The 68,353-nt window shown below is 45.7% G+C and overlaps 2 protein-coding genes across 2 annotated transcripts in view; both read right to left on the bottom strand.

The window, feature by feature from the left end:
- C16H8orf88 (chromosome 16 C8orf88 homolog) overlaps positions 1–2,517 on the bottom strand; it is an 11,943-nt gene extending 9,426 nt beyond the window's left edge. Inside the window, exon 1 of the mRNA XM_087825143.1 lies at positions 2,510–2,517. The gene's annotated coding sequence lies outside the window, so the exon portion shown is untranslated. The remainder of the gene's footprint in view (positions 1–2,509) is intronic.
- Positions 2,518–7,616: 5,099 nt separating this feature from the next.
- On the bottom strand, positions 7,617–28,049 carry PIP4P2 (phosphatidylinositol-4,5-bisphosphate 4-phosphatase 2). The gene is made up of 7 exons (XM_016198946.2): positions 27,936–28,049; positions 23,183–23,331; positions 18,836–18,942; positions 17,751–17,874; positions 16,198–16,250; positions 9,192–9,282; positions 7,617–8,407 (listed from the first exon to the last, which is right to left on the bottom strand). Exons 1-7 carry the CDS (start codon positions 28,039–28,041, stop codon positions 8,264–8,266), a joined length of 774 nt encoding a protein of 257 aa, XP_016054432.2. The 5' UTR covers positions 28,042–28,049; the 3' UTR covers positions 7,617–8,263.
- Positions 28,050–68,353: the final 40,304 nt, after the last annotated feature.

Raw genomic sequence — 68,353 nt, 5'->3', positions numbered from 1 at the left:
ATACTACTCTGTAGTAATGTTCCATCCTGTTTCCCATATGAAACAGATGAATCAGAACACAACAGGGTACTCTGACACACGCTGTCCTGGTTCTCATGGCTCAGCTGAAACTGAGTTGGTAGGTTGTCAAGTCTTTTTCAGTTGGCTTAGCAATGCAAATCCATAGTATTCAAACGAAGGACTGTCAGAAGTTGGGGAATTACAGAGCTATTAATATAATTTTACAACACACATAAATAAACAAAAAATAAAAGAACTTTTAGTACCACCTACCCTTTCAATTTGTAGTAGGAAAAGGCTCCAGACATAGACATCCACAACAGTTAAGGAAATTAGAAAAGATGGTGCCATAGATATGCTGACATTTATGGGGCACAGTTTAGGGTGCACACTGCATAAGAGTATGATATCTTACACAGTGTTATTAATGGAAAAAGCAAGTATTTATAAGTAATTCTTTTTTAAAAAAATATATCTTTATTGAGTTCAGAGAGAGGAAAGGAGAGGGAGAGGGAGAGAAACATCAATGATGAGAGAGTCATTGATCGAGCCCACAACCCGGGCATGTGCCATGACCAGGAATGGAACCCCCATCGCCTGGCTCCTAGGTCAACGCGCAACCGCTGAGCCACGCCCTGGACGGGCAAGTAATTCCTATTGTAAAAGTGATCCACAGGATCGTAATCTATGAAGGACAGGACTCCACAAACCAAAGCCTAGTTCTCAGCTTACGTTAAAAATAATAAAGACTTAACTGAACTACGAAGTCAGTACATAAAATAACTTCAGCTTTAAGCTCTGGGGCCTGCTCCACTCACTGAATGCAGAGTTCCAAAAGTTTCTTGAGACTGGAGGGTAGGCATTGAAATCAAGTTAACAAAGGACAACAGTTGCAAAAGAAACAGAATCTACCTACAACATCAGGCGTGGAGTAGTGAAGCTCATAACGTTCGTTCACAGGTGGGGCAAAAGTAGCTTTACAGTTGTGAGTAGAGGAAACAGTTTATTCTTGTATTATTACTTATTGTATTATTTTCCATACCAACTGTAAACCTGCTTTTGCCCCACCCTGTATAGTACTCTTTTTAGATTAAAATCCCGGTTTTTGAGGTTAGCATGTTATTACATGCTAAATGTTTTACATATTATTATCTCTAAGTTTGAGCTATACAGTAAGTGTTATAGAAAATCATTACTTCACAGAAGACTCAGAAAAATAAGCCACACGCTCAAGTTCACCTAGTTAATAACTGGTACAAACGCCCCCCAGCCCTGGCCGGGGTGCACCGGTTAGAGCTTGTCCGCATCAGCCCCGGTTGCGCCCCGGGCAGGGCGCGGCAGGAATGGGGGGGGGGCGCGGGCACAGCCGGACAGCAAAGTGGGCCCCTGCCCCCCGTCCGTCTAAAACCCAATCCATAGGTCTTTAAATGAAAGAAATAGGCCGAGATCAATGAAAAGACCAGGCTTTCCGACGTCATGTTTGTGTCCCACATAGCCAATTACGACGTAATCTTTTCCACCGCAGAACAGCACTTTTGCCAAGGCAGGGTCCCCGGGCTGGCAGCAGCAGCGGGCAGCCTCCGGCCGGGCGCCGCCGCACAGCCCATGGCAAAGCCGCTGGACCCTGCGGCGAGAAACGCGGCGCGGGCGCGGGGGTGGGGGTGGGGGCGCGGGGGTGGGGGGCGCCGCACCCACACTCGGAGGAGAAAAGTAACGTAACAACGCGGGGGTAAAGGGCAAACGCCCTCGACGGGTGGGGAAGGCGTCCATCAGGCCGCCGCGCTCTGGCAAAGCCGAAATCAGAGCGCCCCGAAGTCCTAGCCGGGCGTGTCCACGGCCTCCCCCGTTTCACGCCTCGTTTCAACGACCAAAAGCCTCCTCTGTGCAGCCTTTCAGTTCAACACGGGGAACACTCGGGCGGCCTTCCCACCGCAGGGCCCGCCCTTGGACACCTTCCGCGGCCGCTGCACCGCCACTTAGGACCCTCCGCGGCCCGCACGAGTGTCCTGCGCGCAGGTCCTCCCGCCCCGAACCGTTCCGCCGCGTCTGTGAACTGACCATACATGGCTCTTGGTTCTGGTTTTCTTCCTAGTTGAATATAACTTCAGCTAAGTAGTTATTAGTTTGTTATTTTATTAGTAACAAAAACAACAATAATGTAAAAAAACCACTTTTTCCCAAAATCAGTAACGACGCCGCCAGGGTACCGGCGACGAAAAGTGGCTCCTCCCCCACCCCTGGGACCCGTCGGGGGCGCGGGCTCCCTACTTCAGGGCGCTTGCTTTTTTAGGGCTGTTTCCACGGCCCTTCGGGGGGACTGGGCGGAGGGTGCCTTGGCGCTCACGTCCCCGTCCTTCCAACCCCTCCTTCCAACGGGCTCCCTCCCTCCGCCTCCACCACCCCGTCTCCCTCCTCCCCTCAGCATCCGGGGTCCCGCAGCGCAAACCGCGCCCACCCGCCCCGACGTGGCCCGGCCTCCCCCCGAGCGCGGCTGGCCCCCGACACCTACCGCCTCCACGTCCGGGCGGACTCGGCCAGCAGTGTCGCTGCGCTCAGCCCGCCGCGGCCGCCGAGAGCACCGCTGCCGTCGGGGAACGGCCTCCGCAGGGCGTCCGCTCGAGTCGGTGCGGAGGGCGGCGGGGGAGACACGGGGCGGGGCCGAGGGCACCTGGGGCCGGAGGGCTCGAGGGCGGGGCCGAGGGCAGCTGGAAGGACGCGGGGCGGGGTTGTGGGCGGGGCCGAGGGTGAGGCTTGTGGGTAGGGCCAGCGGCGGCTTGGTGGGCCAGGGGGCGGGGCCAGGACGGCTGGGAGGGGCCAGGGGCGGGGCGGGGCCAGGGCTTCTGGGAGGGGCCAGGGGCGGGGCGGGGCCAGCGGCGGCTTGGTGGGCCAGGGGGCGGGGCGGGGCCAGGACGGCTGGGAGGGGCCAGGGGCGGGGCGGGGCCAGGGCTGCTGGGAGGGGCCAGGGGCGGGGCGGGACCACGGCTGCTGGGAGGGGCCAGGGGCGGGGCGGGGCCAGGGCTTCTGGGAGGGGCCAGGGGCGGGGCGGGGCCAGCGGCGGCTTGGTGGGCCAGGGGGCGGGGCGGGGCCAGGACGGCTGGGAGGGGCCAGGGCGCTGGGAGAGCGCGGAGCCCTGTCCGAGGTGCTGACAGTCTCGCAGGGCACCGGGCGAGTCCCCAGGAACTGTCTGCGGGGCTCCAGGCGTGGCCCTGCCCGTGGCCTGGCCCTGTCTGTGAACGGTTCCTGCTGTGAGAGCTGTGGCCCCGCCCAGAGTCCAGTGGGGCTGGGATGAGGGCCTACAGGAGTGACTCCTGGGTGCGATTTCTTTGTCACCCAGATTGTGGTCCTGGGAGGAACAAAACTAGTCGACCCAACTCTGTCCGAATCGAACCCTTAATCTTCAGGCTTTTCCTTTGCAGGTTTATTCCAGAACCGGGGACAGTTATGGGGACAGATCTGGGGCCACAGGACAGGGCTGACTGCCCAGGATTCTGCCAGGCGGTTCACTGCAGGAAGGGGGTGAAGGGAGACGGCTTCCGGTGGGCATGAAACAGGACAGGTGACTCAAATCACATTTCGAACCTTTACAGGTTGGTTTTGTTTCTGTCTGTCTTTTAACATTTGAAAGGTCACCCTGATAGCAGTACGAAAGGTAGGTTTCTGGAGACGGCATAGTGACATTCAACCGGATGCAGAAAGGCCTCCTTGGAGGGGTTTGTAATAGTTGCAGGAAGGAATCGGGTCTGGGAAAGTTGGGAAGTGGAATCAATGGAGTTTGGGGACGGTGGATGGAAGGGGTGAATGAGAGAACCAGGGTGACTCCTGGGTGCCTGACTTAGGACAGCAGGTGAGTGAGCAGCTGATGGTGACAAGTAGGGGGTGCAAGAACAACAGGTTTGGGGAAGGAAATAGGAGTTCGGTTTGGGACTTGTAAATATGACATTATAATAGGATATTTAAAAAGTTGATGTCTGAACAGCCATTTTATGTATAAGCACCGAAAATATACACTAGGCATGTGAAACATATACATACATGTACATGTCACAGGTATATTATAGATAAACTGAAACGTTTGGAAAGAGTTGCTGATTAAGAAGACTTCACGTTCTACTGGGAGAAGATGCCATCTAGGACTTTCACAGCTAGAGTGGTGAAGTCTGCGCTGGCTTCAAAGGATAGGCTGACTCTCTTGTTAGGGGCTTAGATAGCTGGTGACTGAGTTGAAGACACTGTCATTTACTATTCTGAAAATCCTAGGGTCTTGAAGAATTGTGCTAAATGCCCTCTGCCTTTGCTCTATAAATGGAGCATGAAAGCCTGGATGATAGCACACCTGTTGTAACTAACATGGTTTACTGAAAAGTGGCATCCACTGTTGAGACTACTACTCAGAATAAAAGATTTCTTTCAGAATATCACTGCTCACTGATAATGTGCATGGTCACCCGAGAGCTCTGATGGCGACATACAAGCTCCATGTTGTTGTCATGCCTGCTAACACAGCATCCATTCTTCAGCCCATGGATCCAGGAGTACTTTTGACTTTCAAGTCTTATTATTTATGAAACATATTTTGTAAGGCTACAGCTGCCTTAGATAGTGATTCCTCTTATTGATCTGGACAAAGTAAATTGAAATCCTTCTGGAAAGGATCCACCATTCTAGACGCCATAAAGAACATTCATGATTCATGGGAAGAGGTCAACATACCAACATTAAGAGAGTTTGGAAGAAATTGATTCCAACCCTCATGGATGACTTTAAGGGGTTCAAGACCTTCGTGGAGGAAGTAACTGCAGTTGTGGAAACAGCAAGAGAACTGGAATTAGAGCCTGAAGATGGGACTGAATAGCAGCAATCTCACGATAAAAGTTTAATCAATGAGGAGTTGCGTCTGATGAAGCTGTGAAAATTGCTGAAATCACAACAAAGGGTTTAGAATATTACGTAAACTTAAATGATAAAGCTGCAACAGGGTTTGAGAGAATTTACTCCAAGTTTGAAAGAAGTTCTGTGGGCAAAATGCTATCAAATAGCATCGTATGCTACAGAGAAATCACTCATGAAAGTAAGAGCCAATAGATGTGGCAAACTTTAGTGTTGTGGTATTTTAAGAAATTGCCACAGCTGACCCGGTCTTCAGAACCACCACCCTGATCAGTCAGCAGCCATCAACATCACGGCAAAGACCATCAACAAAATGATTAGGACTCGCTGAAGGCTCAGATAATGATCAGCATTTTTTAGCAATAAAGAATTTTTAAATAAGATATGTATACTGTTTATTGGACACAATGCTATTGTGCACTTACTACACTATAGTATAGCATAAACATAACTTTTATATGCATTGGGAAAACAAAAAAATTGAGTGACTTGCTTTATTGTGATATTCATTTTATTGCAGTGATCCAGAACCAAACCCACAATATCCCCAAGGTATGCCTATAAAAGTTTTTAAAAAGCCATTTGTCTTCTATTACTCAGAGATAACCACTCTTAACAGTTTAGTGTTCAATTTTCCCTAGTTTTTAAAACATACACATAAAATCATTTTCAAAATGTGGATCATACTCTACGTATTGATTTTTAATCTCATTGTCACACAATATTTTGTGAACCATTTTCAATTCAACAGATGAGGAATATAATAATTTTTAATGATTGTCTATTATGTCATACTGAGTATACCATTTCATCTATACTCATGTTATTGAATGTTTGGACTTTTTCCTTTTTTAAATTCCCATTGTAAACAAAAATGTGACAAACATCACTGTCCATACACATTTGTTCTCTTATCCATAACACTTTTGAGATAAATTCCTAGAGACAGAATTACTACAGCAAAGAACATGTATGTGTGTATTTTCCCACATACTCAACATTAAGGGATATAATCACTCTTTCATTCTTTGTTAATATGGTAGGTAAAAATAGTATCTTTTTGTTTTTCCATTCTTTAATGATTAGCAAATTGAAAAAAAAAGTTCATGTTTATTACTTACTAAATTCCTTCTTTTGTGAATTGCTTTTTCATGCTCTTAGTCCCTCCTCATATTAAAAAGGTTAACTCTTTCTACTATCTTGAAAATGTCTCCACCAGTTTGTCTTTTGGCTCTGCTTGTGATTTTTTTCATATGAAATGTTTTTTTCTTTTAATCATACAATTGGTCCTCTCTTACATGATTTCTGCTTTAGGGTTTCACTTAACACAAAATTATATAAATATTTACCTATGCATTCTGTAACAAACTGTAAAGTCCAGACCCAAGACCATATAAAAATGTAACATACCAGTTTACTCAGTCATTTATTCATTGATGTAGCACACATCTACTGAGCACATATACATTAGGCACTGCTCTAGATGCTGGGGTACAACACCAGAGTTTCTGCTATCACAGATTTATTCTCCAAAAGGAAGGTAATTATGCAGCTTATACAGGGTGGGGCTCAAGTAGGTTTACAGTTTTGAGTACATGAAACACAGAGTTTATTCTTGTATTATTATTTATCAGTTATTGTATTATTTTCCGTACAAACAACTATAAACCTACTTGTGTCCCACTCTTTAATTTGAGATTTCCAATAAATAAGAAAAGAATGGATTATTCAATATATAATGCTGTTACAACTAGTTAACCAATAAGAAAAGAAATAACTATTACATACCTTACATAAAGTATATTACAAATATGTGAAATTTATACTTTTAAAATGAAAATACTAGAAAAATAAGTGATTATTATATAATATATGTTCTTAAACATGAAAGTTTCAGAATAAGATCTGAAGGCGATTTTGGAAATTACGTCATTTTTTTAAATGGAATATAACAAGGTGATCTTTGAATGATAATCTTTATTAGTGTATTTTCAAAGGTACATATAATCCTGGGCTACTGCATATATATATAGTTCTCACTTACTCTTTGAAGTTTACATGTATTTTCTTCCCAACTGATGAGTACATTTTTGTACTAATTGGGAACATAAATAAATTAAAATATTGCTCTTATCCCCTAAATACCCAGTTAATTTACTCAGATCATCCCATTTTCTAATTCTACATGAAGGGCTTTAGAACATTGTTTTTCAACTAAGCAATTTGTTTTTCAAAATTGCAAAGATGGGCAGTGTCAGACATGATTCCTTACATCCTAGTGAATTCTTTGAAAACTATTTTGTTGTTTTTTGTTTGTAATCTATTTTTATGAATAAATTTGTAATTATCTGACCAGCTACATTTGAGAAGAATGGTAAGAGTGACTGCCTCTAATCTCAACATTTTGGCTAGTGTAAAATGTCACAGGCTCCCTTCATAGATAAGTAGCCCATAATTATCCCAATAGGAAAAATTTACCATGATTTAATGAAGAGGAGGGCAGCCCAATGTAAATAAATCTTTGTTTAAATGATTAAGTATTATAAAAGTTATGTAAAATACTTCCTCCAGGCATTATAAAGAAGTACATACAGCTGATAAACATTAAAGTCATAAATCTAAACCAGAACTTTTATAACTAGTAAATAAAACAACAGACAAAAATAAAAGACAAAAGTCCTGTGATCTTTGAGGAAAAAACATTTATCCAATGTCATCTTTAACTGTGGACAAATAAGTATTTTAATTATTGTATTTTAAATCACTACCAAAATAGTGTATCTTTCTACAAACAACAAAAAACAAGCATACAGTATCTAGAAATGGTTTTTATCTGACAGGAATGTCAAGTCTTTGAAGGTACGCTCAAATTCTTTTCCTGAATAAGGTCACTATGATCTTAGGCTAAAGTTACAGTAAGCAGTTCACGCAAAATGCACATTGCTTAGTTTTAAAGCAGGCAATTTTGATAGTTTAATTAAAATGTAAGTATAAATGCAAAGCTATTGTAGAAACATTTATAAACACTTCTTGGGAATACTCACAGATCAGCAAGTAATGGAATACCTGATTTAAAAATGAAAGGTGATGTTAGATCTAATGCTTGTTGACAAATCCAAAAATATGTTTAAAAGACATAAAAGAACATGAAGACATGGCTTTGTTACTCAGAGCTTGAAAACTTAGCAGCCAAACAAACAATTATTTGCATATAATGTAGTGCAATGAGCATTTGTTCATAAAAGACTCCCAAAGTCTTGAAACTTTATACATAAACCAGATGGAATACATTAGGATAAATGATTTAAAGATGTCCAGAGCAGCTTATCCGGAACTGCTAGGTACTCTCACCTGCACCACTTACCCATAAGCAAGCTTATACAAAACTGTGTTCTGGATAACTCACTCTTATGGCTCCCCAGTAACAAGCTCGGATAAGGCAGATCAAGCCTAAGAGATAAGCAATCGCCCATGAAACATAGGTTGCATGAAATCGCCTTGCAAAATCTTGGGTGCCAACCTAAAATAGAAAGCAATATAATAAAAAAAGACTGGAAACTTAAAAAAAAATTATCTGCTTAGAGAACTTGTGGTTTTTCACATGTGATTTTTATGAACTATATCCCTGAGACCACAAAATCCCTATAAAGTATGAGTTGGTGTACTAGTGATTATCACTGACAGAATAAAATTATTAAGATGGTGCTGCTAGTTATAGTAGCTATAAATTTTATGAAGCAAGCAAAGAAACCCACTAAAACATGTTATCTCTGAAAGGAACTTAATCTGTATAATTCCACTTGGCTGGTGACATGGGGACAGGTGCAACAAAGGAGCATGGAAAGTAAACGGCAGCAAAAAGGATCAGCTCCTTCCTCTCCCTCAGCATAATCCCACACCAACTGCTTAGCTTCAACAAGCCACCCCCATATTGATAATAACCTCTGCTTCACTTGACTAAAGAGCAGAATGGTTTTCCAGACCTCCAAAGCTGATTGAGTATTGCTTTGGCTTTGGCCATGGTCAAATTGGTTCTGGCATTAGGTGAAAACAAATGGGCTGCTGTTAAATGGGTGGTAAAGTCCCCAATGCCAAGGACCTTTAGAGAAGTCCCAAGACACCATTTCCCTTGGATGGGTGAGCTCCACTAAAAACAGGTCCATGGGCTGAACTTCCAGTTGCCCATAGTCCTTCAGAAGGTTCTGGGCCTGGTATGCCAGGGAGGCACACTCTTCAGGCCTCACCATTTACTTGTGATAAAATTGAGAGGAAAGAATTCTGATAGTGAGTAGAGTAATACTCACAGTTAAGCCAACTCCAATGAAAATACACATCATTCCAATGGTAATATATGCACAGCAGCGTCTTCGTGGAAGAGCACAACCCACTGAGGAACTGCAAGTTCATGTGAGAGAGAATATTAAGCATTGACACAATCACTCTTCATTTCATCCTTCATTTCATCTGTAGCTTTAGTAACATGCTTTAGTAAAACAAGAGGAACCCAAAGAGGCCCACAGCAAGACACATAATAATTAAAATGCCAAAGGTTAAAGACAAAGAATCTTTAAAAGCAGCAAGAGAAAAGCATTTAGTTACCTACAAGGGAGCATCCATATGACTGTCAGCTGATTTCTCAACAGAAACTTTGCAGGTCAGAAGGGAGAGGCAAGAAATATTCAAAGTGATGAAAAGCAAGAACCTATAACCAAGATGACTCTACCCAGAAAAGCTATCATTTAGAATTGAAGGTCAGATAAAGAGCTTCTCAGACAAGAGAAAGCTAAAGGAGTTCATCACCCCCAAGCCAGTATTACAGGAAATGTTGAAGGGTCTTCTTTAAGAAGTAGCCAATAAACAAAAGAATCAGACAAACTAAATTGATCCAGAGACACTGAAGCATGCAACAGAGGGTCCCATCTCAGAGGGAAGAGGGAAGGGGGGTGGAGGATGGGAAGAGATTAACCAAAGAAGTTATATGCATATGTGCATAACCCATGGACACAGTCAATAACGGGGTGAAGGCCTGGCGAGGGGGTGGTAGCGAGGTGGAGGGGGTCAATGGGGGTAAAAAATGGGATACCTGTAATACTCTCAACAATAAAGATAAATTAAAAAAAAACACCCAATGGTGTTTTTCACAGAACTAGAACAAATAATCCATAAATTTATATAGAACCAGAAAGGTTGTAAATGAATATTGGAGCAGCTTTTCTGTGGGCCAAAAAATACAATTTAGTACATTAATTTCAGTGCATGAATTCTGCCCATTTGTCTCACAACTTAAATAGTCATTACCTCTGAGAAGTCTTCCCAGCAAAGAAATAACCTGCTGTCCCTCTACAACCCAAGTGCCATCTCATCACAGGGATGAGGCAATGACCAATCAGCACCTATTGTGTTGATAAAATCTCTTCTGTATGCAATATATAATATTGTTCTGCATGTGTGAAGACTTTACATATATTTGTGTTAAACTGTATGCTTCTGTTACCCGCCTTTTTATTTTCTCAATACTCTGTATGAGACTTTTCCCTGTTCATATGTGGAGACCTAATTCATTCATTTTCACAACTACCCTTCTTTATGTGAAAATACAGCTTTACTCTCCCTGTTGATGAACAGAGTTCTTAAAAATAATTTTTTGCTATTATAACAACACTGCTTTGAAACCATTTTAGCTTTCCTTATTTACATATGCAGGAATTTCTCAAACATATACCTAAAAATAGAATTGCTGGGTTGTATTGTAGTCATATCTTCAACTTAAATAAACATCAAAGTCATATCCCACCAAAATCTGTATGGAGCCCCCACTGCTCCCCTCACACCCTCACCAACATGTCCACACTTGGGGTTTTCTCATGTTTGACAATTTCATGAGTAGGAATGGTTTTGATATGTACATCTCTGATCTCTAGCCTGTTGAACGTCTTCTGAAATGCTAGTTGGCTATTGGTTTTCTTTTTCTATGAATCATTTGTTCACTTGTTTCTTTGTGTTCAGATGTCTTTAGCTTACTAATTCACAAATGGTATTTATGTAATCTGGATACTATTCCAGGCAGCTATAGTATCCAAGTGTGTTTAAAAATTCAGTTTTAATAACATCTTTTGATGAGTTTTACAAACAAAAATCAACGTAATGTAAGGTAATTCTCATGTAGTTAAAACCGCCAGTCTTTTCCGTTAAGGTTTGTGATTTTTTGGTGCCTTTTCTAGGAAATTATTTCCTACCTCTGCCATAAAAATACTTTTCTATCTTTCCTTATAAAAGTTATTAAAAATTTTGCTTTTTGTATTTATGTCTTGAATTACAAGACCATAGTCCTTACAATCATTTTCATTTTACATATTTTGAAGTTATATTATTTGGTGGATACAAGTTCAGAAGTTATATTTCTGATGAAGTGATCATAGTGATAACTCTTTTTACCCTAAAAAGTATGAGATAGAGTGCATGCTAGAATTGTGTAATAGCAAAATCCGGAATGCAGTAGCTTAAGAAGAAGTGTATTTCTCTTGCATGTAGGAACTGGAAGGTAAATACACAGTCTGGGGTTGATAGATGGTTCTGCTCAATGATCCCCTTGACTCATCACAGGGAACCAGTCTCCTGCTGCAGCCATCTCTTCCTGCCAGCTGTGGAGTTAAGCAGGTATCTTCCATGTTTACAGGCATGAGAAAGGGATTAGAAAGGTCATCCCAGGCCTAGCAGCATGAGATTAAGGGACAGAAGCAAGGAACTGTATTGTATATTTATGGAAGTAGAAGAATTTGTTGAGTCAAGGGTAGGAAGTTGTATGTAGAGGTGGAAGAAAACATAACAAAGATGCCACTGGAGATGCTAGGCAAATGCCTACACCTGGAGGGCTGTACACACCTTACTAAGAAGTTCGTAGTTTGATTTTGCATTTTTGGTAATGGGCCTGTAATAGTCCATGTGGTGTACTGATGTCATAAGTAGAAAGTGCCCTTCCTCAGGATACTTTATATACCACTAAGAGCCAAACCTAAGGTAACAATAGAAATAGCACTGCCATGGGTTGTACAGCCTGCACAATGGTACGCCATGGCCATTAATTTGGAAGCTACTAAAAGAGAAGCCAGAGATTTAAAAATCCATATTTGCTTTTGGGAACCATTACTCTAGCAAATGGATAGAGAACTGTAAGGTCAAAGGCCAGGAGATAGGTTAGAAAGCTCCTGCAGTTTTCCCAGTAAGAGGTCCTGAATGCATGAACCATGAGAATAAGAGAACAGGATTAAAATGCCAAGACGGAAGTGACAGGACTTGTTTCCAACTGAATGGGGAATAAAGGTACAGTCAGGCTTCTAGCTAGGCCAGTGGGCAGATGGGATAACACTCTAATATAGTGCTTAGCACTGCAGAGAAAACAAGCAGCGTGAAGACTGAGCAGATCCATTAGAATTTGCAGTTGGAATGTGAATTTTGTCAGAACCAATTCAGTGGCCTAGTGACTAATGGCACTTACTCCAGAGAGAATGGGGAGCCATGATCACATGAAAGGAAGAGACCTGCATCACTCTGAGAAACGGAAATGAAGTGAGCAGACAGAGATAGGTTTCTAAGAAAAAAGGGAGTTCACAGACAGCCTCAGTCATCTCAGAGAGACATGTGGCAACTCCTCTGCTGAGACAGAGTACTGGGCACAAGGGATGGGCATTTAAGAGGAACAATGACTATCTGGGGATGACTTCTTTGGGGAGTGGGGGAAGGAGTTGATCAAGAACCCTTAAATACCAAGCAAGGGTTTAGCCAAAGTTTAAAGCTGTACGTTTGTAAAGAGCTAATCAATGAAGTGTTCCAAAAAATGGATACACACTTTCAATGATTATAAAGTCAGTGTCTATTAACATACAGTTCATTTTCAAAATTTAAAAGAATCTACAGAAATGAATAATTTTTTCTGTCAATGTCTGTTTTCAAACTGATGACCATTCTGGTCTAAGCACTGCTGAGAACATGAAGTAATGCAATTGCAAACATCAAGGATCATTTCGTTTGTTATTTGTGTTCCCTCAATTCAAACCAGCTGTTGCCGGTTTTGTGCTGTAAACTTTATCTTTTATCTATCCCCATAAAAAAGTCTAGTGTATAAATTTTTTTTATTCAAAGCTTAGTCTGGCTTCACCCATTATTTCAAATCAGTTAAACTTGAAAAAGAGTGAAAATTAAGTGAGTTATCAGCTATTAGTGTGTATACATTTTGGGGGGACACCCTATTAGAGAATTTGTTCAGCTCTCAGTTATCCTGGGGTGAAGGAAGGACGAAGTCATGGCCACGTTGATCCACAACTGGTGATTTGAAAAGCAGGTGGTGAGTTTGACTGTCATGGATGAAGACAGACAATCTAGCCAACCTGGGATTCCTCTGTGTTTAATATGGTCATAATGAACTTACCATCTGTCTGCTGGACAGTTCTAGACCTTCAATTTCTTATCTTAGTGATAGCTCCATAGCTCTCAGATATGTCACCCTTGACCCCAATCTCTCTCTTATCCCTTCATGTTCAACCCCACCTACCCCATTTCCTTAGCACCTACACTGGCCCCTCTGTACATGCAGGTCCTCCCACAGGGCAACCCACCATCTTCTTCACCTCCCCCAAAACCCCACCCTCCTGGACACTTTCTTGCAGGTTCCCTTTCCCTCTAATCTGGATTAGGGGTTCTTCAGAGCAGAGAATCTGGGGCACCTCTATTCCAAAGCACTTAAGACTTTATGGTGATGGTTTATTCTCTTCTCTATACCCACAAGATGAAATTCCCTGAAGACAAGGTTATATCTTTTATTTCAAGCACAGTACCTAGCAGAGGACTGTTTATTGAATTCATGAATAATTATAGAATACTAAATAGCAAGACGAGAGTAAGAGTCTGCTGCTGTTCAAAACGATAGGAGGTGATCCACAAAGAAGTATATCAGTGATGTAGAGAAATGATATTTAATGATCATTATCATGGATTAAGTCACCGTTTATACTAGTCTTAGGCCTGTAATAACATTTGCATGGAAATGTAGCCTAGCTTGTGTTTCAGAATGCTAGGACTTCATCTCCTGGCCAGCAGGGGCCACAAGCCACCCAACTGAAAAGGAACCTCACGATCAGCTACCACAGCCCAGCAACTGCATGATTAAGTGGCGTGAAAAAAGGCTTCTTGGTTTCTGGAGCTCTGGGGGAAGCCTTCCCCACGTGTCTTGTGATATAGTTTCATAGTAATGATTTAGTAACTCCTCTAACTTAAAAATAATTTTAGAGTATTTGTTATTTGTGTTTAAAGAAGTAAAATTCTCTCTCAGGATCTTACTTCAAGACATGACTCAGCATTTTGTAATGAAGGAAAACATCTAAAGAGAAAGAAACCCAGAAACAGCCACGTGTGCTCATGTGACAGGATCTCTGCTCAAAGGATGCCTGAGCCCTCCCATGCTTCGCACGTGGCTCCAATTCCATCAGCATTCCCCGAATGATATTTAAGCTGACTTATTCCATGTGAAGTTCTATGTAAGCTGCTCCTTAAACAAGTGATAAAAGTTCTTCACAGTAACACACTGTCTTGTGATGTTTTAACCAATCATAGAGTATCTAGGCATTCAATACTTCTTTATTATTTGCAAAATATTGCCGCTGTTCTAAAATAATTAACCAAGCAAAGTCAGGTCAGCCAAGCCCCTGACGTCTCTAAGGTCCTCATCTGCACAATGAAGAGAGCGGCTCCTGCATTCCTGGGTCGTGGGCAGATCACAGCCAGTGCATCTGGGTCTATAAAGCAAGTCTCATTGTGCTCGGCACAGAGGCTGCGAAGCACAAGAAGTCTTTTTTTTTTTTTTTTTTTTAATAGAAATTTTAAATCCAGTTTAGTGTTCTCAGTGACTATATCTGCAATAGATTTCTTAAGTTTTGTGAAAATGTGGCTAATGCACAGAAATATGGATCATTCACATACATAGTCACTTACTTGTGTGGGGGGGTATCCTTCGAGTGTCTATATATTTTTCAATATACTCATTTGTAGTTATTAACTTTGCCTCTCCATGTACAGACTTCTACTGGATTCAACAAAGTTAAGAATTCAGATGATTAATTTCACAAATAAGTAAAAAAAGAAAATATTTGTTCCTTTAAAGCTAGAAATATGCTGTAAAGAGTTATTCTCTCAGGGATATATTTAGTTGAAATCAGTTTTAGCAGAAACAAAGGGATACATTTTGTTACATATATTGTACTTCTCAGATACTTTTTAATTCCCTTTTTCTAGAAATTATTGCTAGAATTTCACTATCAAAATAGATAAGGTATTTATATCATACTAAAGATCTCACAAATTAAACTATGAACTCATATTTTCAATTTTCATCATTGAATTGTCAAAACATTCCAGTTTAATTCCCTTAGCTCAAGTTATAATTCACATCCATATATGTAGAGACTAGTAATTTTTAAATTAAAATTTCATTATCAAAATAGATGCTGTGCAGTATATTGTTAATCCAGCAGGCCTGCAACTGCGGTCCTTAGAAAGGTCTAGAAAGTTCCTACCATTCCCTAACTAATCAGAGTGGCTTACCATGCCTAAATTGTGCTAACAACATGGTTAACATGAGCCTCTCTGGTAGATAACATTTTACATGTGTTGTAATGATTTGTTGCTGGAGGAACGAAGGGGGTCCTGTGTGACTCCACTGGAAGAGAATGGGAGACTTTGCCCCATGTGCCTTTTTCTGTTCCTGATTTGTTTAGTATACTTTCACACTAATAAAGTATAGCTGTGAGTACAAACATATACTAGTAATTCCTATTAGTCCCCTGAGAAAATCATGGAATCTTGGGGTGACTTGGGGACACCAAGGCTGCCATAAAATGTCTTTGATCAAAATATCTTCTATTTTTTCCCATTGTTATATTGCCTTTAGGCAGATGAGAAAAGCTAACAAGTACCTTTTCTCCTAAATGACAGCCCATTTAAACATACATTTTATATTATTTGTAATAGATTGTAACCTCTTAGGACATTTGAAAATGCTCACCAGGTTACTGATAATTTTAGTCATTTCATAGAAATTGATTTCCTTTTAGAGAGTGCTAATTAAGCCCAACTTAAATTTTAAAATGAAATATATTGAAGTTTAAAGATTTCTTTTTTTGTATTGAAAAGTATAAATATATTAAGCATTTATTCAATCCATGGCATCTCTTAAAATTAGAATCTACTGAAATGAGAAATCTGAAATCTCACTTATTCTCAAGTACTTCCCAGCTGCACTTCCAATGGCAGGGAACTTACATTTTTTTGCAGTGTGGGCATTTTGCCAGAGTGTTGAACCTCAGTTCCATCCACTGTAAAATAAACAAAGAGAGGAATTGAAAAGGAAAACAACAGAAAACTATCCAATCTGATGTTTCTCTTAGTTCAAATGTCACCCAGGATCACAGCAGAAGCAACCACCTTCTCATGGTTGGAAAAGCTTCCCGCCTGACAGTCTCCCTCTGCCTTAAAATAAACTTTGGGATTCCCATCTGAAACAGTTCCCATGATTTTTTCCAAGGTTCTGACGCAAGCTGGGTTTGCTTTACAATGAAAACTGAATGTACTGCTATAATTAGGGTCATTTCTTTCAGATTTATGTCTCAGTTCACTCCTAGGGGATAGAAACATTTCATGTGCCTTCAAAATTTTTTTTCCTTTAAATCTTGAGGACTAGACTTTTAAATATATGAATACTTAGATTCATTACTGAAATGCAGCTACTTATTCTATTAATTAAACTCACAAAGTCAAAAAACCAACAAAATATTTTCAATGCTATTGAACTTTGTAACTTGTCTCGATTGTGTTTAGACCTTGTAACTTAAGGGGAAACAAGGTAGGGGATAAGCAAACGAATGATCCTAACAGGTAAAAGCTTGAAGGGCAAAGAACATCCTCCAAAGGGTATGGCTGTTCGTGACCAGCTTGGTAATGAGAATAAGGCAGAGTTCTCAAGTGGGAATTAAGAACTCTGCAGTCTGTTCATTCTTTCCGTACTGAACATCCCCCATCCGCTCAAGACTCTACAGTAATAGCCACCCTGTAGGTACACACTGCATCCCCCAACCACCAGACAGTGTTCTCCAGGGATTTTGAAATCAACCTCAAGTGTAATATATTAACCCAGAACATCCTTTCCTGCTGAAACAGTAAAGCTTCTAATCATAATTACCACACCAATATGCGACTATGACTCACTCACCTGCACTGAATATTAAGTACGAAAGAGGCAGCTTTAGAAGTTAATCTCTGACTTGCATATCACTTTAGTGATTTTCATCTAGAAAGAAAATATCTAAATGCATACTTTTTTAGGTACTAAAAATCATGTCATAAACATAGCTATCTAATTTCTCAACTTGGATCATTCTCTAGGATTCACTACCAGGTAATTTCGAAAATTTCAGTGGAATCATTTTTAATAGTCTTTGTTTTAATTGTCTTTCTCCTCCTATTAGATCAGAAAATCCATGAGGGCAGGAGTGTGCTGCCCTGAAGAGGCGAGGGCAGGGCAAGACTCTGCCACTCACCAGGCCAAGGAGAATGGGATGTTCCTCCTTAGCTGACCCAGAGAGGCCCCTTTTGACACATGAACCAAGCAGAGGATGCACTTTTATATAATTCACAGCAGATGCAGTGTATTCTAGCTGTACCTCTGATTAACAGTCTTTCTTAAAAAGGCTCCATTTTAATCTTTTGATCAGTTTACACGGGACAAAACTGTAAGACCACAAGCAGTGGTGATATCCATGTGATCAGGACCAACACTTACAGGTTGATGCCGCTGCAACAAATGTCTGGTTACTTACCAGGAACGTGTTTCCACAGTGTCCACACACGACCCTCGTACCTTCTGGCTGGATTGGCAACGCAGGTTGAGCTGGTTGCTCTTCAGAAATAAGCATTACTGGGCCAAGGTTAATTATGCGTCTACTGTGGAAAGAGAAAGGAAACTTCATTATCTCACCAATGAATGGGCTGGCAAAACCTGCAATGTGTGACCAAAAACATAGAATACAGCACTGAAAATAGGTTACATTAACTGTTTTAAAAATTAGGTTAATAAGTGAATTAAGTGTCAGGCTTTGGAGCCAAAATCACAGAAAGCAGCACTAGTCAACGTTAGGGGGGAAAAAACACACAAAAAAACTTGGGAACTATTTAACTGCTGTTTGCAAGTTCTTCTAAGTTCAAGTCAAAAAATAGCTCTTATTCTTTATCTAGGAAGACAACTGAGTTTGGCAGGAGACTAAACACAGTAAAATATCCTGTATCAAACAGGAGTGTGGGCCCCAGAGGCATCAAGGTGCCGTGTCACAACCACAGTGCTCTGACAGGTTGGTATTCCTTGATGTCTACTTAGTCCTTTCAGACAGGGTTGCAAATAATTCATGTACTGGTCCAAAAGGCAGAAACCATAGAAAAAAAAGTAAAGGTCTTGGTGTTCTACAATCTGGGTGCATCCATGGTGGCATTTGGCATGGGCAAGCAACTCCAGGATGTTTTATACTGATTATGCTCGCAAAAATTAGTGCAGCACGTGGCAGGTACACAATGACGATTGAAACATAAAGCACTTTGAGATTAAGATGAACTGTGAGAAAGGCAAACAAATTAGTTATATTTAAATAAGTTTAACAAGTAACTGATTTATTACAGTGCATCAAGTATGTCATAACATCAAGAAAACTTCTATTGCTCATTCTGGAATATCATATCTTGAAATGACCATTAATTTCAAACTAAGTACATCATTCCTTTAACAAAGAGAAATAATCTAGGTCCTATAAAGACTCTGAGAACAAAGACTGTTTAGAACAATGCCTGGCATATATGAGCCTTTAATAAACACTTGTTGAATCAACGAATGAATGAAAGAATCTTCATCTCTTACCAGTTGGGTCTTGGACAGCCTATTCGCCGAGATGTGTCCTTACAAATGAGGAGACAATTACAAGGGCATCTAACATATTTCTTCCCTGTTGGGGGATTTTTGATTGGCTAGATAAGGGAAGGAGATGCAAACACAGAAAATTAACCACAGTACAGAATGCTGAAGCTTGTTTGTTTATACAAAAACAATAATTCCTTATAAACTAAGGCTAGTGCTACCAAAGCACAGATTAAGGAGAAGTGCGTCATAAGTGCTTTCAAATAACTCCAGTGTTGGCAAGCACTCCATGAAGTCTGGGACCTGTAGAGATTTAATAATGAAGGATATATTTCAAAACTAGTTTGTAAGGCCTTTTAATATGGGATGAATATTTAGTGCACACCGAGTTATTTTCCCTTCAAAGTTCACAAGACAAGGTAATTTATCGCCCGGCCAGGCGCAAGCATTCCCCGGAGGCTCCTGTGCCTGCCCAGGACGCAGGCTCAGTGAGAACAGTGGGCAAAGAGGACTTGACAAGTCTGAACTTTTCCTGAACTCTACTCACTAGAATCTCAGAAGTGATTAATTTTATGACATCTTTTAACTTAAATGCTTTTTTGTTTTTAACCCTCACCCAAGGATGTTTTCTCCATTGCTTTTCAGAGAGAGTGGGAGGGAGGGAGAGAGAGAAACACTGATATAGGGGAGACACATCGACTGGCTGCGTCCTGCACACACCTCAACCAGGGCCGGGATGACCCTGCAACCAAGGTATGCGCCCTTGACCGGAATTGAACCCTGGACCCTTCACCCCACGGGTTGACGCTCTAACCACTGAGCCAAACCGGCTAGGGCTTAACTTAAAAATAATTTATAATAAGCTCTAATACTAGCATTTATTTTTTTAAATTTTACAATAAATTTAAAAGCAAGAATAAATAACACCAAAGAAAGGTCTTCCTTCAATACTAGGACCTAAGCTTGTTAAAGTAAATACCCATGATGCACTGAGAGGAGCAGAACATCACTCCTGTGGCACAACTGCCAAAATGTGTAACCCAACTATAACCATGAGGGAACATCAGATAGACCCCAACTCAGGAACGTTTTACAAAATATCCCTCCTGTACTCTTCAAAAAATGTCAAGACAATAAGAGACAAAGAAAGACTAAATTTCTGATAAAGGGAAATGGAAGAAACATGATAACCAAATGCAACATGTAATTCTATATTGACTTCTGGACCAGATTTTTTTTCAACGGAATAACTGGACAAACAAATTAGGTCAAAAGATTAGATAACAGTATTGTATCATTGTTAATCTCCTGCATCTGATAATGTACTGGAATTATGTAAGTGAATGTCTTATTTAAAGAAATTCACACTAAAATGTTTAGGGTAGATGAGCATCATGACTGCAATTTCCTTAAAAGGTTATGAAAAAAGATTATTTCTTTATCTAGAAAGAGAAAGCTAATATGGCAAGATGTTAACATGAGAGGATTGTGCATGAAGAAACTGTGAGAATTTTCTGTACCATCTACTATTATTTTCATAACCCTTCTGTAAGTCTAAAACTTATTTTAAAAAGACTTTTAGCCCTGGCCTGGTAGCTCCGTTGATTAGAGCATTGTTCCAAGACGCCAAAGTTGTGGGTTCGATCCGCAGTTGGAGAACATGCAAGAATCAATCAATGAATGCATAAATAAATGGAACAACGAAGTGATGTTTCTCCTTCCCTCTCTCTCTCTCTTTCTCTCACAAACACACACACACACACACACACACACACACACACACACTCACTCCTACTTCCCTTTCCAATTCTATCTACTGAAAGAAAAATGACTTTGTTAGCCTTGTTTTGTTAGCCTTGTTGTGTGGTTTTGTTGTTGTTGTCTGGGTTTTTCCATCTCCACAGGAATATCAGGTTCCTCTCAGAGGTGGTTGATGCTAGAAGAATGAACCACAGTAAAACTGAGCTGTTCTGTTCTGTTCAATCCATTATATCTGTTCTCATCAATCTAGAATTTCTCCAGTGATGCATCCAGTTGCCTAACACCTCCTCAATTCATAAATTTAAGATCAAATTACACAAACTTTAGAAAGTCTGATGCTATTATGCTAAAGTGCTGCAGGTCTTTTCTTTCCTTTCCCTGTAACGTTACTGATTCCACACAAGGCAATCTGATTGGGTACTATTCATTTTCTCTGGGATATTTAGAGTTATTTATACTTCTTTATATAACAGGGTCAGTAATGATATAAAATTTTCAGCACAATTTCCTTTATGTCCAGAAGTAACCTATTTGTAGTCAAATTCTCTTGATCCTGTACAAACTCATGACTTCTAAGTAGCCAGACTGAGGATGGGGGCAAATCCATAGTGTTTTTGAGATTCCTGCCTAAACGACCTAGTCTGTTTTGTTTACTTCCAAGTGCAAGTGTGAAGTTTTAAAACTCCTGTTTTTCCCACTTATTTAAGAAGAAAAGTTTTTTTCTGGGTGGAGTGATGTGTATTTGGTTTGATATAATTTCAAATCCACCTGTTTATGACTTAGGGGAAGTTGTTTTAATCTACTTGTTTATGACAAAGACCTAAAAAGGTTGTTTTTGGAAGTGAAGTGGTGTCAGGATGTCATTACCTCCTCTGTTGCTGTGGGGAAGCCCCAGCAGCTCAGGTGTTGAGGGCCTGCTGGGGCTCATCCGCACGACCAGGTAGAGAAGTAACTATGGCAAGGGGACCTTTAGACTAAATACTGAGGGTTTGTGAAGACTATTGGAGAGCTTTGGTCTGGGCACTTTGCTGACCTAAACAGTTCTCAGAACATCCAGAGACATTTGCTCCTGCCGGGGCCAAGGTGACCCTTTAGTGGGCAGCGGCTCTTCACCATGCATCAGTCCTGGAGTGATAACCCCAGAGCAGCCTTGGTTCCCTAGTGACATGATCTAGCAACAAGGGACTTGGATTTTGGTGCTGGCAGCTGGAGGTCAGGTGAAGTGGCTCCCCAGCCCCTATAAGACGGCCCACTTTTGTGAAATCTGGATTTTATCCCTTTGGTCTCCTCTTGTCTGGAACAATAGTGTGACTGACCTGTCACTTGTTTGGACTATGTTATTTCTGTACTGGCTTATTAGAAGACAGTGTCTTGTATACTGCTGGCTTGTGAATTTTCTTCTAATCACTGACCTGTGATACGTGAATTGCTGGCAAAGACTGTATCAGTTTCTGAGTATAATTTTGCTGAATCTCCCAAAACAAAACCAAAACAGTAGAGGAACAGGAGGGAGAAAACCACTTATATCAAATCCAAGGAAATCTTTAAGGCACTGGTATTTTTTAAATTACTATTTATGTCTAACAACTTGTATTTGCTTTTCAACTCTACAAAACACTAATGAGGTTAATGCTAATTAAATTTACTACTAAGTGTTCAACTTAAAAAAAATAGCTGGTTTTATACAAAAATATTTACAATGGGATATTTTGATTTGTAACTTAAGGTTTTAGTTTATGATTTTTATATAAAACATGTAAAGCCCAGCATCCATGTTTTATGGGTTTTAGAGACACAATAATCACTGGCTGACATTTTTTTGACTTTTCTAAAGAGGAAAAAAATACAAATAACACAAATTAAATTACTATTTAATTGCAGATTTTGAGAGAGATTGGCATTTTAAAAATAAATCTTAACCATAAAAGCAGAAATATAGTTAATCTAACCAGTATACAGTTTACCAGTTTATTACTTGAAACTGAAAATTTTACTTAAAATTTAGTTGTTCTTTGCAAAGTTCAGCTAAAAAAAAAATATTGCCCTTCAAATTTTTGGACATTTTACTAAATTAATATTAAGTAAATGGAATAAAATACCATGCAATTTATAAACAATTTGACACAGAAGTCAATAATAAATTCCTAATCTGAAAGGCCATACTGACATCCTATAGACATAAAATAAGTTTAAATAATTTTGCACATAAGTACCAAGTGCACACTTGTGGTGAACCTCAGTATATTTTCACTTTAGTGGAAATGAGAATGGATTTCACTGTGATGTGAGTAGACACTGAAGATAATGACAAATAACTGTCTATGTTCAGTTTCTTTTAGAAAGTAAGGAGCCAAAGGCCATTATATTTAAACTCGCTATGACATTTTCGTAAGGAAGTGAGCTTTAAACAACTGGAGGCATCCCTATCTGCCAAGAGAAACAGAGCCGAGAACAGAAAGAGGGTGAAAAAATATGCCATGTCTGTGTCCAGCCCACACCTACTCTTAAGTTACATCATTGGAACATTTCCTTGAGGGAACAGATGTCAGTTAACAATTGACGCTTTTATTAGTGGAAATCTCCACTTACTGTAGCTTCATTGCAAACTGTGCACTTAACCACATGCTGGTGAAGCTTGCCGTCCAAGTTGATGAGCGACTGGCACACGCGACAGTTTATTACGGGAATGCCACTGGCGTCCGGACTGACAATGGCGGTGTATGGAGGGGGCAGTTCTGCTGAAAAGACACCATCATCGAGTCAGTCACATACAGTATGGCTGGTTTGAGCACAGGAAACTATCAAAAATGTCTCCTGTTCTTTGAGTGATATGTATAAAACTAGTCAATTTATTGTAATTTCAGAGCAGAAACACACATGGGAGTGTCTTGAGAAGTAGAATAATTCCTAACTCTACAAATAAAATACAAATTGTTTTTCCAAGATCTACCCCAATGCCCCAGTTCCTGTTTGCAAACCTATACCCCAAACATCAACTGCCTTCCTATGTGCAAACCCATAGGGCTAGTATTGGAAAAGTGATGATTTACACCTAAAGTAAAAAATCTTACACTAATGATCTGACTACTAAGAAATAGAAACATTCAACGAAAGCAAAGTTTTTAAATAGCTTATAAACATACACATAAGTCGTGTAGCTGTCTTGCTGAGTTCGTACTGGAACCAGTATACTAACGGCTGGCTATGACAAACAAAATAGAATTTTGGTGTCAGTCAAGGAAAGACAAAAATGAACCTAGGAAAAATAAACTTATCAATACGGAGCAAAGCTAATTTGGATGGAACCATGTTAATTTCAGGCAGCAAAACCCTGTGAATTTTTTCTCTAAAATTTGTACTGCATAACTTACAATCTTAAAAAAAGGCTTCAATGATAAAATATGCCCAAATCTACTATTTTGGAAGTGTTAGAAGTGGATGGGGAGGGAGAAGGAATACCAAGTGAGGGTTATAAATCTAAAATTGGGAGATTGTAAATTCCATGAGGCTCTCTTGGGGCTGGTTTACCAGCTCTGCTATAGTGTCTGGCCTCTGACAGATGCTAAGTACGTATTGTTTGGAAGGATGAATGAAAGGATAAATGAATTAGTGAGAGACTGAAATTTATCAGGCACATGTCTTTCTCTTGGGAAAGTAACATTAAGCCTTACAGAAGAGCTGGGTCTGAGCAGGGGAGTCAGCTTGACTGAAAAAAGGGCTCTTTTCCACACAGAAGAATGCACTCCCCAAACCATGCACAGAGAGGGGACACGTGGGCCACCAGAGGAATGGAATCCATTCAGGAGAGCAATAGAATGACAGATGTTGCTGCCTAATTGATACCATAAACAATGTTCTCAGGCCTATTATTTCAATGTTCCGCCCATTACTTTAGCCCTAAGCAAATTTAGACATATATCCTTGTCCTTTATTTCAAGGACACCTTCACTATATGCTGTTATAAAGGACTTGTAATTCCAGAAATTTATTCCACAGTTAGTAAACCTACAATAATTAGCAATAGATTGTTCACGTGGTCTCTTTTCAGGTTAAAAGGGTCAGCAGATCACCATTGTACCTATTTTAAATTTCTGCCCTGTACTAGATAGACTGGACAACAGAAAATAAGTATGTCTTTCAGGGATTAGTAGAAACTAGCTTTTAAACGGTGCTAATTCCTGACTCAAAATTCCACTGTGGTTCACCAAACAAAGAAAAGGCTCATGGCTACTAGATCATAGGTGATGGCTTACCCCAGGCCCAACTCGCAGTGGTCCCAGTAGACCTGAGGACCACTCTGAAGTTATGTTCCTGGTTCCTGAATATATGATTGAGACAGACATTCTTGACCACCAGCAAAATACCCCTGTTGGTTCTCTGGCCCACGGGTCAAGGTAGGTAGGTTCACAGAGAGGTCCCTGGAAATTCTACCAAAAGCAATGCCACATCCCTGGAGGAGTGCAGAGATTGGTTCCACTACAAAAGATCTGAGAGATGTGGGAGTGATATACCTCTCATGTCTTCATTCTGCTGGCTGGTTTTCTCCAACAAAGTGAGAATTCACTGTAATCTTACCGTGCACTGTGTGTGGTGTGCACTGTCATGCCTTCCTGCCAGTCCACACCCAACCTTAAACTCCGCAATGACGCGGGGAGGTTCAGAAATGAAAAGGGTACCCTAATATATTCAAGGACTCTCTGTGCACTGGATTGAATGTTTGTGTTCCCTGAAAAAGTGACACATTCATCTCCTAACCCCCCCACGTGATGGTTTTGGGAAGTGGGGCCTCTTGCAGGTGATCGGGCCATGAGGGTGGAGCCCATGAACAGGACCAGTGCTCCTCTGCCTTTTTCTAATCCTCACCCAAGGATGTTTTTTCCATTGAGTTTCAGAGAGTGGAAGGGAGACACAGACACAGAAACAATGATGTGAGAGAGACACATCGACTGGTTGCCTCCCACACACGCCCCAACCAGGGCGGGGATCGAGCCGCCACCAAGGTACCTGCCCTTGGCCGAAACTGAACTCGAGACTCTTCAGTCCACCGGCCAACACGCTAAGCACTAAGCCAGATTGGCCAAGGCTCCCTTGCTCTCTTCCTACCATGTGAAAATCTGTCAAAAAATGCAAATATAATGCCTTTACTTCACATTTAAGCTTCTTGCTTCCTAGGTATAATGCCATATGAAATTAGTTTCAAATTATTTAACCTGTCTCTTTTTCCAGTTAGGAAGAAAAGTTATTCTACCATAAGGCGGAAAGAGCTTTTTGCTAAACTAATTGTCAAAAACAAGACAACAGGCCCAAAATGGAGTTATTTACACTAAGTCCCACGACACCAAAAGGAGACTTAATCACATTTTCAGCCTCTCCCAGAGATGGAATCTTAAACCAGTCAGTGAGGAGCTATGTGTTCAGCACTGGTCACAACCAATCCACGTTTTACAGTGTGACTTCCCTGTTCCCTCTTCCTTCTGCCTATAACAGTCTTTCGTTTGCTACAGCTCCTGAGAGCTCCTTTCTATTGGCTAGATGGGATGCTGCCTGAGTCATGAATCATTGAATAAAGCCAATATCTAAAATGTACTCATTCCGATTTTGTTTTTTAACACATTCAATTTCTTTGGTTCTTAAAAGTTTTCTGGAATGAAACTTCTTTTTCTCAGCAGCTGAACTGAAACTTGTACCTTACTGTATAGTTTGAGGAGTCTTGTCAGATTAAACAAATATATGTCAAATGATGAAGTCTACAGGCAGATCTATGAGTATGACCATTTGGTGATAATCTAGCCAGTGTTTGATAAAAAACATAGAAGCAACATAGAGGACATGAAAATCTATTATTGGACAGTTGTTTAAATCCAAACTCTGCTTCTTAACAAATTGTTAAATATTTTGTTTTAAAAGGGTGACTTGATAAAGTTGAAACATTCATTGATAAGTAGTTAAACCTATTCTAGACTGTAATATTTAGATAACAGTGAAATATTATCAAATTTGCTACACCTGGTATCCTCTGGCAGAAGTTTACTGCTGACCAAAAGCACAGTTTGTACGCTTTCTTGGGTGAGCCTCTGTTCCATTTAGCATCTTATTTCTGAACTCACTGATCATGCTGAACTCTTCATAGCTAAATGCCTTTTCCCTCTCCCACTTCTTGTTAAGTGTGGATTAAGATATCTATTGTTGCTTTTCCAATTATAATGTTTTAAGTAAAAAATTTTAAAATACTAGACAAGTTTAACCTGCTTTACAGCCACTCCAGTTCCAGACTGGAACTTGGAAAAAGTGTGTACAAGAAACATGACCTGCCCATACTGTCAAAAGCATTAATGTCCGCCTCCTGGGTTTTTAAACTCCTCACTTTCAGCTAAAACAGAGAGATGCACTTAAGCTACATTTATAAGAGCCATATTTGACCAATCTTCTCACTACTCTTAAGTGTTTTTTTTTTAATTTTTGCCTTCCACTTCAATACTCCTGACCCCACCTTATTTCTCCCAAAGAAATCAACTAAAAGGCTTAGAACAAAGATCTTTGAATGAGTTTAAAAAACCCCCCTTCTTTCTCCAGGTCCCATAGCTATTAAATCTTTTTGGATTCTATCTAGAGAATAAAAGTGTATAGAAATATGTGCAGTACTAACTTGGGTTACTTATTAAAAGTTAATTTCTATCTCACCAAATACACATCAAGAATATCCCATTTTCCCTTCCCGCCTCATTCACAAGCTAACACATACGGTTCAGAAGCAGGGGTAACAGGGCAGGGCAGGGATTTCAGGCCTGTTAGGAATACGGATTTATTCTATCCCTTTGTTAAGGCAATTCCTTGACCGAACAGGGCACTGATGGGAGATGCACATTTTCAAACTCAGCCTTTTCAAGGACAGATGCCAAGGTGAGCGGTGCGCCCAGGGCTCCTCTGCTGAAAGGGTTTGTGAATGACTGTGAAAGACCAGCACCACCTCCCAGCTGCATAGGTCTGCGCCTCTGCTCTAAAGCAGAGAAGCCCAGCCCCGGAATTCATGCCACATCCTACCTGGGTCACATAGGGTGGCACGCGCACACACACAGACACGCACAGACACAGGCACACAGACACACACACACAGACACAGGCACACAGACACACTCACTCACACAGGCACACACACACACACACACACACACACACACCACACCCACACTCAGGCACACACACCACCCCACCCCACCCCAGGAAGCCTGGGCAGCATCCCTCGCCTCCCGCCCAGGGGCAGCTCCCTCCGCAGCCGCAGCCCAGCCCCTGCGGGTGGAGACGGTCCCCACGCGCGGGGCGGGGAGGCCGACGCTGGCCTTACCTCGGGGGCTGCTTTCTTGCAAGTACGGCGGGGCGGTGGGGGTGGCGTTTCCCGAGTGGGGGGCTGACAGCAGAGGCGAGCGCTCGTCCGCCCCATCAGCAGCCATGACTGCGGCAGCGGCAGCGGCGGGGCCCGGCCGGACGGCGGGGCTGCGGCTCCAGGGGCGGCGCCGGGGCTGCGGCCGCGCTGCGCTCCAGGCGGACTTGTCACCCGGCGGAGGGCGGGTGGGGGAGCGCCCCGGGGAGCAGACCCCGACGGGAGGGGCCGGAGAGAGGTCGGAGGAGGGGCGGGGCCGGGGGCCGGGAGGAGGGGACCCGGGAGGAGGGGACCCGGGAGGAGGGGACAGGGAGGAGGGACCGACCTTGGGCGTGAGCAGGGCCGGCCCGCACCCTCCTCTCCTCCCCGCACCCGGAGTTTCCCAGCTGAGGAGGGAGGCACTGCCCAGGGGCGGCCGCAGCACCCCAAGGTTTCAAGTTCGGCCCCTCCAGGGAGGGTTCCTTGCTGGAAATTTGCAGGTCTTTTTCGGGTTATCAGTTCTTTCTTGATGGCTGCTGCTTTTGCTAGAAAATAGTTTTTGAATATCTGTTGTCTAAGAGGAAGTAAATTTTTTATAATGTTTTGTTAATTTTTCATACCTGTTTGGCACTTTAGGAACAATGTCGGATTTAGGTTTCATTTCATAAAATAGGTTAATAATTTAGTTTTGATTTTGTACTTAATTGTCCCTGACACATAGACAATAATGAAGTTTATGAATAACATAAGACAAGGAAACGCTGTTTTCTTGAGCTAATGCTCTAAAATTATCTTTCACGTGTAAAATATTTAAAAAAAAACACCCAAAGACAGTTGGGCACCAATCTTGTCCTGCTTTCTGTCTTTATTTTTTTTTAATTTTCTTTGTTGGTAGTGGTTTAAAAATCAAAGTTTTGAACATGTCCAGATTAAATGCAATAGGAACACAGTCATGATCTCAAATGATAATTTTTCTTCTGTGTTTTTCTGAGTCGTTCATCAAACATGTGCTCACAGGGTCTGCAAAGGTAAATAAGGCAGGTCTTAGTTTTCAGATGCCTGAGAGGTGACAGAGTCAAAAACAAACCAAAAATGAGGCTTGAAGTCCCAGCCGTAGATCCAAAGTGGCGTGAGGAAAAGCAGATTTTAGACAATTGAAATTACTTCTCCTGTGTCATTAAGAAGGGTCTTTATTTTGGTCTTTCTTCCAAAAAGTGCATTTAGGCATCTGCTGGAAATCCTAGAGGAAAATGCAGGAATGATGTCCTCTAATATGCGCCCTCTTCTGCGGGTCAGCAGCATCAGGACACAATACAATACAAGGATCCACCTCTGAGATAATACAAGGGCAGTTACAGGTCTGCAGGAACCTGGGAACTGAGGAGTCCAGATGTAGCATGCCCTGAAAAAGTGAACAATTTAGAAAATAAACAGCAATGTTTTTACAGCTGCAGCATGGGATCTATTGATCCAAAGAAACTTTTAAGATGAATCAACAAAATTGCATTCCTATCCTGTCACAGTCACAGTCTACGGTAACAGTGTATTCACATTTCAGTGACCCACCAACCCTTGACCCCCCAGCTGACTTTGTGTGGACAGAAACCATGTGTCTCATTCACTATGACATCTCCAGCATCTAACAAAATACCTGGCACAGTAATAAGTGCTTAATAACTATTTGCGAAATCAATAAGCAAAGAAGTATGTGAACAAATTCCGCACAGTCCCAGAATCTCACTAAAAGAAATTGTTAGTCAGAAAAAGTTAAGAGCATTTCTTGATTTTTGATGAAGATGATAGTTTGCCCTCTGACTGACCACTGTCTTTATTATTTCATTATATTTTTACAACTAAGGTTTCTTTCTTATCTATGTAAAAGTTATCAGTATACATTTTTTTCTTTCTTTACTCCTTTTTATGGCTTCTCTATCCATTTCAGACCTCCTTTGAGGGTATTACAGCTAATGGCAATTGCTCTTTTTATACTATACAAAATAGTGTGTCTACTGAGATTATATTTGTAGCAATGCCGAGTTTTACAAAAATTTAAAAAGGTTTATTAGATGAGTTATCACTTTGTTCTGGTTTAAAGATATTATCATAGTTTAATGGTTACTCAATAAATGTTAAGTAATACTCATCAACCCAAAGCATTCGTGATTATGATATTAATGTGCCTTTGGAATACTAGCACAAGTATAAGCAGATAATGTTTCAGCTGGTAAGAGAGATATCATTACTTACTTAACTACTGAAGCTACAATTCTGGTTATCTGCTATTAGGGACAGAAATAGAATACTGGGGACTAGCTATAGTTATAAGAAATATTAAATGAGAAATCTATTAGTAACAAAATAAAGACCCTAAGGGGTTTGTTTCCTGTTAAAAAAAAAAATTCCTTGTAAATGGCAGACCCAGGCTCAGATCAATTGTAGACACCAAAAGCTGAGGAGTTTCCTCTGTCAGAGCTGCTGCAACTGCACACGAAGAAGTGCAAGTTAGAAAAGGAGCGATTTGGACTGAACGGTTCAAAAGAGTTTCCCCCCTGACTGTCAAGAGACCAATTGGGTGGGCAAAGGAAAGGCTTCTGGTGTTGTCACCACAAGAGCCTAGCTTATTATTTATAAATTATCCCATGTTTTCTAGTACACTTTTCCCTAAAATGAAAATGGCTTAGTTTGTTGCAGTTTACTTAAGCAATGCAGAAAAATAACATTTATTCAAAATTCTGAAAAGCTATGGGCAATGTTTTAAAATATTACATATTATTTGAAATTATATATAAAATTGAAAAAATATATGGACTTTATATTAGTCTCTGTCATTGTACATTAATTATTAAAAAACAAAGTTTTTGTCAATTTATAATGAAATCTATAACTACTCCACTTTAAGTTTTGTCATTTATAGACAGTCATTGTTTTACTCTAATACATTTATAAATAAATTACATATTTTTTAAAAATCCATGAAAAGGACTGATTTACACTAAATTACAGGTTTCTAAATAGGTCATGAAACTAAATAAAAATGTATAAAACTCTAAGAAATAACTGAATTCATAAAAATACTGGCAAATAATCAAAATTAACAAGAAATTGATTATGGGACTAAATACACTAGTAATTACTATTCTTATGACTTTTAAAAATATTTCTAATTTTTAAATCTTTCTATTTTCCAAATATAAGAAAAACTAAAGGAGACAGACAACAGACAGGCCTAGTGAGGGTAAAGATGGCTCTTGTCAGGGAAGGTTCTTGTCTAGGACGTGACCGTCTGCCACAAACTGCTTTTAGTTAGAAAGTGTTCATTTTGGGCTGTCCTTTTAAGTTACTTTAGGTCTGAGTTACCGAGGCTGTCACGCAGTCATTGCCTGAGCGTGTCAGGTTACTGTTGGGCTCCTTTTGCTTCATGTATTTCCCTTTTGGTCATAAATTCAATCCATTGAAATTTTTCTCCCTGGTATATGGTGACAATTTGGCTCAAATAAACTCACAAAAATTCTTCACAGGTGAATGTTTCTTATGTTAACAGTCTCAATAGAATAAAATCTTCCTGATAACGCAGCTGTCTACACCCAGAGTGTGCTGGGCACGTGAGGGGAGGTCCTGGCGGGCATGGGCTCCTCTCCCTGCAGCAGCTCCCGTACAGGCTGGGTCCCCATCTGTCAGGGGTGGGCTGGGCAGAGTTCTCCTTGGCCTTTGTTAATTGGATTAGATGCCTCTGATTGTTTTTTCAACTACTCCAGATTTTAGGGCGGCCCATATTTTGTGCCTGCCTCTTGTGGTACTGGCTGCCTCTCAGTAGTGCCATCCTCTCCCGATAATGCCTGCCTCGAGATAGTCCCTGCCTCTCGCCATAGCAGCTGCCTCTCGCAACACTGGCTGCCTCTCCTGATATTACTTGCCTCTTGCGATACAGTTGCTGCCTCTCGCCACACTGCCTGCCTCTCTTGATAGTGACAGGGTTGGGGCTAGGGGGTTAGGGTCAGGGTCAGGTTGGGGTCAGGGCTAGTGTTTAGGGTAGGGCTAGGGTAGGGTTAGGTCTAGGGCTTTGGTTATGGTTATGGGTAGGGTTAAGTTTAGGTTTTGGGATAGTGTTTAGGCCAGGGTTAGGCCTATTGTTAGGGTGAAATTTTGGGTTAGGGTTCCGTGTCAGGGTCAGTTAGTAGGTAATGCTTGCCATAATAGCTGCCTATTTGGGTTTGTTTCTAAATATTGTTGGCCTGCAAGGACAAGCTGTCCCTTTGGAGGGTCTCTAGTGCAGGCCAATGCCAGACGCTGTTTGTGAGTGGCCTTGAGTACCCTGTTTAGAGCTATCAACAACCCACAGCTTGAGGTCCAATCTGTTGGAGCTGAGTGTGTTGGGAGAAGACTGAGATGCACACCGAAGTCTGCTTTTGCAAGGCCTGGGTCCAGAAGCAGATCATGCAGACTCAAAGCACTCTGAGGTCTGCCTCTGCCTGCAGGCTGATAAACCTGATTCTCTTAATGAGCCTCAGGCTGTAGAAACTCCAGGGGGGGAGGGCGAGAGGTTTTCTTGCAGGGTGGGGCAATTGCTTCCTCCTCAGGCAAAAGCTGCTTGGAAGGTCAGTGTCTGCCTCTGCAGTCTGTGGGAATGACTCGGCGCAGGAATCCAAAGGGGTGCCCTCTGAGGTCTATGTCCAGAGCCGGCAGCCTTAGAGTCTCCTCACACAGCTACGGTCCACTCTGCCCTCCCTCTGCTGGAGCCCAAGGTGATTGGTGCACACGAAACTTTGTGGGTTCACTCTTGAAGGGGGGCCTGCATTTCCAGCCATCTCTCCCTGGCAGGTAGAAACCTGGTTGCTTTTCACAGCCAGATGTTATGTGGGCACCTCTCTCAGTGCTGGTGCTCTGGGATAGGGAGCCCAGCCTGGGGTTTAGGCCCTAGAGTCTTCAGTGGGAACCCCCCACAGCTGAGATCTCCCTCAGGACCTTCAGCTGCTGCCTGTGGGAGCCCGGCCAGCCCTCTCATGCCTCCGCACTTCCTACACGTCTCTATGCGGTCTCCCCTTTTCCTCTTTGGTTATGGGGGTGCTCTCCAGCTCGTCTTTAGTTGCAGTTGGTGATTCGGGATGGCTTTTCTATAGTTTAGTTGTCATTCCAGTTTGGTCCTGGGAGAGCGGCAGGGTAGCCGCTGCCATCTTTAATCCGCCCAGGTTATCGTTCTCATGTCTTTTATTTGTCAAAATAAAATATGCACATGAAACAAAATAGCACAGTGAGGAAAGAGCAGAAAATGAAAGGACGCTGCTGCCAGCCCTGCACTCCCCACTGCAGTGCCCCTGAGGACCTGCCAGCTCTTGTACCTGCAGCAGAGAGTGGAGATTCTGAGACCCGCCTCTCCCCACTCTCAGCCCACAGTAGGAATACCATTATCTTGGTTTATTTCCTAGTGGTTATTGTCGTTAAAAATCCCTTTAAAGAATGTGCACCTCGATAGGTGCATCTATATTTTGTCCACCATTACAATAGCATCGTGAGACTCCCACTCGTAAGGAAGGTGCTGACACTGTGAATGCAGCCCCTCCCCCACTTTTCTGAGTCTTCTGTGGTTACAGACACGTTCTCTTGGGTTTTCTAATTGTTTTCCTTTAATTCTTCCATCACCTGCTTTTTTTCACATCCTTAAGTCTTCCTAGTGTTTTAAGTGTCCCCAGTGAAGACTTGCGGCTTGCAGCCCTCCTCCCTGTCCCCATCCCAGGGATGTGTCCCCTGAGCCAGGGGTGAGGCCGTCCTCCCGACAGCCCCTGCAGTAGCTTCCCTGGGTTGTCTCCAGGGTGTCCCAAGTCACAGGTCTTGCCCTCTCTTGTCCCGACACACGTGTTATGTTCGAGTCCGTCTTCTGTTAATTTTACAGTAAAGGGGGAGTGAAAAATAAATTTCCTGATAAATTGTTCTCAGATTGTCTTTAAACTGCCCTCATATTTGACTAACAATTTGACAGGGACAGAATTCAGAGTTTAAAATACTTTTCCCACTAGAAACCTGAAGGCCTCGTATCAGTGCAGCAGCCAGGGTCCTTGATAAGTCACGAGTCGCTCGGACGTTTCCTTCTCTGCAGGTCACCTGCGATTCCTTTATTGGAGCTCTTGAAAAGATTAAAGTTATGCAGGTAACACTGGTTACTAACATCACGTCATTGGCAGGTTATGTTCATCATAATTTAGTATCTGTATACTGAGTTGTGTGCTTCATCTTCTTTGACAGTATATATGTATTTTAATATGATTTTCTTGATTTCACAGAGAGGAAGAGTAAGGGAGGGAGGGAAGGAGATAGAGAAACATCAATGATGAGAGAAAGTCACTGATAGGCTGCCTCCTGCATGCCCCGTACTGGGGATCGAGCCCGAAACCCAGGCATGTTGCCCTGCCCAGGCATGGAACTGGGACCTCCTGGTTCATAGGTTGACTCTCAACCACTGAGTCACCCCACCTGGGCTGTTACCGTATATTTTGAGCCCTTTACGCAATTCTCCCTCCCCTGTCCCCTTCTCCTCGTAACCACCATTCTGGGATCTGGATCTATGAGTTGGATTGTTTTTGTCAGTTCATTGGTTACTCTTTTTGTTTTCCATTCCATGCACCATGAATGGCTAAGGCAGAAAAGGAGGGTTTTGTTTTGATTTTTAAGTCCTAGGTAAGAGACCTTTTAATTCACCTTGGTGCTAAGCCTTTGAGTTAAAGTAAGACATCAAGGTCTGCTTTAAGCGCTGGGCAGTTTTTGGTCATCTTACTAGATAGTCTCTTTGATAGTTTTTTCCCTCCATGTTCTCAGGTCTCTCTCATCCAGATGTTATGTGGATGTTGGAAGTCCTGGACCAATCTTCCAAAATGGTTACCTTGTATCTTAGGTCTTCTTGTCTTTATTATTGGACATGCTTTTGAGGGTGTTTCTTAAAATCTGCCTTCAAATATTTTGTTTGGACAGTTCTATATTTTAAGAGAATTCCAAGCTCGGCCTTGGTTGTGCTGCATGTGAGCCAGGCCCCTCCCCCCCACATTGGGCTGTGGACTTTCCTTCTGTGCATGATTCATGGACCCACCCAGCAGCAGCCCCCAGAGCACATACCAGGAGGAGGGTCCGGGCACCAGTGTTAGCCAGGCAGGCAGACAGGCGGGCAGCTTCTTGGTGACACAGCCCCCACTGTAGGCTCTGGAATGTGTCTTTCCTCAGAGGTAAGGCAGCAACGCCTTGTGTCTCAGGCAACACTATCCACAGGCTATGTTGGGAGTCTTACCCGGTTTACAGATGCCCACCAAGATGTTGCCCATAAAGCCCTTTGCTTACCTGTTTCTGGAAACCACAACAGTGCCCAGCCAGCCTCTCCCAAAAAGAGGGTGGTTTTTCCGTCAGACAACTGAACATCCAGAAACATGAGGGCAGACAGGACATCTGTCCTGTGTATGGTGCTCAGGCCTCTTCCCTGAGATTGTCCTGGGATTTTCCTGCAGGCTCTTCCTGGCCTTTTCTTTCCCCAGATAAGGGCTGTCAGAGTTTCTGAGCAGCATAAAGATCCTGGATTCAGATCCAGATTGTAGTCTTAAAGGGGCTTGGGAGGGCCCTGGGGCCAGAACAACAGTCCAGGGGGCTGCAGACAGGAGGAACTGAGGAGTGTGGTGGGGAATGTCCACACCTGCCCCGTCTACCTTTCCCAGCCCTGTGACTGCTGTGGAGCTGAGCAAGCCCCTGCCATCCAGCCAGGTGAGGCTTTCCTAGGAGGTAGTGTGGGCTTCCTTCCTAACTCCTGGAGTGAATCAGCTGGCCAAAGATGAACACAGGGTGTAAGGCCTCAAGGCTGGACATTAGTGGAATGGGAGCTGGGGGCCGTGCACTGGGGAGCAGGGTTGTTCAGGGGGGAGGGGGTGTGAGGCAGAGGGCACCTGCCTATATAATGCTGTGTTGGTTTTTCAGGCACAGTGGGCTGGCAGGCAGGCTTGCAGCAATGCCATCTGGGGGGCCAGGATGCTCCTTGAGCTTTCAGGGGGAAGCCTGGGCTGAGCTACCTCTGAGAGCCAGGCCAGGGTCCTGGGGAAGCAGGTGTAGCCATTCAGCCATTCAACACAAGTTACAGAGCTATATCCTGATGAAAACGGGAGATTTCCTGAGTTCCCTGGGGGTTCTGCTGAGAAGCCCTGTAGTCTCCTTGACCCATGCCATGTGTGAAAGGTGCCTTGGGACCCCTAATGCTGCGGCCGCAGGCCATGCTGTTCTTTCCTTGGTGAATGTGCTTCTGTCTCCTCATCAGGACGCTTTCATCCATCTCCAGGTCGGCTGAGATATCCTCCAGTTGCAGCTTCTCCATGCTGATTTCCTTTCTCTTCCAAAGTCATTTATGAGGGGTTTTCTTTTTTATCTGGCAATTTCCTTGTTCACCTCAGTCCTCATTTCATCATCTTCCAGGGCACTTACCCGGTCTGAGCATCAAGGCCGGGGCTTCGGGGCTGGTGAAGATGTCAGGTCTGTGGTCGCCTGCGGGCTCGTGGGGGTGGGGCCCCTGGGTGCCCTCAGCCATCCTGTGCAGGCCTCAGCTCTGAGGCTCCATCTTACCCGGTGTAGGGTTGTGGTGGAGGGGGAGGGCTGGCATTGTGGTGCCCACGGCTCAGATACCTTGGGGGGCTTCTGGGGCCACAGGACATGTGCGGGAGCAGCAGCCTGTGTGGCATTTTCCTCGAGCAGACTCATTGGTTGATTCTTCTATGTGTCCTGACTGGGGATCTAACCCGCTACCTTGCCCTAGTCCGGAGGTCCCTCTAAGGAACCGCTCTACCATGTCGAGTTGCCAATGACACCCAAATGCTTCTGTCATTGCAGCCTTGTTAACGGCTTCTCGAGATAGAAGTGACATTTAAACTCTCTTGCCCTGGCAGCCACTGGGATATGTCCCAAGGCAAAAATGACGTTTATTCCATGGGCTTGATTGACTGTTATGAACACATTTCACACATCTTCAAATTTCAAAAAGCACACCTTCCACAAATTAGAAGAAATGGGTTAGGGTTAGGGTTAGGGTTAGGGTTAGGGTTAGGGGTTAGGGTTAGGGTTAGGGTTAGGGGTTAGGGGTTAGGGTTAGGGGTTAGGGTTTTAGGATTAGGGTTTTAGGGTTAGGGTTATGGTTAGGGCTAGGGTTAGAATAGAATTAGATATTGTCCTAGGGTTAGTGAGAGGGCTAGGTTAAGGGCTAGGGTTAAAGCCATGGTTAGGTTTAAGGCTAGGTTTAAGGTGAGGATTAGGATTAGTGGTAGATTTAGGGTTAGGGTTTGGGCTAGGGTTAGGTTTATGCCTAGAGCTATTGTTAGGGTTAGGGTTATGTTTAGGGTTACTGTTAGTTTTAGTGTTAGGAATAGGATTAGGGTTAGGTTTAGGGCTAAATTTAGCGTTGGGGCTAGGGCTATGATTAGGGTTAGGGCTAGGGTTAGCGCTAGGGTTAGGATTACTTTTAGGGTTATGACTAGGGTTAGAGCTAGGGCTAGTGTTAGGGTTATGGCTAGGGTTAGGGTTTAGCTCAGGGTTAGGGATATGGCTAGGATAGGGTTGGGGTTATTGTTATTAGGGTTTTGTTTAGGCTTAGGGCTAGGTTTAGAGTCAGGGTTTTGCTTAGGGTTAGGGTAAGGGCTAGTGTTAGGGGTAGGAGTAAGGATAGTGTTATGATTAGGGTTAGGGTCAGGGCTAGGTTTAGAGTTAGGAGTAGCGTTAAGTGTAGGGCTAGGGTTATGTTTGGCTTAGGATCAGGGCTAGGTTTAGGGTTAGGGTTGGGGCTAGGGTTAGGGTTAGTGTTATATCTAGGGTTATGTTTAGGGTTAGTGTTATGGTTAGGGGTATGGTTTGGTTTAGGATTAGGGCTAGGGCTAGTGTTAGGTTTAGGTTATTTTTAGGGATCGGGCTAGGTTGTGGCTTAAGTTTAGGGCTAGGGTTAGGACTATGGGTAAGGTTAGGATTAGGGCTAGTGTTTAGGCCAGGATTAGGGTTAGTGTTAGGGTGAAAGTTTGTGCTACGTTTTGTGTTAGGGTTCTGTGTTGGGATCAGTTAGCAGCTGAAGCTTGCCATAATAGCTGCCTGTTTGGATTTGTTTCTATATATTAGGTTGGCCTGCTTGGACAAGCTGTCCTTTTGGAGGGTCTGTAGTGCAGGCCAAAGTCAGACGCTGTTTGTGAGTGGCCTTGAGCACCCCCCTTTGGAGCTATCAATAACCCACAGCTTGAGGTCCCCTCTGTTGGGGCTGAGTGTGTTTGGACAGGACCGAGATGCACACCTAAGTCTGCTTTTGCAAGGCCTGGGTCCAGAAGCAGATCAGGCAAAGACTCAAAGCACTCTGAGGTCTGCCTCTGCCTGCAGGCTGATAAACCTGATTCTCTTAATGAGCCTCAGGCTGTAGAAACTCCAGGGGGGTAGGGCAAGAGGTTTTCTTGCAGGGTGGGGCAATTGCTTCCTCCTCAGGCAAAAGCTGCTTGGAAGGTCAGTGTCTGCCTCTGCAGTCTGGGGGAATGGCTCGGCACAGGAATCCAGAGGGGTGCCTTTGGTCTAGGTTCTCCTCACACAGCTACAGTCCACTCTGCCCTCCGAGCCTAAGGTGAGTGGCTGCACACGAAACTTTGTGGGTTGGCTCTTGAAGAGGGAGCCTGCATTTCCAGCCATCTCTCCCTGGCAGAAATGTGGCTGCTTTTCAGGGCCAGATGTTATGTGGGCACCTGTCTTAGGTCTGGTGCTCTGGGTTGGGGAGCCCCACCAGGGGTTGAGGCCCCAGAGTCCTCAGTGGGAACCCCCACAGCTGAGCTCTCCCTCCGGACCTTCAGCTGCTGCCTGTGGGAGCCCGGCCAGCCCTCTCATGCCTCCGCACTTCCTACATGTCTCGATGCGATCTCCCCCTTTTCCTCCTTGGTTATGGGGGTGCCGTCCAGCTCATATTCAGTTGCAGTTGTTTTTTCAGGATGGTGTTTCTATAGTTTAGTTGTCATTCCAGTTTGGTCCTGGGAGAGCGGCAGGGTAGCCTCCACTCAGTCCACCACCATCTTCAATCTGCCGAGGTTATCGTTTTCATGTCTTTTATTTGTCAAAATAAAACATACACATGAAACAAAATAGGACAGTGAGGAAAGAGCAGAAAATGAAAGGAAGCCTCTGCCAGCCCTGCACTCCCCTCTGCAGTACCCCTGAGGACCTGCCAGCTCCTACCCCTGCAGCAGAGGGTGGAGATACTGAGACCCGCCTCTCCCCACTCTCACCCCACAGTAGAAATATCATTATCTTTGTTTATTTCCTAGGGGTAATTGCCGTCATCAGTCCCTTTAAAGAATGTGCATTGCGATAGGTGTCTCTGATTGTCCTCTAGTACAATAGCATCGTGAGACCTCCCACCTCTTCAGGAAGGTGCCTGGGCTATGACTGCGGCCCCTCCCCCACTTTTCTGAGTCTCCTGGGTTACAGACATGTTTTCTTGGGTTTTCTAATTGTCCTTTTCTTCTTCCATCACCTGATTTTCTTCACATCCTTTAGTCTTCCTAGTGTTTGAAGTGTCCCCAGTGAAGACTTGCTGCTTGCAGCCCTCCTCCCTGTCCCCATCCCAGGGATGTGTCCCCGAGCCAGGGGTGAGGCCGTCCTCCCGACAGCCCCTGCAGTAGCTTCCCTGGGTCGGCTCCAGGGTGTCCCAAGTCATAGGTCTTCCCCTCTCTTTCCTGACACATGTCTTATGTTGGAGACCATGTTCAGTTAATTTTACAGTAAAGGGTGAGTGAAAAATAAATTTCCTGATAAATTGTTCTCAGGTTGTCTTGTATTGTAATATGTATTGTAATATGATTTTTTTGATTTCACAGAGAAGAAGGGAGATCGAGGGAGGGAGATAGAGAAACATTAATGATGAGAGAAAGTCATTGATGGGCTGCCTCCTTCACGCCCCCTACTGGGGATCGAGCCCGAAACCCAGGCATGTTGCCCTGACCAGGCATGGAACTGGGACCACCTGGTTCATAGATTGACGCTTAACCACTGAGTCACCCCACCTGGGCTGTTACCGAATATTTTGAGCCCTTTACTCAATTCTCCCTCCCCCGCCCCCTTCTCCCGGTAACCACCATTCTGGGATCTGGATCTATGAGTTGAATTGGTTTTGTCTGTTCATTGGTTACTCCTTTTGTTTTACATTCCAACCACCATGAATGTCTAAGGCTGAAAAGGAGGGTTTTGTTTTGAGTTTTAAGCCCTAGGTTAAGAGACCTTGTAATTCACTTTGGTGCTAAGCCTTTGAGTTAAAGTAAGACATCAAGGTCTCCTTTAAGCTCTGGGCATTTTTTGGTCATCTGACTCTTTGATAATTTCTTCCCTCCGTGTTCTCCGGTTTCTCTTGAGCACAGATGTGATGTGGATGTTGGAAGTCCTGGACCAATCTTCCAAAATGGTTACCTTGTATCTTAGGTCTTCTTTTCTTTGTTATTGGACATGCTTTTGAGGGTGTTTCTTAAAATCTGCCTTCCAATATTTTCTTTGGACAATTCTATATTTTAAGAGAATTCCAAGCTCGGCCTTGGTTGTGCTGCATGTGAGCCGGGCCCCACCCCCCAACATTGGGCTGTGGACATTCCTTGTGTGCAGGGTTCGCGGACCCACCCAGCAGCACCCCCAGAGCACATACCGGGAGGAGGGTCAGGGCACTGGCGTTAGCCAGGCAGGCACACAGGCGGGCAGCTTCCTGGTGACACAGCCCCCACTGCAGGCTCCAGAATTTGCCTTCCATCAGAGGTAAGGCAGCAACGCCTTGTGGCTCAGGCAACACTATCCACAGGCTACGGGGGGAGTCTTACCTGGTTTACTGATGCCCACCAAGACAGTGCCAATAAAGTCCTTTGCTTACCTGTTTCTGGAAATCACAACAGTCCCCAGCCAGCATCTCCCAAAAAGAAGAGGGTGTTTTTTCCCTCAGACAAACATCCCGAATCGTGAGGGCAGACAGGATATCTGTCCCAAGGATGGTGCTCAGGCCTTTTCCTGAGATTGTCCTGGGATTTTCCTGCAGCCTCTTTCTGGCCTTTTCTTTCCCCAGATAAAGGCTGTCAGAGTTTCTGAGCAGCATAAAGATCCTGGATTCATATCCAGATTGTAGTCTTAAAGGGCCTTGGGAGGGCCATGGGGATCCTGGGTGCTGTGGACTGGCTGTGTGTGGGGCCAGAGCAACAGTCCAGCAGCATCCAGAGCAACAGTCCAGGAGCATGCAGACAGGGGGAACCAAGGAGTGTGACGAGGAATTTCCACACCTGCCCCCTCTACCTTTCCCAGCTCTAGCCCCTGCCATCCAGCCAGGTGAGGCTTTCCTAGGAGGTAGTGTGGGCTTCCTTCGTAACTCCTGGAGTGAATCAGCTAGCCAAAGATGAACACAGGACATGAGGCCTCCAGGCTGGACGTCAATGGAATGGGAGCTGGGGGTTGTGCAGTGGGGAGCAGGGTTGTTCAGGGGGGAGGGGGAGTCAGGCAGAGGGCACCTGCCTGAGTAATGCTGTGTGGGTTTCCAGGCACAGTGGGCTGACAGCCAGGCTTGCAGCGATGCCTTCTGGGGGGCCAGGATGCTCCTTGAGCTTTCAGGGGGAAGCCTGGGCTGAGCCACCTCTCAGAGCCAGGCCAGTGCCCTAGGGAAGCAGGTGTGGCCATTCGTCCATTCAACACAAGTGACAGCTTTATCCTGATGAAAATGGGAGATTTCCTGAGTTCCCTGGGTTGTTCTGCTGAGAAGTGCTGTGGGGGCTCTGGCCCATGCCATGTTTGGAAGGTCCTCGGGAACTCTAATGCTGCGGTCATAGGCCATGGTGTTCTTCCCGCGGTGAATCTGCTTCTGTCTCCTCATTAGGATGCTTTCGTCTGTCTCCAGGTGGGCCAAGGATGCCTTTGAGTTGCAACTTCCCGTTGATGCTTTCCTTTCTTTTCCAGAGTCATTCCCATCTCAAGGTGGGAGGAGTTTTCTACCTGGCAATTCCTCGTTCACCTCAGTCATTTCATTTTCTCCACGGGGCTCGCCCAGTCTGAGCATCGAGGGCGGGGCTTCGGGGTGGTAAAGCTGTCAGGTCTGTGGTTGCAGGCCCTCTTCCCTGGGAAGGGGGTGGTGGCCTCGGCGCCCCGGGCGCCCTCTGTGCCCTGAGCCATTGGTGCTGACCGTGGGGGAGGATGCGGTTGGCATTGTGGTCACAGCGGCTCCTGTAACTTGGGGGACTTTGTGGGCCACAGGCCATGTCCTAGGGCCCCAGCCGGTGCATCATATTCCGTGACGCACACCCATCGGTTGATTCTTCTATGTGCCCTGGTGGGGATCGAACCCGCAACCTTGTCCTAGTCTGGAGGGCCCTCTAACCAACCGCGGTATTCTGCCGGGCTGCCAATGACACGCCAACCCCTCTGTCATCGCAGCCTAGTTCACGTCTCCTTGCGGTGGAAGTGATCTTTAAACCCTCTTGCCCTGGCAGCCACTGGGACATGTCCTGAGGCTGAAATGAGGTTTATTCAGTGGGCTCGATGTGGGCTGCGCCGTAGCACATCCGGCAGTTTCCCGGGGTCTGTAGGAAAATCCTCTATTAGTCAGTACGGTGAATCATCATTAAACGAGGGTCCTGTTCCTACGAGGTGCCCTCCCCATTTCATAATCACGGTTAACAGAGGGTGATCCACATCTCTGCCCCCAACAATATCACGCCAACGTGACGTCTTAGCCCACGTGATGTTGCTTGGTGCCCGGCCTGACGTCGCATCTTTGGGGCCCAGAGGCTGGACACCCAGGTTCCTGACGGAGCTGGCTGCGGACTGGCTGCCTTCATGGGCCTCGGCCTCTGTCCGTGAAGTGGAGACGGAGTTGGGGAGCCCCTCGGCCAACAGCATTCCCTGCGCGTTTCACCCAGGAGGCCCCGGTCAGATTCAGTTCCCGAGATCATGATCCTTGGGACGCAGAGGGTGTAGCGCCTTTGTTCTGCTCCCTCTGCGCCCTGGCCACGGTCACTTTAGAGACATTCCAAGCGTGTTTCTCTGCTGCCCTCTCCTGGGCACCTTGGGAATAACACCCGGGCGCAGGAGCTCAGGAAAAGCGGCCGGGTAGAGGGCATCACCTGCATGTTGAATGCTGCCATCTCGTGGGCACCTTGGGAATAACACCCGGGCGCAGGTGATCAGGCAAACCTGGGGGTAGAGCGGATTATTTGTGAATGTTGAACTCCATTTGCGGGTCATGTTGTTGAAGTTTCTTACATCACATTGAGGTTTTAGTGGCCGTCTGTTGGTTCTGAAAGAGGTAGGCTCTGTCCCTGAATGAGAGGTGTGTTAAATCTATTACGATTATCAATTTGTCTATTTTCCCTTGTAAGTCTTTTTTATATTCTTTGAGTGTGTTATTAAGTTCAGACCTTTTTACCCATTCTGAAACAAGCAGCTTTAGAACAACTCACTTTATTTTTCCCTTGAAAATATGTTTCCGTACCTTATACCTTCTGTTATCCAAAGCATACACTTTCTTCCCAATTAATTAAAATTTGTAACTCTTTAAAACCTTTGATTTTAGTGACCCCTCTAAAGTAAGCAATTACTACTCTTTAGATTGAGTTTTATGAACACATTTCAAACATACTCTCAGTTTCAAAAAGCACACCTCCCACAAATTATAAGACATTAAATCAACAGCTTGAAATTTAAAAAGGAATAGTTGAAATAAGTTAAATTGATTTACATAGATTGCTAAGGTTCTCCTTTTTCTTTTCCTTTTTCTTTCCTTTCAAAAAGGTTCACCTCCCAGAAACTTGTATTTTATTTTAGTATTTTAAAAGATTATCTAGATAAGAGTTTTTGACCAGGTATTTGCATTTGAAAGGTCCAAGGACTGGGTTTCATAAAGCCAATTATCTATGTGAATCTGAGGAACTGAGGAGGTTTTGGGGAGGTAAAAAGATTTGGTGGGTTTGGATATTTTGGAGTCACACCTGTGGCCCTATAAAGACTAATTGTAAAATAAGGACAGTCACTCTTAAAAACTTAAGGATTGGGAAATATTGGCAAAAGACTAACAAATTCATTCATCCATTCTTTGAAATGGGCTAGTGCGAGGGTGAGGGCGAGGGCGAGGGTGAGGGCTAGGTTTAGAGCTAGGGCTAGGTTTAGGGTTGTTAGCATTAGGGCTAGGGTTCCTTCAGCCTGCATGGGGATTCAACTGTCGATGGTGACCACACGACATTTTTCTGACTCATAATCTATATGTCTGAGTCCATTTGTTCAGTCAGAGCAGGAGTCTCACAGGGAGGAGCTGCTCCTTTGTGTCTGTACCACCTTGCTCCCACTCACGGTCTGATCCTCAAACAGGAGCTCCCTGTTCATACAAACTCCACTCAGTACACAGAGCTAACCATATTATGCCCACCCATGATCTAGCATGTAGAAGGTGGGGTCCCACCAAACCACAGGAGGGATGTGTGAAGCCAGAGGACAGGGGTATCCACTGTTGGCTGCATCTTCATCTTCTGTGATCTGGCCCTCATAAGGGCCAAAGTGCAGACCCACCGGCAGATCCGATTCCTCTTTCCACACTCCAAGCACAGCCTCGGGGATGCTTCACAGTCTGATTTTCAACCCAGGGGGCAGAGTGAAGGCTGAGTGGTTGGGGTGCCCCTTGTCCACTGCACTGTCTTTTACAAATATAGGGGGCCCATGCACAGCACAGCTGTCAATGAAGAAGTTCTGACACTTCTCACAATCTGGAAGCAAGAGGAACAGGGATCAGGAAAGGTGTAGGGCATGTTCCTGGACGTAAAGAGTTTCAGAGAGAACCCAGGCACTCACATAATTGAGCCTCAATCCTGTACTCCAGGTCACTAGAAGAAAGGAATGATTTGGGCACCCAATGACCAGATGAAATTATTGTATCAAGATATAACATGCTTCTTGGTGAGGGTCATTTACAGAGGTAGTCGCCGTCCTGGGTGTTCGCTGACCTCTTGGTACATGTGGCCCTTTCTTTCTTGTAAGCTGTACATCTTCACTTCCATCCCCTTCCTCCTGAATTCTAAGTTGGAGAAGAGCAGGTGAGAGAGGGTGGTGGGGTGTGGAGTGTTGGTCCCTGTTTTGTCAGAAAACACACAATCTCCTCCCATTAAATTATTACCTGTTCTGCCCAGCCAGGTGTGGCTCAGCAGTTGAGCGTCGACCTAGGATCCAGGCGATCAGGGTTCGATTCCCGGTCAGGGCACATGCCCAGGTTGCGGGCTACAGCCAATCAATGACTCTCTCATCATGGATGTTTCTATCTCTCTCCCTCTCCTTTCCTCTCTCTGAAATCAATAAAGATATATTTTTAAAAAATTATTACCTGTTCTTCTATATACTCTTGGTATTTTCCTCTGTTAAGTAAGAGAGACTAAGGCTCCACAAAGACTACCAAAGACGGATTCAATTTTAGTTTCTAGATTTTTCCCATTATCAGGGAAAATCTTTCCCAATCTTTACTCATTCATAAAATATTTATCGAGGGCACATTATGGGTTAGGTATTGAGTAAAGGCTTGGGCGTACAACACCAAGAAAGTATGGTTGCTATTATCACAGATGGATTTATTGGAAAACTTGCATGTGTCAGTTACTTTAAATATAATGTAATGCTCTCAAACAATATATGAGTTATGTATCCTTATGTTCCCTTTACACATGAGCATTCAGGAGCTCAGGGTTTATAAGATTTGCCCAAAGTTCCAGTGCTACCTTCTGTCTCAGCTTAGTCCAGCTTCAATCCAGGCCTCTGCAGTCTACCCCACATACATAAGCCATACTTATCAGCCTTTCTAGAGGACTTAGTGGAAGTGAAACCTCCAAATTATTTTCTCTTACCCAATTTTGGTCTAGAGTGCTGTCCAGAGGTACTTGCTTCCCCAGGAGGGGACACTGGTTTCTGGGCCGGCTATGAACCACTTGTGGTCAGCAGATTTGCTGTTCCTGACAATTCATTCCAACTGGAATCATTACTTAATGGTGCCCTGGACATTGCCTGCAATGTAAAAGTCACACGTTAAAAGACAACATTCATTTCTTAATGCTTTAAGACTTATGATATATTTTACATGCATGACTTTAATCAATACTTCAACAACCCTTGGAAATACCTGGGAAGTATGAATATTAGAGGGAAAAGAAAGGGCCATGTGGGTAGTGAATCCAAGATTGGAACCCATGCCTTAAGGCTCTTTCCTTTCAGTTTTCTCTATAGTAGTGAAAGTGAGGGGTACTGGGGAGAGAAAAAAGAAATTGTTGGCAGAAACATATCTAAACAATACAGAAATTGGTGTTGAAATTTGCAAATTGTTGTATCTTGGAAAGAATATTTGTGATTAGTTTAGCTGGCTCCCATCAATTATGTTTGAGTAAGGTTGTATCACTAGCTAGTTCTCTTCAGTTTCCTGATCGATAACATGCGAATTCTTTTTTTCTTTTTCTTTTCTAAAATATATCTTTATTGATTTCAGAGAGGAAAGGAGAGGGAGAGAGAGATAGAAACATCAATGATGAGAGAGTCATTGATCGAGCCTGCAACCCGGGCATGTGCCTTGACCGGGAATCGAACCCTGATCGCCTGGATCCTAGGTCGACGCTCAACCACTGAGCCATGCCCGGCTGGGCGCATGCTAATTCTTAATGTTATAGTGAACATGAAATATAATGATGTCCACACCAAAGTGTTTCGTGAGCTATTTAATACTGACTGTGAGATTACAGTCTTCTTATCAGTTTACCCCTCAGCCATCTCCATATTTGAAATTGCACATTAATTATCTTTAGTATTCATTGACCTTCCTCTAGTTTAATTTGTAAATATGAAATCATTCATTCAGCAAACATTCAGGGGACCCTCAGGGACCCTGAGCTGAGCCTGGGACTTCTAGAAGAATCAGCCTCTCAAAGAGCTCACAATGCAGAGCCAGGCAGGCTGAACAAATGGTTCTAAACAAGATGAGAGTGGCCTAATTAGAGGTCAGAGAAAGAAGCTGGTACTTCCTCCTACAGGAGTGGACCTTTGAAATCAGTTCCAGATGGATAAGTTTCTATTGAATAGTGTGTAACATAGATGAAGTCCTTAAGTCACGTTATTATTTATTTGTTGTTCCTCAGTCATCAAACCTGAAGCTTTTCAGGGATGGGAGATGCTTTCTTTTATTAGAGTGGGAGGCTCTGATACTGGGGATCCTGTGCCCTTCTTCATCTGGGACCATCCACTGTACAAACTGTCTATACGTCAGTGAGCTTCTGTTAGTTAGAGGGTCTTAGTGCACCTCTCACTGAAGCATAGCAGAAAAGAGCTGAGTTTGGAATCACCAGTCAGAAGAATGATGTAGTGATATATGAATAAGACAGGGTAAAATGTATAGAAGTATGACTGGTTTAATGAGCTTGTAAGTGGTTTAGAGAAGAGGCTGTGGATTATATTGCACTACCACTGATACTGCGATCTCAGAAAAATCAAACATTTCTATATGTCTGAAACCTTGGTTTCCTCATCAGAAACGGTGATCGTTATAGTACCTAGCTCATCGGAGTGGGGTAAGGTTTAAGTGAGTTTATTCATGTTGAATTCTTAAAGTCTGAAACATTGTGAAAATAAAATGAGTGGTAGCTACTCTTGTTGCTGTTGTCATGAACTATTAAGATGATAATATCGGACATTGTGTTGAGGAGATCAGCAGAGGAAGGCAGCGGTTCCTAGGATACTCTCTGCATTTTCCTACTCTTACCTGAATTGCACCCATGAGTAAGATTTTCTTGTCAACAGGATTTGGGAAATACACACCTTCTGGTATTTACTCTGTTCTACTCTGAAGGTCGCCCAAGAAGGTTTGACTAAAAGATGACGAGAAATCAGTGTTTTGGTTGGTAATTTTTTCCAAAATCTGGAGATTCTTATGAGAGACAGAGAATTCTAAATCAGAGAGTAATACAAAGATAGTCCAAGGATAACTGGAAAATGTTTTCTGAGGTTTCATTAAGGCCTATGATTCTATTGGGGACATCATTTATTTTAGAATGTTAAAAAAAAAAAAAGACAAAGCATCATCTCTGCTTCCTCCTATGTTTATAAGTTATCTATTACATTTATGTAAAAAATTGGCCTATTCATGACAGAAATGTAATAAAAGCCACATAACCATTCACAAACTCTGTTTCTCCTTTCTGTCTTCTTGATTCACGCTGGCCTTGTCCAGTCCAATGGCACCGTGACTACTTTGCCTCATTCCTTTCTTGTCCTTCCACCTTTGCATGTACTGGCTGTCCACCCCCTTTGTTAATCATTAGATTCTGGTAAGCATCACACAGTCTTAGGAACAAAGGCTCAGGGCTGTTGGCCATAGACACAGAGTTTTGGGTAAGTTAGAGATAACATCTTGACTTCAGGTGTTTAAACCCCAGACCCATGAAAGTGGGATGACCCTACTGACCACACTTTCATGAAAGTTGACAGAATGATGCCATGGCAAACATCAAGGCCTGATTAAGTGATGAACTACTCTCTACCCAGGCCCACAGCCCAACCCCCTTAATCACCATGATTATTAATTTTTCTCATATGTCCCTATGCAAGCTAATAGGCAGCCAGGTCTTCCTCCTCTGTGATGACAGCTGTCCTGAATTAGTTAGTTCTTACTCACTTTTGTATTTTATATACTTAATGCTTATTAATTATCTATAAATATATATTTATTTATTCTTTCTTTCTTTTATTTTTTCCATCACCATTTATCCCCCCTATACCCTCTTGCACCTCCACGCTGTGTCTATTATTATTGTTGTATTTTAATCCTCACCTGGGGATATTATTTCCATTGCTTTTCAGAGAGAGTGGAAAGGAGACAGAGAAACATCTATGTGGGAGGGACACATTGATTGGTTGCCTCCTGCACGCACCCTGACTGGGGCCTGCGATCAAGCCTGGAAGCAAGGTACCTGCCCTTGGCTGGAATCAAACCTGGGACCCTTCAGTCCATGGCTGATTCTCTAACCACTGAGCAAATGGTCAGGGTTATTATTATTGTTTTTTAACCTTCAACCAAGGATATGTTTTTATTTATTTTAGAGAGAGAGGAAGGAGGGGGAGAGAGAGAGAAACACTGATATGAGAAACATTGATCAGCATGCACCCCTATTGGGGATCGAACGCAAAACCTAGGTTTGTGCCCTGACCCAGAATCGAACCTGCAATCTTTTTGGTGTAGGGAAGGATGCTCCAACTGACTGGCCCACCCAGCCAGGGCTATCTATTTATTTTTATTTTGAGAGTATGTTTATTAAAGATGGGCACAGTGAAACAAGGAAGGGCTTAGGACAGAAGAAGCAGCAGGAGAGCCTAGTCTGGGCTGCCTTGGCTCATTGTTATAGGAAAGCAATCAGCCTAGGCGGGGCTGCTTTGGCCCATTGTCAATTCACAGAGAAAGGGCCTTGGAGACAGGTTCAGGGGGTTATCCAGGAACAAGCTGCTGATGCTCATGCAAACCTCCTGGGGTCCTTTAGTGTTTAGGAGACGTAGGCTGTGGGGGAAGAAGGGGGGGGCAGAAAGGCGTGGGTGTGCTTTCAACATATATAACTATATATTGGAATGGGGACCTCTGTAATAGTGTCGACAATAAAAACATATAATTCTTTTACACATTTAAAGAGTTTATATGAATAGCCCCTTACTGTATAACAGTTTTGCATCTTGCTTGTTTGCTGAACAAGCAAACACAGTTCCCTTGGTAACTCCTGAGATGCAGCCTGACCTAAACCCAGGTCCATTCCGGGAGGGCACCTCTGAGTTCTCCAGGCCCCTCACCTTGCTGCCTCGGGGTCCTCTCCTCACCAGGGTCCTCAGGGTCCTCCGCCTGGGGTTTGGTGGCCTGCCTGCGGTGACACATGACAGCTGGTCGAGGGGCTCTGAGACCGGGAAGGAAACAAAACCTTGGTCCTGAAAGTGAAGAGTTTGAAGGAGGAACAAAGGCCACCAAGCCGGTGGGGATGGGATGCGATGGGGGGGAGGGGAGGGGGTGGGACGGAGAGTCCAGAACCAGGTGCTGAGAGCTCTGCGCGGCCAGCGCGAGCCCTGCACCGACGCAGGAGCAGCATCCCCGGGACTGGTGCCCACCCGGGAGGGCGCTGCAGGCAGAGCGCCTGAGGAGAGACAGCCCCGTGCGCCGTGTCCCGGGTCCCCCGGCCCAGCACCGCCGTCCCCTAGGCTGGGAGCCCCTCGTGGCTCCTCTTCACGTTCCCGCACCGCGTTCTCCCGTCTCCCACCTGTGCCCGCTCTTCCCGGGGGAAGTAGAGGAAATGTCTCTGAGAGCGGCTCTGGCCTGGAGACGATAACAGATTCCGTCGACAACTCACTCCTGCGGGAGAACCCGCAGCGGGGCCTTCGCTCCGCCTCGCGCGGGGAGCAGCCAGGCCTCTGTGGCCTCTGCGGGGCCGGGACGAAGCGCTCTGTCCCCCGCCCTGTCGCGTCCCCGCTCCTGAGCCGCTCTGGCGCTCGTGCCCCCGCCGTGACCTGACCCGGCCCTGACCCCTGGGGGCTCTCCCGGCCTCCGCGCTGCCCATGCGCAGAGAGGGGCACCCAGCCCTGCTCCCCGGCTCCCCGCGGACCCCCAGCTCCCACCTTGGGTTTCCACCCCGCTCTCCCCCTTCTTCCTCAGGGCTCCCCTGCGAGCACCTGTCGGGGTTCATGGTGCTGCCACCCCGAGTCCCTGAGCCTGAGGCCAAGGTGCCTGTGGAACGAGAAGGTGCTGAGAGGGTGACAGCCCGTCTCCCCGTCGGGCAGGGCGTCCAGAGGGGAAGACGCGGGACCCAGCTGCGACCAGGGCACGGCTGGGACGGGGACGCGGCCATGCAGACCCGCCGGTGGAAGCAGACTCGCTCCCGCAGCTCCCGCCTCGCTGTCTCATGGGCCTCTGAGGGGCCCTGGGGGGCTCAGCCGGGGCGTCTGAGGGGCCCTGGGGGGCGCGGCGGGGTGTGTGAGGGGCCTGGGGGGTGACCGTGGGGGTCCTGAGGGGCCCTGGGGGGCTCAGCTGGGGCCTCTGAGGGGCCCTGGGGGGCGCGGCGGGGTGTGTGAGGGGCCTGGGGGGGGTGACCGTGGGGTCCTGAGAGGCCCTGAGGGGAAAGTTGGGGTCTGGAGGTCCTGAGGGTCGAGGCTGGAGGCGCGCTGACAGCTAGGAGGGGCTGTGCCGGCGACAATGGAGGGAATTCCACCTGGACATTCTGGAAAAACCTGCGCATAACGAGGCGCAGTCTCCAAGGGGCAGGGACTTCTCAGCCTGAGGAGACTTGGACAAGATCTGGGTTTTTCTGGTCAAGGACATTTAGAATGTTCGGGGTGACAGGATTTGGGACCTCTGAGGGTGAGGAGATTTGGGGCTCTCATTAAGGGGTTTCAGGCTTCCTGACATTGAGTTCCCAGGATGGGGGCATTTAGGGTTTGAGTTGGAGATTTGGTCTTTCTGGGCTGTATTTAGAGTTCCCCCGGCTGTGGGGAATGGGGGTTTTCAGGGTGTCTGGGGATGTGAGCATTGGGGGGTTTAGTGTTTATCTGGGTGAGGAGACTTGGGGTCCTTCAATGCTGAGAGGACTTGGAGCATCTCAGGAGGAGATGCATCTAGGGTCTTGGGCTGGAATTCGAAGGCCTCGGGCTAAGGGTTTCGTACAGCAAGGTCCCCATTTTCCTGTCAGTGTCCCGGCTCTCCTGCTGTGCTGCCCACTCTGGCCGAGCGCCCTCTCTGAGCCCCTCGCGCTACCTGCCCTCAGGAGGAGTGAGGGCGCCCGGGGCTAGGTTCCCGCCTTATAGAGGCGTCAGGCAAAGCCACCAATCAGTGCTGCGATCACAGGGCCCTGCGGGCCAATGGGTGGTCAGAAGAAGCTGAAAGGGCGGGGCATAGCATGGAGCCTGTCCGTCAGTTACGGTCAGAATCTTTGGCTCCGGTCTGGCGTCTGGCGGGCGGGTCTTCGCATCCTGTGGAAGGACCCGCCCCACCGCGCGGTGATTGGCTGCTCTGGGGCCTGCGAGTGCCTGTCAAGAAGCCTTCGGCGGCGGGTGGTTTCTCCCGCTAGTTTCCCCCGCGTGGGTGAGGCGCCGGCGCCGCAGGAGGCGGCCCGGGCCTTCCTGCCGCCAGACTGTGCTCAGGACGCGGACTTTCTCCTGGGCCCGTGGGCGCCCTCCCTTGTCAGCCCCCTTTCAGGATGGACAGTACCCAGGTCGTGTGTGGTGAAGGCTGCGCTGCACTCGGGGGACTGTCAGCACATCCTCCCAGACAAGTCGTGGACAGAACAGTGCGTGGGGCTCAAAGGGTCAAACAACAGGTGAAATAATATAGTAGGAGAGTCACTGGGAGAACTTTAAATCTCGAAGTGGCATCGTGAGTAATAGTTATGTTTAACTAAGGCAGGTCCAAAAAGGCTTCAGAAATAAAGCGTCAGACCGACGTGTTTCAGAGGGAAGAGGGAGGAGGGAAGAGAGTCACCAATGAACTTGCAGGTGTTTATGCCCGTGAGGGACCGACCATAGTGTCCATGCCCGCAGAGGACATAAATTCCCAGCCGAGAGTCAGAGGCGTCCCTGCTAGTCTCTGGGCTGTCCGGGCAGTAGTCCTGTGGCCTGAGAACCACAGCAGGGCAGGGTCCCTTTCGCCCAGGGGGACAGGGGATGTGGAGCTTTCCTGGTGCCCTGAGGGCAGACCTCCCAGCAGCCCCAGATGCCTAGTCGCAGGGAGGGTGGGCATACTCCCTGCATGTGAGCTGGGCAGCCAGGCAGAGACAGCACCTCTGGCCCTGGGGGTGAGCCCTGTGGGCCTTGTCTAGGAAGGTTAGAAACCGCCAGGTGTCCCTCATTTTCCAAGTCAGAATATTTTGGGCTCTCATTTATCCAGCATCATGTCCTGTTGAGACCCTCACAAAGCAACTCCAACAGAAACGTGAATGTTAAAGAACAGCCATCTATTTTTTCCCCTGTTCTTAATTTTTTTGACCCTTACCTGTAGCCTAGGGTCTCTCAACCCTTAACCCTTAGCGCTACATTGAGGATTTCAAGAAGCTCAAAGAAGTTCATCTGAGTTTAACTACAGACACAAAGGAAGGAAGAGAAAGTGAAGAAAAGAACATCCTTCCAGCCAAAGGGCAAAGATCTCTCTCCCCAGCCTGGCTGGGTGTGGCTCAGAGGTTGAGCGTCGACCTAGGATCCAGGAGATCACAGTTTGATTCCTGGTTCAGGGCACATGCCGGAGTTGCAGGCTCGATCCCCAGTCAGGGGTGTGCAGGAGGCAGCCGATCAATGACTGTCTGTCATCCTTGATATTTCTATCTCTCCCTCTCCCTCTCCCTTCCTCTCTTTGAAATCAAGAAAGATACATATTAAAAAACAACAACCCAAAAAACTCTGTCTCCATTGGAACTAGTGACCTAACAGGGAAAATCTGTGGGGAAGGGCCTTGTGTGATTTCACAGTGTTCCTGGGTGTATGGACATTGTCTTGCAGTCACCGAGGTCCCTACTGCAAACTTCCGTGGTCCATGACCAACTCATCCTGTTGCGGGAGTGGCGAGTGCCTAATGGCTCTTAAATACTCCACCCATGCCTGCACAGTGTGGCAGTCTGCAGAGAGAGAGGGGAGAGAGGGAGAGGGAGAGGGGAGAGGGAGAGGGAGAGGGAGAGGGAGAGGGAGAGGGAGAGGGAGAGGGAGAGGGAGAGGGGGAGGGGGAGGGGGAGGGGGAGGGAGAGGGAGAGAGAGAGAGAGAGAGAGGGAGGAGAGAGAGAGAGGGGAGAGGGAGGGAGAGGGAGAGAGAGGGGGAGAGGGGGGAGGGGGGGAGAGAGAGGGAGGGAGAGAGAGAGGGAGAGGGGGAGGGAGAGGGGGAGGGGGAGAGAGAGGGAGGGAGGGGAGAGAGAGAGGGAGAGAGAGAGGGGGAGGGGGAGGGGGGAGGGGGGAGAGAGAGAGAGAGAGGGAGGGAGAGAGAGAGAGGGAGAGGGGGAGGGGAGAGAGAGAGGGAGGGAGAGGGAGAAGGGGAGGGGGGAGGGGGAGGGGGGAGGGAGGGAGAGGGAGAGAGAGAGGGGGGGAGAGAGAGGGAGAGGGGAGAGAGGGGGGAGAGAGGGAGAGGGGGAGGGAGAGGGGGAGGGGGAGAGAGAGAGGGAGGGAGAGAGAGGGGGAGGGAGAGGGGGAGGGGGTGAGTGAGAGGGAGGGAGGGGTGGAGAGGAGAGGGAGGGAGAGGGGGAGAGAGAGGGAGAGGGGGAGGGAGAGTGGGGGAGGTGGGAGGGGGGTGAGAGTGGGAGGGGTGAGGGAGAGAGGGGGAGAGTGGGAGAGGGGGAGGGAGAGGGGGAGGGGGAGAGAGAGAGGGAGGGAGAGAGAGGGGGAGGGAGAGGGGGAGGGGGAGAGAGAGAGGGAGAGGGGGAGGAGGGGAGAGGGGGAGGGGGAGGGGTGAGAGAGAGAGGGAGGGAGAGGGAGAGGGGGGAGGGAGAGGGGGAGGGGGGAGGGAGAGGGGGGAGGAGGGAGAGAGAGAGAGGGAGGGAGAGAGAGAGGGAGAGGGAGAGAGAGAGAGAGAGGGAGAGGGAGAGGGAGAGGGAGAGGGAGAGAGAGGGAACTCCATAGCTATGAAAGATTCAGGGAGGAGGAAGAGACCACAGTTAACCTTGTCCTTCAAGCCACAGTGTTGAGGACGACTGGCTTTATTGTTTTCTGCAAAGAGTCGGCATTCACCACCTCCAGATACAGGTTATCAGCTGCCAATTTAAAGAGCTAGCCCAGCCCTGCCAGCGTGGCTCTGTGGTTGAGCATCGACCTAGGATCAGGAGATCGAGGTTAGATTCCCGGTCAGGGCACATGCCCGGGTTCCAGGCTTGATCCCCAGCAGGGGGTGTGCAGGAGGCAGCCGATCACTGACTCATCATTGACGTTTCTAGCTCTCTCTCCCTCTCCCTTCCTCTCTTTGAAGTCAATAAAAATATATTAAAAATAAAGAGCTAGCCCAGCGATGTTCCCTACAATGTCACTAGGGCACAGGTAAGAAGAGGAGGGTCATTTCCTATCCTAGAAAGTGATTCCTGTCTAACGGTTCCTGTCCAGTTTTTAACTGAGGGACAAATGCAACAGTGTGTTCCTGGAGCATAGAGACCAGCGAGAGTGTAGGTTAACAGACCAGTTGGGGAGGTGAGGCCTATTAAATCGTAACAACACATGGGTGATAGGATTATACGGGAGAGAGTGTGGGTTCGAGGGTCACGGCTGCAAGCCGAATCCTTGGGGATCAACGTGGTGGTGGTCAGAGTGTGCTGCTTGTGGAGGAGGTGCTCAGAGGCTGCGAAGCCTGATGGTCACCCTCGCTCAGTTTACGTGCCTCGGTTTCTCTCACAGGCTGTCTAAAACAACCCTGAGGACCAAAATGCTGGGCGACCAAACCTTATATGCACTCCCCAGACGGGTCAAAGCCTAGTTACAATTGTATTCTAGAGTCCCTATGAGGCCCTTGCACATCACGAGGGAGACTGTCAGTCACCTGAGAGTGTCTGCTTGCAGAGACTGGAGGGAAGACATGCCTCGTACCTTTGGTGCCAGTTCATCACTGCCAGGTGTTCATAGTTATTTTAGTTTTACTCTTGCAGTTAGTCATTCTGTTTTTAGCTAGAATTACTGCCTCACCCTCCCGATCCTGGACAAGAAGGGAAAGTAAAACAGCCCTTTCGCCGGACTGTTGGGAGCTGGTGACGTGTCCGGATATGGTCCATGTCACCTGAGGGTTTGAAGTCAAGGACTCAACCCTCCCCACAAGTTCCCATGAGGAGCCGAGATAAAGAAATTACCACGGTCTGGGCTCACGCGGGAGGCAGGGAGTTTACTCTGAAAGTGTTTATGTAGCCTTGAAGGCGATACTTTGTATCACCCTCACCTCATTACCAATTGTCACTTACTATATACTAAAGGCATTGAAGCCATTTGGGGCTGCTCCTCATCAGAGAGCAGTCTTCCTGATCCCATAACTTTGTCTCTTTCATTCCCATTGCTCAACTCAGGTTTGTTCGTTTCCCAGGCTGTTTCTTGACACTGGCCTGGTGGCCAGAGGACATACGGTTTGAGCAATCAGAGTCTTATGGTTCGTAGCCTTTTCCTGAGGCAGTATTTTTCACTGACAAAGGTTAATTTTCACATTAACCTGTTATCTTTTGCATCTGGGATGGCACGCCTAACACATGTCTTTGCAAAACAAAGTAATTTCCAGGCCCTCAATGCAATAGGGCAGAGACCAGGAATTTTCTCATTGTTATTGATATCTTGTTAACTGTTGACTGTTAACTATCCTGTAACCACCTACATAAAAGAAGTATGTGTCTATCATTGTACCTTTTATCCAATCACAGAGGTTTCCCTGCTTTGCTTTCTCCTGCCTCCCTAATTTATCACCAATGGATTTCATTGCATGCCATTTAAAATAAACTCACAAAATATCTTCACAGGTTTGAATGATTTCTGAGATTAACATTACTTGGTGCAGTCATTAGGCTTCCAAAGATGCTCCCCCAAGACCACCCCTTTGACTCGGACCCAGTGCTAGGATCCGGAAAGGGCCATTGAGCCTGCTGGTTCCCTGCCCATGTGGTGAAGTTGTGTGAGTGTCTCCTGGATCCTGGACCTTCCTTTGCTTTTGGTAGCTGGTCTGACTTTATTTGAGCTGTCTTCGTTTTTTAAAAAAAATTACTTTTATTGTTGAAAGTATTATATATCCTCCCCTTTTCTCCCCATGGATCCCCTCCACCCGGCATCCGCGCCCCCCAGTCCTTCACCACACAGTTGCCTTGCGTCTATAGGTTATGCATATAAGGTCTTTGATTAATCTCCCCCCCAGCCACTCCCCCACCCCCGCCTCCCCACTGAGATTCATCAGACTGTTCCCTGCTTCTGTTTCTCTGGATCTTTTTTCTTCTTCAGTCTATTTTGTTTATTAGATTCTTTTATACAATGTTCAGAAACCGCAAGCGACCTTCAGCAGAGACGCTCAGCAGCTGGGAAGGGAGCGAGCCGGGAGGTCGCCGTGGAGACGGGCGAGCGGCCTTGATTGGCTGAGCCGCCACTGGCCCCGCCCCGTCCGTTGAGAGCCTCCCCGGGTTACAGAGAGGCCGAGATTTTCCCGGGACTGAGGGAAAAGGAAGTCGCCGAGAACGCGAGTGGAGGCGGCCCGGGCGCCCTGGGAGCCGCAGTTCGCCCTCAGGTAACTCGGGCGGTGAGCCCCGCCCGCCAGAGGTCCTGTGCGGGTCGCGGCGGCCGGGAGGGAGGGCACCCTGGGCGCCTTGGGGACGCCGTGGAGCTCTTCTTGAGCAAATACTAGCAGCTGCTCCCTGCTTTCCTGTGGCGATCTGATGTTCAGCTGAAAACTGCGCGGCAAATCTCGTGACTCTTCACGTGTCCACAGGAGCTCTTGCCTGGGCTTAAAGCTATAAAGTGCATTCACATTTGAAATTTTACTTCTCTTGAAGTTAATTGTGTAAAAATTGTATGCTCTGTATTAGGTATTTGTATGTGAATTCTGTATAGAAAGTGGTTTTTGTTCTTTGGATTTATCTTCTTTTAATTTTTGGAGATTTCAATAAATATCTAAGACGATATTCCTGAATTTCTCAGCCTTCGTTTGATAATTTTTATATCTCCCTTCAATTTGCATTATTTTTTCATCCTAGATGCCTATTTCCATTTCTCTTACCTTCCTTTTCTAGGCACAATGCTGAAAAACTAGAGAGAGTGAATAAATTTTTATTTAGGGCTATGGGTTTTCAACATCTGAATTTGGACTTGGGCATAGGAGTTAACTAGTACCTGTAATTTTTTATGTTAGGCAACTTTTTCTTCTTCTTTTGACTGGAAGGAGGTCAAGCATCCCTGAAGTCATGACTTTGTTAGATGCCATCATCTCCCTGAAGATTTTTCATTAGCACTTATGAAAATAATCATAATGTAAGAGCCACAAAAAAGGGGCACAAATACATTTGTAAAAGTCTTTCTTGGCTCAATTTCTTGCGTCATCTTTGTGGCTATATAATTTTGTACATCTCTCCCCTTGTTTCCAATAACCCTTTTCAATGTAGAAAAGTTCTTTTTTTCATTAAGTAATAGGGTAGGAGTTTACTACTTTATGAAGGAGGCAATAGGAACGTACAGCCTCAGGATTTTGGAGTGTCTGAGTCAGAGGTGTAATGGAGGTTTGATTATAAAGTAAATAAGTAAATATACTGATTTTAATTGGTTTGTTAAATAAATACATAATAGACATCAGCACATATGAGGGAGTTAATGTGCAAAAAGAGACTTAAAATGGGAAGCAGTACCTTGAGAAATACAAACTATATCTAACCCTATACAAATAGAAAGCAACGAGAGAGGCGTACACCACTAATCTTATGTTGAGTATTACATTAACTTCAAATATAATATATCTGGTCCATCTTGACATTCCAAATTCAAGCCCATTTACTTGTCATTGTGTCTCAGCAAATACAAAAACAGAAGCCAGTTGTAAAATTCAGGCAGTAATCCAGATATAAATATCTAAATATGTTTAAAATGCATATTCTTGGATATTACTCCAAATTCAGCTGAAGAATTTCTGGAGATAGGCCTTGGACATCTGCATTTCAAATAAATTTTGTTTGTATAAAACAAAAAGGAACAGGTAAAACCCTTAGGACAGTGGACCTGTTTTGCATGGGATCTGTTAGAAGCTGAAGCTTGCCCTAATAGCTGCCTATTTGGGCAAGTTTCTGTTCATTAGGTTGGCCTGCTAGGTCAAGCGGTCCTTTTGGAGGGTCTCTAAAGCAGGCAAATGCCAGATGCTGTTTGTGAGTGGCTTTGAGCATCCTGTTTGGAGCTATCAGCAACCCACAGCTTGAGGTCCCCTCTCTCAGGGCTGAGTGTGTTTTGGCAGGACCGAGATGCACACCTAAGTCTGCTTTTGCAAGGCCCAGGTTGAGAAGCAGATCAGGCAGAGACTCAAAGCACTCTGAGGTCTGCCTCTGCCTGCAGGCTGATAAACCTGATTCTCTTAATGAGCCTCCTGCTTTAGAAACTCCAGGGGGGTAGGGCGAGAGGTTTTCTAGCAGGGTGGGGGCAATTCCTTCCTCCTCAGGCAAAACCTGCTGGAAAGGTCAGTGTCTGCCTCTGCAGTCTGGGAGAATGGCTCCGCACCGGAATCCAGAGGGGTGCCTTCGGCCTAGATTCTTCCCACACAGCTACGGTCCACTCTGCCCTCCCTCTGCTGGAGCCCAAGGTGAGTGGCTGCACACCAAACTTTGTGGGTTGGCTCTTGAAGAGGGGGCCTGTATTTCCAGCCATCTCTCCCTGCCAGAAATGCGGCTGCTTTTCAGGGCCAGATGTTATGTGGGCATCCGTCTCAGGTCTGGTGCTCTGGGCTGGGGAGTCCCACGAGGGGTTGACGCCCCAGAGTCCTTAGTGGGAACCCCCCACAGCTGAGATCTCCCTCTGGACCTTCAGCTGCTGCCTGTGGGAGCCCAGCCAGCCCTCTCGTGCTTCCGCACTTCCTACACGTCTCTGCGATCTTCTCTTTTCTTCCTTGGTCATGGGGGTGCCGTCCAGCTCGTCTTCAGTTGCAGTTGGTTTTTCAGGATGGTTTTTCTGTAGTTTAGTTGTCATTCCAGTTTGGTCCCGGGAGAGTGGCAGGGTAGCTTCCACTCAGTCCTCCGTCACCTTTAATCCACCCAGATTATCGTTCTCATGTCGTCTCTTTGTCAAAATAAAATATGCACATGAAACAAAATGGGACAGTGAGGAAAGAGCAGAAAATGAAAGGAAGCCGCTGCCAGCCCTGCACTCCCCACTGCAGTGCCCCTGAGGACCTGCCAGCTCCTGCCCTGCAGCAGAGGGTGGAGATTCTGAGACCCGCCTCTCCCCACTCTCACCCCACAGTAGAAATATTATTTTGGTTTATTTCCTAGGGGTAATTGCCATCATCAGTCCCTTTAAAGAATGTGCACCTCGATAGGTGTATCTATATTTTGTCCTCCAGTACAGTAGCATCGTGAGACCTCCCACCTCTTCAGGGAGGTGCCTGGGCTATGACTGCAGCCCATGCCCCACTTTTCTGAGTCCTCTGTGGTTACAGACATGTTTTCTAATTGTCTTCCTTTTCTTCTTCCATCACCTGCTTTTCTTCATATCCTTAAGTCTTTCTAGTGTTTGAAGTGTCCCCGTTGAAGACTTGCTGCTTGCAGCCCTCCTCCCTGTCCCCATCCCAGGGATGTGTCCCCGAGCCAGGGGTGTGGAAATCCTCCCGACAGCCCCTGCAGTAGCTTCCCTGGGTCGGCTCCAGGGAGTCCCAAGTCACAGGTCTCATCCTCTCTGTCCCGACACATGTCTTATGTCGGAGACCGTCTTCAGTTAATTTTATAGGAAAGGGCGTAAGTTGTTCTCAGGTAGTCTTTAATCTGCCCTCACATTGGACTAACAATTTGACAGGGACAGAATTCAGAGTTTAAAATACTCTTCCCACTAGAAACCTGAAGGCCCCGTATCACTGCAGCAGCCAGTGTCCTTGATAAGTCACAAGTTGCTTGGACGTTTCCTTCTCTGCAGGTTACCTGCAATTCATTTATTGGAGCTTTTTAAGAGATTAAAGTTTCGGAGGTAACTTTGGTTCCTAACATCACGTAATTGCCAGGTACTTTTCATCATAACTTGGTATCTGTATATTCAGTTGTATGCTTAACCACCTTTGACTGTATATATATATTTTAATGTGTTTTTATTGATTTCACAGAGAGGGAGGGAGGGAAGGAGGGCGAGAGAGAAAAATCAGTGATGAGAGAAAGTTATTGATGGGCTGCCTCCTGCACACCCCCTCCTGGGGATCGAGTCGAAAACTCAGGCATGTGTCCTGACCGGGCATCGAACTGCAGACCTCCTGGTTCATGGGTTGACACTTGACCCCTGAGCCAACCGCCTGGGGTGTTATCCTATATTTTGAGCCCTTTACCCAATTCTCCCTCTCCCACCCCCTTCTTCAGGTAACCACACTTGTGAGACCTATACCTATGAGTTGGATTGTTTTTGTCAGTTCAGTGGTTCCTTTTTTTGTTTTATATCCCATCCACCGTGAATGGCTGAAGCTGAAAAGGAGGGTTTTGTTTTGAATTTTAAGTCCTAGGTAAGAGACCTTTTAATTCACCTTGGTGCTAAGCCTTTGAGTTAAAGTAAGACATCAAGGTCTCCTTTAAGCGCTGGGCAGTTTTTGGTCATCTTACTCCATAGTCTCTTTGATAATTTCTTCCCTCCATGTTCTCAGGTGTGTCTCTTGAGCACAGATGTTATGTGGATGTTGGAAATGCTGGACCAATCTTCCAAAATGGTTACCTTGTTTCTTAGGTCTTCTTTTTTTTGGTCATTGGACATGCTTTGAGGGTGTTTCCTAAAATCTGCCTTCCAATATTTTCTTTGGACAGTTCTATATTTTAAGAGAATTCCAGGCTCTGCCTTGGTTGTGGTGCATGGTGAGCCAGGCCCCATCCCCCCACATTGGGCTGTGGACGTTCCTTGTGTGCAGGATTCGCAGACCCACCCAGCAGCACCCCCAGAGCACATACCAGGAGGAGGATCAGGGCACTGGCGTCAGCCAGGCAGGCACATAGGCGGGCAGCTTCCTGGAGACACTACTGCAGGCTCCAGAATGTGTCTTCCCTCAGAGGTAAGGCAGCAAAGCCTTGTGTCTCGGGCAACACTATCCACAGGCTATGTGAGGAGTCTCACCTGGTTTACAGACTCCCACCCAGCTGGTGCCCATAAAGCCCTTTGCTTACCTGTTTCTGGAAACCACAGCTTTCCCCAGCCAGCATCTCCCAAAAAGAAGAGGGTGGTTTTCCATCAGACAAATGAAGATCCAGAAACATGAGGGCAGACAGGACATCTGGATGGTGCTCAGGCCTCTTCCCTGAGATTGTCCTGGGATTTTCCTGCAGCCTCTTTCTGGCATTTTCTTTCCCCAGATAAAGGCTGTCAGAGTTTCCGAGCAGCATAAAGATCCTGGATTCATATCGAGATTGTAGTCTTAAAGGGGCTTGGGAGGGCCGTGGGGATCCTGGCTGCTGTGGACTGGCCCTGGGGCCAGGACAACAGTCCAGAAGGCTGCAGACAGGAGGAACCGAGGAGTGTGGCGAAGAATTTCCACCCCTGCCCTGTCTACCTTTCCCAGCCCTGCGACTGCTATGGACCTGAGCAAGCCCCTGCCATCCAGCCAAGTGAGGCTTTCCTAGGAGGTAGTGTGGGCTTCCTTCCTAACTCCTGGAGTGAATCAGGTGGCCAAAGATGAACACAGGACGTGAGGTCTCGAGGCTGGACGTCGGTGGAATGGGAACTGGGGGCTGTGTGCTGGGGGGCAGGGTTGTGAGGGGGGGGGGGAGTCAGGCAGAAGGCACCTGCCTGTGTAATGCTGTGTTGGTTTTCCAGGCACAGTGGGCTGGCAGCCAGGCTTGCAGCGATGCCTTCTCGGGGGCCAGGATGCTCCTTGAGCTTTCAGGGGGAAGCCTGGGCTGAGCTACCTCTCAGAGCCAGGCTGGTGTCCTGGGGAAGCAGGTGTGGACATTCGGCCATTCAACACAGTTACAGAGCTTTATCCTGATAAAAAGGGGAGATTTCCTGAGTTCCCTGGGGGGCTCTGCTGAGAAGCCCTGTGGGCTCTCTGGCCCATGCCATGTTTGGAAGTTGCCTCGGGACCTCTAATGCCATGGTGTTCTTCCCGCGGTGAAAGTGCTTCTGTCTGCTTATTAGGATGCTTTCTCCCATCTCTAGGTCAACTGAGGTGTCTTTGAGTTGCAGCTTCCCCATGATGAGTTCCTTTCTCTTCCAAAGTCATTTCTGAGGGGTTTTGTTTTCTATCGGGCAATTTCATTGTTTGCCTAAGTCCTCATTTCATCATCTTCCATGGCACTCTCCCAGGCTGAAGATCTAGGCCTGGGCTTCGGGGCTGGTGAAGCTGTCAGGTCTGCGGTCCCATGTGGGCTCGTGGGGGAGGGTGAGGGTTAGGGTTAGGGTTAGGGTTAGGGTTAGGGTTAGGGTTAGGGCTAGGGCTAGGGCTAGGGCTAGGGCTAGGGCTAGGGTTAGGGCTAGGGCTAGGGCTAGGGGTTAGGGGTTAGGGTCAGGGTCAGGGTCAGGGTCGGGTCAGGGTCGGGGTCAGGGTTAGGGTTTTAGGGTTTTAGGGTTAGGGATAGGGTTGTAAGGGTTAGGGTTCGGGTTCGGGTTAGGGTTAGGGTTTTAGGGTTAGGGTTAGGGTTAGGGTTTTAGGGTTAGGGTTAGGGGTTAGGGTTGCGGTTGGGGTTAGGGTTAGGGTTTTAGGGTTAGGGTTAGGGTTAGTGTCAGGGTTAGGGGTAGGGTCAGGGTCAGGGTTTAGGGTTAGGGTAAGGGTCAGTGTCAGGGTTTTGGATTAGGGTTAGGGCTAGGGCTAGAGCTAGGGTCAGGGTCAGGTCAGGGTCAAGGTCAGGGTCAGGGTTAGAGTTAGGGTTAGGGCTAAGGCTAGGGCTGGGGCCTAGGGCCTAGGGCCTAGGGCCTAGGGCCTAGGGGCTAGGGGCTAGGGCTGGGACTGGGGCTGTTAGGGTTGGGGCTGTTAGGGTTGGGGTTAGGGTTAGGGCTAGGGCTGGGGTTAGGGTTAGGGCTAGTGCTAGGGCTAGGGCTAGGCTTAGACTTAGGCTAGAATTAGGTTTAGTGCTAGGGTTAGTCAGAGGGCTAGATTTAGGGCTAGTGCTAAGGTTAGGTTTAAGGCTATGGTTAGGCTTAGGGTTATTGTAAGGGCTAGGGTTAGTATTAGGGGTAGAACTAGGGCAATGGATAGACTATGGCTAAGGTTAGGATTAGTGGTAGTGTTACAGTTAGGCTTAGGGCTATGGTAAGGTTTAGTGTTAAAGCTAGGGTTAGGGTTAGAATTAGGTTTAGTTCTAGGGTTAGTGAGAGGGATAGCTTTAGGGCTAAGGTTAAGCCTCTGGTTAGTTTTAAGGCTAGGATTAGGGTTAGGGTTAGGGTTAGGATTAGTGGTAGGTTTAGTGTTAGAGTTTGATCTAGGGTTAGGCTTAAATCTAGAACTTTGTTAGTGATAGGGTTATGTTTAGAAATAGGATTAGGGTTAGGGTTAGGAATAGGATTATGGCTAGAGTTAAGGTTAGGGTTAGTGCTAAGTTTAGGGTTAGTGTTGGGGTTAAGGCTAGTATTAGGGTTAATGCTAGTGTTAGAGTTAGGTCTCTGGTTATCGTTAGGGTTAGTGCTAGGGTTGGGGTTAGGGTTAAGGATAGGGATAGGGCTAGGGTTAGGATTAGGATTAAGGTTGGGGCTGGGTTAAGTTTAAGGCTAGGGCTTTGGTTAGGGTTAGGGTTACATTTAGGGGGAGGGTTAGAGTTAGGGCTTAGATTATGGTTAGGGCTAGTGCTAGGGTTAGGTTTGTGGTTATCATTAGGGTTAGTGCTAGGGTTAGTGCTATGACTAGGGTAAGGGTTAGGGATAGGGTTGTGGCTAGGTTTAGGTCCAGCGTTAGGGCTAGAGTTAGGGTTTGGGCTAAGGTTAGGGTTAGGTTTATGTCTAGGGGTAAGTCTAGGTTTAGGGATAGTGTTTAGGCTAATGTTAGGTTTAGTGTTAGGATGAAAGTTTGCTTTAGGTTTTGTGTTAGGGTTCCATGTCAGGGTCCGTTAGCAGCTGATGGTTACCGTAATAGCTGCCTATTGGCGTTTGTTTCTAATCATTAGGTTGGCCTGCTAGGACAAGCTGTCCTTGTGGAGGGTCTCTAATGCAAGCCAATGCCAGACACTGTTTGTGAGTGGCGTTGAGTAACCTGTTTAAAGCTATCAGCAGCCCTCTGTTGGAGCTGAGTGTGTTCGAACAGGTCTGAGATGCACACCAAAGTCTGCTTTTGCAAGCCCCTGTCCAGAAGCAGATCAGGCAAAGACTCAAAGCACTCTGAGGTCTGCCTCTGCCTGCAGGCTGATTAATCTGATTCTCTTAATGAGCCTCAGGCTGTAGAAACTCCAGGGGGGTAGGGCAAGAGGTTTTCTTGCAGGGTGGGGCAATGGCTTTTTCCTCAGGCAAAAGCTGCTGGGTAAGCAAATGCCTGCCTCTGCAGTCTGGGGGAATGACTGGGCCCAAGAATCCAGAGGCCTGCCCTTTGAGCTCCATGTCCAGGGCCCTCAGCCCTAGGTTCTCACACAGCTCTAGTCCACTCTGCCCTCCCATTGCTGGAGCCCAAGGTGAGTGGCTGCACACAAAACTTTGTGCATTGGCTCTTTAAGAGGGGGGTCTGCATTTCCAGCCATCTCTCCCTGGTAGATTGAAACCAGGGTGCTTTTCAGGGCCAGATGTTATGTGGGCACCTGTCTCAGGTCTGGTGCTCTGGGCTGGGGAGCCCTGTCAGGGGTTTAGGCCCCAGAGTCCTCAGTGGGAACCCCCCACAGCTGAGAACTCCCTCTGGACCTTCAGCTGCTGCCTGTGGGAGCCCAGCCAGCCCTCTCGTGCCTCCGCACTTCCTACACATCTCTATGCGATCTCCCCTTTTCTTCCTTGGTCATGGGGGTGCTGTCTAGCTCGTCTTCAGTTGCAGTTGGTTTTTCAGGATGGTTGTTGTGTAGTTTAGCTCTCATTCCAGTTTGGTCCTGGGAGAGTGGCAGGGTAGCTTCCACTCAGTCCTCCCCCACTCTTAATGTGCCCAGGTTATCGTTCTCATGTCTTTTATCTGTCAAAATAAAATATTCACATGAAACAAAATAGGACAGTGAGGAAAGAGCAGAAAATGAAAGGACGCCACTGCCAGCCCTGCACTCCCCACTGCAGTGCCCCTGAGGACCTGCCAGCTCCTGCCCTGCAGCAGAGGGTGGAGGTTCTGAGACCCGCCTCCCCCCACTCTCACCCCACAGTAGAAATATCATTATCTGGGTTTATTTCCTAGGGGTTATTGCCGTCATCAGTCCCTTTAAAGAATGTGCATTGCGATAGGTGTATCTGTATTGTCCTCCAGTACAATAGCATCGTGAGACCTCCCACCTCTTCAAGGAAGGTGCCTGGGCTATGACTGTGGCCCCTCCCCCACATTTCTGTCTTCTGTGGTTACAGACATGTTTTCTTGGGTTTTCTAATTGTCTTCCTTTTATTCTTCCATCGCCTGCTTTTTTTCACATCCTTTAGTCTTCCTAGTGTTTGAAGTGTCCCCAGCGAAGACTTGCTGCTTGTAGCCCTCCTCCCTGTCCCCATCTCAGGGATGTGTCCCTGAGCCAGGGGTGAGGCCGTCCTCCCGACAGCCCCTGCAGTAGCTTCCCTGGGTCGCCTCCAGGGTGTCCCGAGTCACAGGTCTCACCCTCTCTGTCCTGACACCCCTATTATGTCCGAGACTGTCTTCAGTTAACTTGACAGTAAAGGGTGAATGAAAAATAAATTTCCTCATAAATTGTTCTCAGGTTGTCTTTCATCTGCCCTCACATTTGACTAATGATTTGACAGGGACAGAATTCAGAGTTTAAAATACTTTTCCCACTAGAAACCTGAAGGCCTCGTATCACTGCGTCAGCCAGGGTCCTTGATAAGTCATAAGTCGCTCGGACATTTCCTTTTCTGCAGGTCACCTGCGATTCCTTTATTGGCGCTTTTGAAAAGGTTAAAGTTATGCAGGCAACTGGTTACTAACATCACATAATTGGCAGGTACAGTTCATCATAATTTGGTGTCTGTATACTGAGTTGTGTGCTTAACCTTTATATATATATATTTTAGTATGTTTTTATTGATTTCAGAGAGAGGAAGGGAGAGGGAGAGAGGGGGGAAGGGGGGAGAGAGAAACATCAATGATGAGAGAAAGTCATTGATGGGCTGCCTCCTGCATGCCTCTTACTGGGGATCGAGCCCGAAACCCAGGCATGTGCCCTGACCTGGCACTGAAACTCCGACCTCCTGGTTCATAGGTTGATGCTCAACCATGGAGTCACCCCGCCTGAGCCGTTACCCTGTATTTTGAGCCCTTTACCCATTTCTCCCTCCTCTACCCCCATTGCCAGGTAACCACCCTTTTGGGACCTGTCCCTATGAGTTGGATTGTTTTGTTAGTTCACTGGTTACTCTTTTTGTTTTATAATCCATCTGCCGTGAATGGCTGAAGCTGAAAAGGAGGGTTTTGTTTTGAGTTTTAAGTCCTAGGTAAGAGTCTTTCTAATTCACCTTGGTGCTAAGCCTTTGAGTTTAAATACAATATCAAGGTCTCCTTTAAGCCCTGGGCATTGTTTGGTCATCTTACTCAATAGTCTCTTTGATGATCTCTTCCTTCCATGCTCTCAGGTCTCTCTCTCGAGCACAGATGTGATGTGGATGTTGGAAATCCTGGACCAATCTTCCAAAATGGTTACCTTGTTTCTTAGGTCTTCTTTTCTTTGTTATTGGACATGCTTTCGAGGGTGTTTCTTAAACCATCATCTCCCTGAAACCTGAAAGCTCCGTATCACTGCGGCAGCCAGTGTCCTTGATAAGTCACAAGTCGCTTGGACGTTTCCTTCTCTGCAGGTTACCTGCAATTCATTTATTGGAGCTTTTTAAGAGATTAAAGTTTCGGAGGTAACTTTGGTTCCTAACATCACGTAATTGCCAGGTACTTTTCATCATAACTTGGTATCTGTATATTCAGTTGTATGCTTAACCACCTTTGACTGTATATATATATTTTAATGTGTTTTTATTGATTTCACAGGGAGGGAGGGAGGGAAGGAGGGCGAGAGAGAAAAATCAGTGATGAGAGAAAGTTATTGATGGGCTGCCTCCTGCACACCCCCTCCTGGGGATCAAGTCCAAAACCCAGGCATGTGTCCTGACCGGGCATCGAACTGCAGACCTCCTGGTTCATGGGTTGACACTCGACCCCTGAGCCACACCGCCTGGGGTGTTATCCTATATTTTGAGCCCTTTACCCAATTCTCCCTCACCCATTCCCTTCTTCAGGTAACCACACTTGTGAGACCTATACCTATGAGTTGGATTGTTTTTGTCAGTTCAGTGGTTCCTTTTTTTGTTTTATATCCCATCCACCGTGAATGGCTGAAGCTGAAAAGGAGGGTTTTGTTTTGAGTTTTAAGTCCTAGGTAAGAGACCTTTTAATTCACCTTGGTGCTAAGCCTTTGAGTTAAAGTAAGACATCAAGGTCTCCTTTAAACGCTGGGCAGTTTTTGGTCATCTTACTCCATAGTCTCTTTGATAATTTCTTCCCTCCATGTTCTCAGGTGTCTCTCTTGAGCACAGATGTGATGTGGATGTTGGAAATGCTGGACCAATCTTCCAAAATGGTTACCTTGTTTCTTAGGTCTTCTTTTTTTGGTCATTGGATATGCTTTGAGGGTGTTTCTTAAAATCTGCCTTCCAATATTTTCTTTGGACAGTTCTAT

The sequence above is a fragment of the Miniopterus natalensis genome, chromosome 16 (genome assembly GCF_054644295.1).
Source record: "Miniopterus natalensis isolate mMinNat1 chromosome 16, mMinNat1.hap1, whole genome shotgun sequence".
Classification (NCBI taxonomy): Eukaryota; Metazoa; Chordata; class Mammalia; order Chiroptera; family Miniopteridae; genus Miniopterus; species Miniopterus natalensis.
Note: the sequence above shows the minus strand (reverse complement) of the source record. Positions and strands in the feature narration are given on the sequence as shown.

Excerpts from the sequence above, each read along its gene's own strand:
- PIP4P2 (XM_016198946.2), bottom strand. The coding sequence starts at position 28,041 with ATGGCTGCTGATGGGGCGGACGAGCGCTCGCCTCTGCTGTCAGCCCCC. Across the intron at positions 23,332-27,935 it reads GCAAGAAAGCAGCCCCCGAG|CAGAACTGCCCCCTCCATAC; the intron begins GTAAGGCCAGCG and ends GTGTCTTTTCAG. Across the intron at positions 8,408-9,191 it reads TCATTGGAGTTGGCTTAACT|GTTGGCACCCAAGATTTTGC; the intron begins GTGAGTATTACT and ends TTTCTATTTTAG.